The sequence below is a fragment of the Myotis nattereri genome, assembly GCF_964212035.1.
Source record: "Myotis nattereri genome assembly, chromosome: 1".
Taxonomy (NCBI): Eukaryota; Metazoa; Chordata; class Mammalia; order Chiroptera; family Vespertilionidae; genus Myotis; species Myotis nattereri.
In genome coordinates, this window is record NC_138075.1 from 63,717,489 (window position 1) to 63,781,905 (window position 64,417).

At 42.0% G+C, this 64,417-nt stretch overlaps 1 protein-coding gene across 1 annotated transcript; it reads right to left on the bottom strand.

Annotated features, from left to right (window-relative positions):
• Positions 1-25,737: 25,737 nt before the first annotated feature.
• SLC28A2 (solute carrier family 28 member 2) lies at positions 25,738-60,129 on the bottom strand (the record flags this gene model as incomplete). Its single annotated transcript, XM_081091141.1, has 18 exons — positions 25,738-27,842; positions 33,596-33,707; positions 33,917-34,015; positions 35,302-35,383; positions 36,208-36,405; positions 36,594-36,762; positions 37,417-37,547; positions 37,630-37,755; positions 39,395-39,475; positions 39,929-40,009; positions 41,069-41,146; positions 41,583-41,696; positions 42,590-42,731; positions 44,183-44,366; positions 45,639-45,733; positions 54,838-54,926; positions 55,066-55,154; positions 60,078-60,129. The coding sequence occupies 18 exons, from the start codon at positions 60,127-60,129 to the stop codon at positions 27,725-27,727; spliced, it is 2,040 nt and encodes a 679-aa protein (XP_080947267.1). The 3' UTR covers positions 25,738-27,724.
• Positions 60,130-64,417: the final 4,288 nt, after the last annotated feature.

A 64,417-nucleotide genomic window follows, 5' to 3' on the forward strand; every position in this document is an offset into this window, starting at 1 on the left:
CTTTGAATATTTCTTGCCACTCCCTTCTGGCCTGCAAAGTTTCTGTTGAGAAATCAGCTGACAGTCGTATGGGTATTCCCTTGTAGGTAACTGAGTTTCTTTCTCTTGCTGTTTTTAAGATTCTCTCTTTATCTTTTGCTCTTGGCATTTTAATTATGATGTGTCTTGGTGTGGTCCTCTTTGGATTCCTTTTGTTTGGGGTTCTCCGCGCTTCTTGGACCTGTAAGTCCATTTCTTTCACCAGGTGGGGGAAGTTTTCTGTCATTATTTCTTCAAATAGGTTTTCAATATCTTGCTCTCTCTCATCTTCTGGCACCCCTATAATTCTGATGTTGGTACGCCTGAAGCTGTCCCAGAGGCTCCTTACACTATCCTCGCATTTTTGGATTCTTTTTTCATTTTGCTTTTCCGGTTGGGTGTTTTTTGCTTCCTCGCATTTCAAATCATTGACTTGATTCTTGCGATCATCTAGTCTGCTGTTGGGAGTCTGTATAATATTCTTTATTTCAGTCAGTGTATGCTTAATTTCTAGTTGGTTCCCCAATATAACATCGAGGGTCTCATTAGTTTTCTTGTAGATCTCATTAAGTTTATCGGCGGCTTCTAAACAGTTCTTGAGAGACCTTAAAAGTGTGGTTCTGAACTCTAGATCTTCCATTGACAATTTTGTCCTGTTTCTTTGTCTCCGCATTTTGTTATGCTTCCTTGGTGCACCCCCTAGTGGTCTTTGTTTGTGGTTTTATAGTTAAATCTTGATTGTTGTAGCTAATTCCAGGGAGGGTTTGACCTCCAGGCCAAGTGGCTATGAGAATCAGCTGTGTCTGCAGTGAGAGAACTTCTGCCCTCTAGGGAGGTGCTAATCTAGCCTTTGCCTGAGGCTATCTGGCAAATGCCTCTGTGCAGGGCTTGGGCGGGGCGGGTCGCACAGGATCAGCAGGGTGGGCCTGAGAGAGCAGTGATGGCGGCTCTCAGTCCTGTCCCCAGGGGCTCTGCCTCTCTGAGTCCCAGCAATGGCTGCAAAGCTCGGAGAGAAAGCTGCACTCGCTCTGACCGAAGCCAGACAGACCCGCTTCTCCCGTTTGAGTCTGGGTCCCTAAAGACTCGCCCGGATCTGGAGCTCAGAGTCTGTGACTCCCTCCCAATTGAAAACGCCCACCTCGCCCTCCGCCGCCAGCCCGCTCCGCGCGCGCACTCCGCACCTCAGAATTTGACTTCAGCACTGCGCCTCCTCTGAGTGTCCGTATGCGTTTCTCTTTCCTCCTAGTTGTAGGACTTCCATTCAGCCAGCGTTCCAGTGGTTTTGGGTGATGTCCGTTCCGTCTTTTAGTTTCACTTTTGAAGTAGTTGTTCAAAGCAGCAAACTCCGCCGTTAACCTATGCCGCCATCTTGGTTCTCCTAGGTGAAGAATTTTTTTATGTATATGTAGAACTATCTATATAAATTGTCTAGCTGAGGCAGGGCCTTCAACTATCATTTGGTTAATAAATACATTTTAGTATTTGCATATCCTACTGACTGCACAGTTTCAGGTGCTTGTCTGTGTGAAAGTTCTGTAGATGTGTGCAAATTTACAAAATGAAATTGTATGTGTAAAAACATACGATTTTCACTTGTGAAACTGTAAATTATAAATAAAAAATATTTTTGCTACCAAAAAAAAAATAAATAAAATAATAAATTTGAGATTTGAAGGACCACAAGGTCAGCTAGGAGGCAGGTGTCCTTTGAAATTTGAAGGTCCTCCAGGACCAGTAGGGACACCTTTGCGGTTTGAAGGGCCAATTGGTCAAGCAGGCAGAGGTGGTTTTCGGTTTGAAGGTTCCCCTGGTCTGAGGTTTGAGGGATCTGCAGGGAGGTGTGGAAGAAAGGAATACATTTTATAAAATGTTACAATAAATCTCACAACTGACTTTTGACTAGTTGGTGTTTTAAGAATATTTTTTAAATTTTGTAATGTGCAGTTAAGGTCCATCTTGGAGGCTGGCTACCAGAGCTAAGTATTCCCTTATAACACACCCTTCCTTCCTCCATTCCTTCCTTCCTTCCTTCCTTTTCTCTCACTAATCAATTTCACATAATTACTATTTCAGTTGAACTAAAGATCAAATCAAGTTACAAAAAAAATCCAGCTATAGTTTCTGTTGAATTTTCATGGATTCTACAGATTAATGCAGGAGAAATGGACATATTTATAGCATGGAGTCTTCTGATCAAGCCTTTTTATATCCTGTTAAGTTTTCTATTTTTCTTCATCTAGGTCCAACATACTTTCTGTTGTGATTTGCTGTTATTGTTTTTCTTGCACTAATTTTACCTCTTATAATTTTGAACTGGTTTTAGCTGGAATATAACAATACTATTGATTTTTATATATTTATAAAAAATGTATATTTATACTTATATAAATGTATACATTTTATGCATTTATAAAAATTTAATGTCTGACTTATTAAATGCTCTTATTATTTCTAATAACTTGTAAATTGATTCCCTTAGGTTTTCCAGGTATATTATGTCATCTGCACATAATGACAATTTTGCTATCTCTCTTTCAATAGTAAAACTCTTATTTTGTTCTTGTGACTAATTATACTATCAGTTATTTTTATGAGAAAAACCTGGGACTAGAAAGTCTTCTGAATTGGGTGGAAATAATATATAGGAAAACTATTTTACATATTTTATTATTTAAATTGGGGTGTAGATGTGGAATAACGTTTCCAAACTACCCTTCCAAATGCTATGAATCAAAACTTGCCACATAAAAAGCTTCCCAGAATTTTAGTTTTTTAAAATATCCCATATCTACATTGCTTTGAAAGAACTTACCACAGAGTCTGGCTTCCAGACAGCAGCCCTTTTTCCTTACCACTTCAGGCAAAGGTTCAAAGGATACTTTTCATGGGGCTTTAAACAAATTATTTTCCCAAGGAGTTTATGGCATAATACACTTTGGATCATCAAAACAAGAATCACACATGTAAAGATAAATAAGGAAAGACTCCTCTGAAAATCCAGAATACAGACCACAGCACAAAAACAACATAACTAGAGGAGGAGAAGGAAAGACAAGGAGAGACTCAGCTTTCAGAGGAATGTTACATCCTCTGCCAGGCATTGGCTTCTGTCCTTTGACAACAGTTGTTAACAATCTCTTGAGCACTGGGAGTGTCAGATATTTTACGGAGAAAATGCTGATGGGTAGCAATCTGGGAAGGGGAAACTAGAGACTTGCCTTAACTTAGTACTGTTTCTGTGTGGTAAGCATAATGTTCTTACTTAGATTGCATGTTACACAACAATAAAAATAACATGTTTTCTAAAGATGCTTTTACTTATAATTTATAAACCTTTTTCTTCTTATATATCAATTATTGTTTGGAGAGATATAGCCTAAGCGACCATTGCAACCGAACGGTTGACGGGTCGCTATGATGCGCACTAACCACCAGGGGGCAGACGCTCAATGTAGGAACTACTCAAATCTCTAGGTTACAAAGGAAAACACTGAAAAATGTGGCCTGTTCTCTTTAACTCTCAAATGGCCATCATGGGAGAAAAAACAAACAAAAAACACTGCAAATTTAAGCGAATTTTGCTATGGCTCTGTAGGGGACTGAATTAACAGCAATTTTTAACTTAATGCCAAATGTGAGTCAGTTTAAACCAAGGATGTCAAACCAAGCCATTCTATTGTGCAGTAGCTTGGAACAAACCCCATCCTAGCCTGGATCAGCAATATTCACCAGAACTCAAACGAGTGGGGAGAAAAAGCAATTTAATTAATGTTCCTCACTGAACTCTTGATTGATTCCATCCACCATCCCCTCCTCCCAAACCTTTCTCTCCACACCTCCTCCACCTAAGAAAATGGCAACCCATTTGTATAATCTACAGATGATGTTATAAATATCCAAATGGTCCTTGGCAGAAAAAAGGTTCCCCACCCCTGCCTTAATCCAACTCATCTATATTGCTTACCTGACATCTGCAATAGCTTCCTAATTGGTCTGCTTACTTCCACCCTGACCTCTATCAAATTCCATATATATCTATATCTATAGATATATATTCAACTTGTATACTGCATATTTCTTCCCTCAAAATGTAAGCTTCGTGAAGACAAAGACCATGTCTGATTTTAACTGGGTGTTCCTGGTGCCTAGCACAGTACAATAAAAGTTATTGTGAGAATGAATGGTTTGTAGAATCTCTGCATGACAGAAGTCATGTCCACAGCAGACAATTACAGTTCAGAGTCCATTCTCTTAAAAGTCTCCCTTCGCCTGCCCAAGCTGATTGTATGGTGATCTGTTAGCAGAGCCTCTTAGGCAAAAAACCAGAGTGAGAGCTTTGATAAAGTGTGACTAGATGCAATGTATTCAAACTGAGCCTAACCCTTCCTAGGGCTCTGGAAAGAGATGAAGAAATTTTGTGGAAACACACACACACACACACACACACACACACACACACACACACACACAATCTTATAGAGCCTTTGATACATTACTGCCCTCTGGTGGCGATAATCTTTATCTGCTTGCAACCAAGAACTTCCTGTCTTCTATGTCTCAAATTTTCCTGAAATTTTATGATTTTAACCTTGATATGTCTCCGTTGATCCATTATGTCTTCCTTCTAGAAGTGCATGTCCTTCAGTTCTAGAAAACTTTCTTGAATTATTTCTTTGAAATTTTCTCTGTCCTTTTTGTAATTCCTAAAATTTGTATGTTAGAGCTCCTCAATTGATCTTTTAACTTTCCAATCCTTTTCCTCCCTCCCTGGTTTTATTTTGTACTACTTTTTGAGAGGGGATTCTTTTGGCTCCACCAAAATGTCACCAAAACGACCTGTTGATAAAGCAAAGCTGAGTTTATTCTCACTCAAGTGCGGAGGGCACTAACTGTGGGCAGAATCTCAGCTACCTCTTGAGAGGAGGAAAGGCAAAGGCGAGAGGCTTATGAGGTCCTGAAATCTGGTTTAAGGCTGGTCTTCCAATGCCGGTGCTTCATCAGAAATCGCCAAGGCCGGCCTTGGGTGCCGACGAAGGTTTCAGTACATGTCACTTTCACCTTTCGGGGTCTCCGTGTTCTTAGTTCACCTAAAAATGCGGGGTCTCACTACATTACCTTGAAAGCCCCATCCCTGCTTTTCCTGTCTGTAAGTCTGGGGCTCAGGGGCAGGCGGAGGTGGGATGGGAGGATGTACTGCTACAGAAAATGGCCCAACATGGGAGTCGGTGAGAGAAAATGCATCAGAAAGGGGGCGGTAAGTCAGTAGAATCGGCCTCCAGGGAGGGTGTGTCAGAGACCGTGTCGGAGGAGCCCGCGTCCAGGCGGAGGTGAGAACAGATGCTCCTTTCTCAAAACTGCAGGATGTGAGTGACCTGGCGGTAACTTAGAGGCTGGACCTGCTGACCAGGCTGCCTAGGTCCAGGCCTTTGAGAGGACAGTCCCACTCAGAGGGACCGAGGGAAACTCCCAATCCCAGCCTCGTCTTAAAGGGCCAGACGCCACGCAGGTTAATTTGCAGGCCGACTGAGGCCGCAGGGGGGCTCACGTGGTGACTCCCAATTTCCCAGGCGTTGCTTTACTGCCCCACTGGGATGAATTCTTAGGGCACCCCTTCCTCCCGTGGGTTATCCGACTCTTCAATGCCCCGCCGGCTCTCTCCTTTCCTCGTCCCCCAGGTGTCCTCACCTCGCGCTCCTCCCACGCCCCTTCCTCCCCCCATTCCTTCCCTCTTCACATTTCTCCAGACCCTCCTACGCGCGCGGCCTTTCTGCCTCATGGTTTCCTATTTCTCGGCTCTGATGGTGGTATCTCCCTCCTTTCCCGTTTCTACCCCTTTCCCTGGCCTTCTTCGTACGCCTTACCCTGCTCTACTGGACCGCGGTTCGCCGACGACCCGGCTGTACTCGAGCCTGGGGTCCTAGGGGCGCAGAGGCGCCACCCTCCTTAAGGATGCGCCGATTCTCCCGCCCGCTGAAGGCGGAGTGAGAAGGCTATTGGTCCCCCGGTGCGCCTCCCAGGATTGGCAGCTCTTTCTATCCAACCCAGGCGCGCAGCCGACTCCCGCCCCTCGCCCGGAAGGACCCCCCGCGAGTGGCTGGCTCATGCCTGACCTGGTCTGGTCCCGACTCCGTCCCCGCGCGCGGTGCCTCTCCCAGCTCTTCAGTCGGTTCTCCAAGCGGACCCCGCAGTCCTTGTGGGGAGAGCTGCGCCCAGATTTGCTTTACATAGGAGGCCGAGTCAGAATTAGAAAGCTGGCCCTTCCTCTCCAAATTTCCTGCTTGCTCACACGTGTTGGCCACACTTTTAAAGAACTCCAACAAACTGACCGTTACTAGTAGCCATGGACCGAGCTCCATGATGATAATAATAATAATAGTAAACACCACCATAGACGCTTTATAAGAATGAGCTCATTTCCCCGCAAGGTAGATGTATATGACCCCCATTTGGCAAGTGAGGAAACTAAGTGGCAAACAGGTTAAGAATCTTGCTAACGATCCGCTAATAAAACAGCTGTTAAGAGGCAGTTGGCGTTAGAACCCAGGCAGTGGGACTTCCCTGAGCCATTCCAAACCCGCGGTCGCCACCGCCTCCGGAGCGTGGGATGAATTCGCAATTCAAGAAGCAGATTCAAGCCTTCCACCGAGTCAGGGTTAGAAACACGGAGAAGGAAGGCGAGGATGGAGAAGGCCACGAGATCCTTCGCTTGGGCGCTGTGCCCTCTGAGCTTGGTGCGTTGAAGGATGAGGTGATTTCATTAAGGGTGTAGTACAGTATGTGGGTATCCTTTTGAAATCATGATTTAAAGCTAACTTTTTAAAATATTGAGGGAAAAGAACTATTAAATGATCCTTTATTAAAATGGGAAAACCATGGCTCTTTAATACTAAAGCATAGTAAATACCTTCAAGGAGCAGGCTATCCCTTAGGAGTGTGTAAGTAGAAAGTATTTTGATTCTGTATTAATATTTAAAGAGATGTGTAACAGCTATGCAAATGCAGGGTGGGGGCCCTGCCCCTTAAATTTATATGCACCTTTCAAATGATTGAGTAGTCACATAAATCTCAGCTCAAAATTCCCAGAAATAGAGCTGTTCTCCACAAGTACCTGTACTCACCATACCACATGTATACCACCTTACATCATATTTATAGAATGACTGCCAGGAACAAAAATGCTAAGAGTTTATTTGATATGGGAATATGTATTATTTCATATCCAAGTTCAGGTAAGTCCCAAGGGCAATTTCCAATATTGTTCAGTAAGTTTCCATTATTAGGATACAGTGAACTAGCCTAATCATTTCCTATTAAAGATTTTGGTGAGTTGATTGTAGAGCAGGAACTCAACTAGCTTTGCCGACAAAGACGTAGTCCGAATAAAGAATGGTAAAGAAAAAAGAAAAAAGAAAAAAAGAATGGTAAAGAAGGGAACCCAATCTTTCTTACACACAATGGTGTACTGAACTTTTCCACTGAGGCACTGGAAAATATGCTCTTTAGAGAAGCACTGAAATGAAAAAGCAGCTGAAGCTGGTTTGGCTCAGTGGATAGAGCATCGGCCTGCGCACTGAAAGGTCCCAGGTTCGATTCCAGTCAAGGGCATGTACCTTGGTTGCGGGCACATTCCCAGTGGGAGATGTGTAGGAGGCAGCAGATCGATGTTTCGCTCTCGTCAATGTTTCTAACTATCTCTCTCCCTTCCTCTCTGTAAAAAATCAATAAAATATATTTTAAAAAAAAGAAATGGAAAAGCAAAGGATGACATAGTGGTTCAGATTTAATATAGAGCAACAAAACTGTCAGTATGTTTTGCTAAGGAAGTGGAGGTGAAGCCTGCAGCAATGATGAAGTGAATTAAAAAAATGTATTTTCACTTTCATGCCTCAAATTATACCAGTAGGGAACTCTGTAAAATGTGTAAGAATTAGTTCCTTTCTTTCTTTTCCCATGCTTCATACTTAACTCTGCACCTGCTGGGAAACTCACTCCCCAGGCTTTGTTGTAATTTAGTTCATGCTTTGTAATTTCTATGGTGAGCCTTTGTCCTAAAAGTTAAGTTAGGTATCCTCGGGTCCCTTTACTTCTGAGCGAGAGAAGACCCAGGCTTAATGTCTGGTTGACTGGGTAAAAATAGTCATTCTTTCAGCTTCTGGATGCTAATGCCTTCTTTATGGAGCCTTAGGCAAACAGTTAATTCTGGTTCTGAAGGAAGTCGGTAGGAACCACTCGTGTTTTGTTCATTTGGGTATAGTATACATTGGTGATGTGACTACAACTCATTGTGAACAAAAAATTGGTTATTTTTATATTATTATTTTACTACCTTTGGCCCTACTGATGACACAGATCCACAACAAAAATAAAATGTGTTGTTGTTTTTTTGAAAGGCCAGGTCAAGATTATTCAGCTCAGAATGGGCCAAAAGGACTCATTTGGAGAACTGGATTGCCTTCCCTGGTATTAACCTGCAAACTCAACAGGACAGCATCCTATAACTTTCCCTGGGTAGAATTAGGATTGTAAACATAATACCTCTATTGTGACTGCCATTTATTTGCTGTTGACTTTCAACTCTAGATTTCCAGTTCTGACTTACTGTTCCAAATTCTAAATTCCAACCTTCTTTGTTCTGGCCTATGTTGCTCAGTGGGTTGGGGCATTATCCCATACTCCAAAAGGTGGAGGGTTTGATTCCTGGTCAGGGTACATACCCAGGTTTCGAGTTCAATCCCTGGTTGGGGTGTGTACAAGAGGCAACTGATGAATGCTTTTCTCTCGTATCCATGTTTCTCCCTTTCTCTCTTTTTCTCTCTCTCCCTCCCGCCCTCTTTCTAAAATAGTAATAAATAAATACAGCCCAACTGTCTTCTTCATCTCTACCTGAGTGTTCTGGGTGTCCCACAGCTATCTCCAACCCAGCATGTCCAAAATTGAATTAACTTATATCCTCCCTCATGCCCCGCCCCAGAACTACTCCATATTTCTCTGAATGAATAGTAAATATCCTTTTAGAATCAAGTCATAATTAGAGAACATTCCAGATCCCTTCCTCCCTTTACTCTCCCTTCTCACTCATCTAACTCGTGGTCAATTGTACTGATTCTACTTGGGTCAATGTATCAGGCATCTCCATACTCATAAAGTTACTACTGGTTGTCGGGTTGCCTAGAAGCAGAGTCTCAAGAGGATTTAGGTTGCATATGATCTATTGAGGGAGCGACTTTCAAGAGAAACACCTAAGGGAGGGAGAGAAACAGACTAAGGAAAGGAAAAGAGCCCACCTAATAAAGATGCAGTCTCGGGTAAAGTCTAGCCTGGTCTGGTCCACAGGTAAGGGATCTGAAGCAACCACACAGCAGAATGATACCCCTTGAGGCAAGGGGGCCAATCTCTTGTAAACACCCCCCATAGATATTGACTGCGGGCAGTGGTTGAAGAGGGTGTCATAACTTCCTGGGGAAGGCGGCCACAGTCAATGGTGGGTAATTCACTGGAGAAAGGGGCAGCTGTGAGCCATTCGCAGCATCCACAGTCACTGCTGGGGATGAAGGCTGGGTCCGTCCTGGTGAAAGATCTGGGCAGGGCACCACAGTGTCTACCATGCCAGCCCTCATCATCTCTCACTTGAACTATTGTAGCAGACTTCTTGTTGGAATCCCTACCTCTAGTCGCAACCACCTCTAATTCACCATCCACACTGCAACAACCAAGGTGATCTTTCCAAAAGGAAAATCTGATCATTCATCTCTCAAAATTATAGAGAAAAAAGCTAAACTCCTTAATTTCACAACAACCCTTCATGCTAAGACGTTATACTACCTTCCTAGCCTTATTTCCTATAACTCTCTTCACCCACTTACTCTTCATGACTGCCTCATACTCACACACATATAAGTACATGACTGCCCTGGCCAGTGTAGCGCAATTAATTGTAACATTGTCCTGTACACCAAAAAGACCTGGGTTTTATTTGGGTCAGAGCACATACACAGATTGTGGGTTCAACCCCCAAATGGGGCATGTGTGGGAGGCAACTGATCAATGTTTAACTCTTACATCAATGTCTCTCTCTCTCTCTTTTCCTCTCTCTCTAAAATCAGTAAAAGCATGTCTTCAGGTGCAGATTAACAATAATAATGATAATACGTGCATTACTTACACACATGCACACACTCACCTTTGCTCTAGTAATATCAAACTCACACTTCATACTCTCTCATGTTCCATGCTTTTACACTGCTGCTCAATCTGCCCAGGATATCTTTCTCACTCCCTGCTCCCACTTATCTGAGAAATTCCTGTTCCTTCTTCAATAGAAAGTGCATCATCATCACCTATAAAGAGCTTTCCCTGGCTTCTTTAGCTGGATTCAGCACGTGTCACCTTGTATTGTAATTGTACAATTAAACAGTAAGCTAGCTCCTCATTTTATCTCCTGAGACTGGCTTGGCGTCAACGCCCAATAAAAGTCGGTTGGTGACCTTCCAGCTTTATCACCCCTTGAACACCAAGTTCCATTAGTTTACCAGTCAGTTTCATGTGATCTTCCCTTACGTGTCTCAAAACTCTCTTCTTGAAGCTCCATGGCATATCCCCTTCTTTTAATATTGTAGAAGTTGGTAAACAGTCTATGTTCACTCAGGATTTTAGTGATGTTAACATTATTCCTCCTGAGTCTTCTGCAGTTCTAATATAATAATTTATACTTGAGCCAAGTAAGCTTTAAAAGCTGAGTAAGATTTCTACAGTGAGAAATGAGCCAAATGGTTAGGGCTAAAAAAAATTTTTTTTTAAAGACTCGGGAGTTGCAGTAGACTAAGGCTTGGTTATTGCCCAAGCAGATTAACTTCCCAGAAGTTTCCCATGTGGGCTGAGAAATAGGAAAGAAGTTTGCCTTCCAAGGTGGGAACTGGTTTGGGGGAGACAACCCAGGCGTTCAGACTCCCTACTTGGTGCAGAGTTGCTTGCCCCAGAGTCGAGAGCATGTGCAGGTAGTAGAGAAGCAGCAGCAGCTGCAAGAGCATTCACAGCCAGGGTGAGACCAACACATTTGGTCTCAGTGGGTGGGAGGACTGGAGCAGAGAAGTCTCCAGGCAACTTCAGGGCTCAATGCCCCCCCCCCAACCCCGCCCCAAGAATTAAGGAGCCGCTGTTGCAACCCATCAACACCTGAGAAACTGGAGGCTCCTCAAAACCAGGCTGTGGAGGCAAAACACTTAAGTTCAATCTTTGTGTTTCCAAGTAGAGACTTCAGCTTGAAAGAGGTTCCCTCCCTCACCCCTCCTTGGGTACTATTTGGGATGTGCCGAGAGAAGACTCATGTGAGTGGTGAGTTTGGGAGAAGGGACAGAGCTTATAAGGCCCAGTCTCTAACTTCCTCCTCTTTGGAACTAGGCCTGATCTCAGGATGCAAATCTTTTAGTGTGTATAGCAAAGAGACTGTTCCTATAGGGCAGCGGTTCTCAACCTGTGGGTCGCGACCCCTTTGGGGGTCGAACGACCCTTTCACAGGAGTCACCTAAGACCATCGGAAAACACATGTATAATTACATATTGTTTTTGTGATTAATCACTATGCTTTAATTATGTTCAATTTGAACAATGAAAATACATCCTGCATATCAGATATTTACATTACGATTCATAACAGTAGCAAAATTACAGTTATGAAGTAGCAACGAAAATAATTTTATGGTTGGGGGTCACCACAACATGAACTGTATTAAAGGGTCGCGTCATCAGGAAGGTTGAGAACCACTGCTATAGGGCGAAACCTGAGGTTGTCCTCGGCTACTGTCCTGAGTGGGAAAGTGCTGCACATTCTTCAACTTAAGCTTTTATCATTTAAAAAAGAAAAAAACACTGATCTTCTCTTTTTTCCCCCCTCAAATATACTTTTATTGATTTCGGAGAGGAAGGGAGAGGGAGAGATAGAAACATCAATGATGAAAGAGAATCATTGATCGGCTGCCTCCTGCACATCCCCTACTGGGGATTGAGCCTGCAACCCAGGCATGTGCCCTTGACCAGAATTGAACCCAGAACCCTTCAGCCCGCAGGCTGACGCTCTATCCACTGAGCCAAACCAGCTAGGGCTGATCTTCTAATTAATTTTTAAAATAAATTTCTTTTGAAATTGATAAATTAATAACTTTACTTTATTTAATTAAAAATAAATTTAAATTTATTTTCAAACTTTCAGAATAATTTGTACACTTAAAAATGTTTATGTCTAAAGAGGCAGGACTATGGGCTGATTTTTATTTTTGTTAAGCCTCACCCAAGGATATTTTTTTCCATTGATTTTTAGAGAAAGTAGAAGGGAGGGGGGGAGACAGAGAGAAACATCGATGTGAGAGAGACACATTGATTGGTTACCTCCCATGTGGAGTTAAGTGCTCTAGGCCCGTGGTCGGCAAACTGCGGCTCACGAGCCACATGCGGCTCTTTGGCCCCTTGAGTGTGGGTCTTCCTAAGCCTTAGGAGTACCCTAATTAAGTTAATAACAATGTACCTACCTATATAGTTTTAGTTTAAAAAATTCGGCTCTCAAAAGAAATCTCAATCATTGTACTGTTGATATTTGGCTCTGTTGACTAATGAGTTTGCCGACCACTGCCCTAGACCACATCGAACCAAAGACCCTTCAGTCCACGGGCCAACACTCTAACCCAGTGGTTCTCAACCTTGGCTGCACATTAGAATCACCTGGGAATCTTTTTAAAATCCTGATTTCTGGGCCTCATCCTCCAGAAATTCTGTTTGTTTGTTATGGGGTGGGGCCACAACATTAGTAACAAAGAAACAATTTCCGGAGGATGAGGCCCAGAAATCAGGATTTTAAAAAGATTCCCAGGTGATTCTAATGTGCAGCCAAGGTTGAGAACCACTGCTCTAACCACTGAGAAAAACAGGCTAGGGCTGGGCTGATTTTTAAATTCCCACCTCCTTTATACTTTCTTCGGGAGGAAGTTCACCAAACTCATTGACACAATCTGAGTTCAAACAAAAATCCCTTAGAGGAATGTAATACCACACCAAAGTACTTCCAACAATTTGTTTACTTAGAGATATTTCCCTGAGGCCCATCCCAGGTCATCAGGACATAATTTGGCTAGTAATTTGATGAGGATAGATAGTGCCTTTTCAGGTGAGGTAGTGAACAACAGCGAGCAGCAGAATGAAGAATTTTAGACTGTTTGCATTTCAATTTATGAAAATGCAACAGGTCTTTCTGAAGAATAGCCAAATATGAAATAAAAAATCTTAGCTTCCAGGAAATTAAGTTCCATGTGGAAGTTTTGCAAGCAGTGGAGGGAGAGTGTCGATAAGAAGCACCCTTCTTCCCTGCCCAAGTTGAGGATCAACTGAAAGACAAAGAGCTTGGTTAGATATTTGTTAAATGTGATAAAATCGTAATTAGGAATCTGGGAGAGCGGAGTACAGATGTTCTCTGTACTGTAACTGGTACCCTGTAATTTTATTTGCTCAATCTGGCAACGCAGGACCAGATTGTGGAAGACTTTATTCCGTACTAAGGAATTTACATTTTATTCCATAGCTAATGAGAACCCATTGGCACAAAGGAATGCCATTGATAGAAGTGGTGTTTGGGACTAGCCAGAAGGCAATGACAATTGTCCAGGTATGAAATTCTGAAATATAAGCCTAGGATGGTGGAAGATGGAAAGGAAGGGGGGCAGGAGCCAGGAATTTGCTAACTATGGGCAGATGAAGAATTACAAGAAATCTAATATGTTAAGTTTGCAGCCTGAATGGCTGAAAGAATGGCAGAACTACTAATAGAACTAAACATATCTGGAGGAGGAATTGCTTTGGAAGGAAAGAAAAACTGACTTTGAGATGATGCGTGTATGTCTAAGTGAATTCCACAACAGGAAAAGTAACTGTTACCCTTTCTTCAGCACCTTCTCCCAGGTACTGCAGAAATGGGATGTTAATCCTCACCCTCACAGCTGCCCTGCCAGATAGGTATTATTACTACAATTTTCTAATGGACAAAATCGATGCCACCAGTAGGTGGCAGAGTCAGAATTTAAAGTCCCAGGCCACTTGACTTGAGTCGGAGCTTATTTCCACTATTTCACAGTCTTTGATTAGAGAACTAGAAACAGAACTCCAGAGAAGTCGTGGCTTGAGCTGTGGCTGCTGAGAATTGAGAAGAGGGAGCTGAAATGGAGGAAAAATCTGCTAAAAGAACATGGAGGAGGAGGATCAGAGAGAGCTTCGGAATACCTCTGGTGGGGAAAACAGCACGGGAAAGGAAGTTTGAGTGAGCCTAGTGTTTTGAAAACAACGGCATAATGTGATGTTCCTGGAAAATGGGATGGTGAAAGGAAATACTAGAAAGATATAGAGACACCATGTCATGAAGCCTTGTGTGCCATGTCCAGATCAGAATGATCTTATAGGCAGGAGAGACAGTGAGTTTTAAGCAAAGAATCAACATAACCAGATTTGTGTTTTAGAAAGGGCATGCTGGTGGCAGTGGTGTGAAAGGACTGAAGGCCAATTAGGACGCAGCAGTGCTGATCCAGGAGCCAAAGGGTGAGAAGAGGAAACAGATGTTTGAGAGAATCAACAGGTTATAAACAGAAAAGAGATGTTGGGCAACAAAGAGGACTCTTTCAGGGAGACTGGGAATGGGGATAATATTTACAAAGCAGGGAATGCAGGGGGAGGAGCATATATTTGGGAAGGAAGTGTGAAATTGTTCATCTTGTATGTTTACCTACAACATAACTTAGAGCTGACAGAGTAGAGAAGTACTAAATGCGTGCTGATTTGAGTTTTATTTTGGACATATTTAGTTTGAAATATCACTAGAACATGCAGGTGGAAATATTTAGTAAACTTAGAAATACAGGCCTACTAGCTTAGAAGAACAATGTAAGCCTGTGAATTAGCTTTGATAATTAAGACATAAGTAGGAGAGTGAGAAAAGACCATGGAGAAAATCCTTGAAAATACTCAGCTTATAAGAGCAAGAGGAAAAGGAAAAGCTACTGAAGCAAGCAGAGAACAGGCAGCCAGAGAGGTAAGCGACAAGAAACTTTGGTATAATGCCGTGGTCCGCAAACTGTGGCTCTTTGGCTCCTTGAGCGTGGCTCTTCCTAAGCCTTAGGAGTACCCTAATTAAGTTAATAACAGTGTACCTACCTATATAGTTTAAGTTTAAAAAATTTGGCTCTCAAAAGAAATTTCAATCGTTGTACTGTTGATATTTGGCTCTGTTGACTAATGAGTTTGCTGACCGCTGGATGGAAACAAAGATAAGAATTTCAAGAAGGAAGGGGTTTGCACACCCATGTTCATTACAGCCTTATTCACAATGGCCAGGTAAAAGCAACCTATATTTTCATAGATGGATGAATGAATTAAGAAAATGTGGTAAATACAAACCCGGCTGGTGTGGCTAAGTGGCTGAGTGTCGACTCATGAACCAGGAGGTCACAGTTTGATTCCCAGTTTGGGCACATGTCTGCGTGTGGGCCCCATGCCTAGTAGGGGCCCATCGATGATTCTCTCTCATCACTTATGTTTCTATTTCTCTCTCCCTCTCTCTGAAATCAATAAAAACATTTTTTAAAAAGTGGTAAATACTTACAATGGAATATTATTTTAATAGCCTTAAAAAAAAGAAGGAAATCTGTTTTATGTACATCATGGATGAACTTTGAAGACATTATGCTAAGTGAAATAAGCCAGTCACAGAAGGGCAAATACTGTATGAGTCTACTTACATGAGGTATTTAAAATAGTCAAACTGAGAGAAACAGAAAGTAGAATGGTGATTGCCAGGGATTGGGGGGAGGAGGGAAGAAGAGTTGTTATTCAATGGGTATAATTTTAGTTTTGCAAGATGAAAATGTTCTAGAGAATTTTTTTATTAATCTTTATTGTTGAGATTATTACAGATGTCCCTCTTTTTTCCTCCCATAGCTTTCTTCCACCCGGTTCCCACCCCACCCCAAGCCCTCGTACCCTATTGTCTGTGTCCATAGGTAATGCATATAAGATCGTTGTCTAATCTCTTCCCGCACCCCGCCACACCCCCTTCCCTCTGAGAATCGTCAGTCTGTTCCATTTCCATGCCCCTGATTCTATTCCATTCACCAGTTTATTCTGTTCATCAGATTTTTTATTCATTTGATTTTTAGATTCAATTATTGATAGATATGTATTTGTTGTCACTTTGGTGTTCATATTTTTTATCTTTACCTTTTTTTTCTTCTTCCTCTTCTTAAAGAATACCCTTCAACATTTTATATACTACTGGTTTTGGTGGTGATGAACTCCTGTAGCTTTTTCTTGTCTGTGAAGCTCTTTATCTGACCTTCAATTCTAAATGATAGCTTTGCTGGGTAGAGTAATCTTGGTTGTAGGTTATTGCTATTCATCACTTTGAATATTTCTTGCCACTCTCTTCTGGCCTGCATCATTTCTGTTGAGAAATCAGCTAACAGTCACATGGGCACTCCCTTGTAGGTAACTAACTGTTTTTCTTTTTTGCTGCTTTTAAGATTCTCCCTTTGTCTTTTGCCCTTGGCATTTTAATTATGATGTGTCTTGGTATGGTCCTCTTTGGTTTTCTCTTGTTTGGGGTTCTCTGTGCTTCCTGGACTTGTAAGTCTATTTCTTTCACCAGGTAGGGGAAGTTTTTTGTCATTATTTCTTCATATAGGTTTTCAATAACTTGCTCTCTCTCTTCTTCTGGCATCCCCATTATTCGGATGTTGGTTCGCTTGAAGTTGTCCCAGAGGCTCCTTACGCTATCTTCATATTTTTGGATTCTTTTTGCTCTTCTGGTTAGGTGTTTTTTTGCTTCCTCGTATTTCAAATCATTGATTTAATTCTCGGGATCCTCTAGTCCAGGGGTGGGCAAACTTTTTGACTCGAGGGCCACAATGGGTTCTTAAACTGGACCGGAGGGCCGGAACAAAAGCATGGATGGAGTGTTTGTGTGAACTAATATAAATTCAAAGTAAACATCATTACATAAAAGGGTCCGGTCTTTTTTTTCAATAGTTTTATTCATTTCAAACGGGCCGGATCCGGCCCGCGGGCCATAGTTTGCCCACTGCTGCTCTAGTCTAATGTTGAACCCCTGTATATTATTCTTTATTTCAGTCAGCGTATGCTTAATTTCTCACTGGTCCTTTTCCATTGTTTTGGCATTCACACTAAGATCCTTGAAAGTCACATTAAGTTCCTCAGAGGTTTCTAGAATATTCTTGAGTAACCTTATAACTGTGGTTTTGAACTCTATATCCAATAGTTTGCTTTCTTTCATTTCTTTCATTTGTGACATGTTTCTTTGTCTCTGCATTTTGGTTTCTTTCCTGTGTTTGTTTCTTTGTATTGGGTAGGAAATAAATGGTCTGTTCCCCAGCTCTATGGCTATATTTTTTCCCTTGAGTTTTGGAATATAGTCCCAGTTTCAAAGGTTTTTGTAAATATAGAGATTTTTCTCTTTCTAAAACTAAACCTTCTTTCCAAGTAGCTCAAAATGGGACCGCTGAATCTAGCTGATGGATAAGTCCCATTCTATGTCTCCTTTCTTTCTTACTCCTCACCACTGGCACACCTGCTCCAAACTCCTACCAAAACAATAAGAGTCCATATGAATTTTAATTCATTAATCAAAACAATAATAGTCCTCATGCATATCAACTCATGCATGGGGCCTACCAAAGTGGTCCGGTTCCCACTGGTTCTTTAAACTGCCCATTTCTGCATACATTTGGAGGTCAGTTAAGACACCCTTCTATGGAATTATTGAATTAAGAAAAAATTACAGGTTTAAACAGTTTAGTTGGGAGATTCACTCCTGGATTATTTTCCTACAATTATCCAAGAGAATGTAACATCAGAGATTATTTTTTATCCTGCCTGGAACCAGTCTCTACAAATTTGACTTTCTCTGCTTGACTTTTGTCAAGTTCCTTCGTATAGTATTCTGGTCCCCACATATTCTCAGGTCTTACAGTTCTCTTGTAGGTGAATTCTGTTTGGAGCAGGACCTACACTTCCCTGCTCAGGCTGTGTAGAGCTCTGTCACTGGCTATCAGCCTGTAGGCAAAAAAGGGTGATGGAGGCATGCCATGAGGAAAACAGGAGTTATCTTGCAATGAATCTATTTCAGGGGAGTTCATATAGGGTCTCCAGGCAAGGAAAGGCTGTTTTCTTCTGTCAAGAGGAAATGGACAGCTTCTTTTGGTCAAGAAGATTTAGGGACAATTATGAGCTCAAAGTTCTTAGGCTCATGCACCCAAATATTTCTTGCCCAGGCCTAAGGTGTCACATTTTTCCTATCTGGAAAAGGCATGGGCATGGAAGACCTGTTGAAGCTCTGCATTCAGTCTCTTGCAGCTCTGCCACTCTGGACCCTGAGCCTACTTTTCAACAGCGTCTGATTTACTGCTACAAGAGATGGGAGTCTCCTTTATGGCTGCCTATGGCTTTCATAGTATTTGTAAACTGGCAGTTGGCTGCTACTGTTTCCCTTTTGCAAGGCTTACAATGCTGTCAAAAGCACGTAGTCTATTATCCAATTCTTGTTATTATCATTTTCCCATACCAATCAAATACAGCATCCAGTCAGTATCCCAATGCCTTATCTCCCACCTGCACCTCATGCCAGTTAACTGTCGATGAAAGCTTTAGGAACTGTGATGCGACTGCAGAGCAGGGATTACATGTTATCTACTTACCATGAGGAAAACCATGCTCTGCCTTCAGGTAGGTGGGCTATTCAATTCCACAATCCTATTTTGAGGGTCTACTCTTAAAGACCACTCCTGGGACCATCATTTTAACTGAGGACCCAAGAAAACAAAGCTGGAAGCATAAGATTATGTACTAATGCTTTAATGATGGGTGAAATTCCAGGGAAGAGAGTGTGAAAGAAAAAGGAAGTGAGGCAGGAAAAAAGTGAAAACAGACATGAGAGATGTGTTACCCTGACGGCCATAGCGTCACTGCAAACAAAGGCGGTCGCTTGAACTTCCAGGACATCTCCAGGAAGAACTTACAGAGCTACTGCCTCTCAGAACCTCTGTCACACAGGAGGAGTGAGCAATGTTGGCTTCCTTCTGTCTCTCATTGGTTAAGGTTTCTCCCACCCCAGATATTAATTCACCACATTTATATATTATATGACCTAGTCCCTCCAGGTAGCTTCTTGGAAAGCTAGAGCCTCTGTATTCCATTCTAGCCAATTTTCAAGTGCTTCTTCAGTCCTTCCGCCTAGTCAGTACTACACGTGGGGGCCCCTCAGTTTGTGGGGCCAGATTGCAACAGAGGCTGTGGCTTTATGACTAAAGGATACTTCATGGAGTTTTTGTGAGGACTCAGTCAAGTAGTACCCTGGCATTTAGTAAGTACTTAGCAAGTGTGAGCTATTATTAGCAATAGTAATTAAGTGAAATTTGTGTGTGTGATTATGTGACATGGCTGTCAGGAGCATTTTCTCCATCCCCTCTGAGCCTTTGTTAAACACCACTAGATTCAGTCAGCACTCTGACACACAGCCAGACACATCTCAGTGGTTCAACAATGCCATGGGCTGTGGTCCATCCACAGCAGCGGGAGCAGGAGCGGGGATCCGGCAGTCAAATGGTTTTGCAACAAATTCGCAATGGGTTGTGGCCACCTGCCAAGCAGCGCACAGCTATGCAATGAGGCTGAGTAGTTTGCCTTTATAAAAATATGACTAGTGATAATGCCTTCCATTGTATAGCCACCTTAAAATACTCTTTTAAACATTTACCTTGTCTCTGAAGTCCACTAAGAAAATGAATTGACATTGTTTTCTGTTCTATAAATTATAGCTATGCAGTGGATGGATCATTTTCCTATTCACAGAGTCGTAGATTTGCTTCTGAAACCATGAATACAGGAACCCTCAAATGTCAAATACCTGAAGGCTAATATTTTCCTTGGGAAATGTGCTACATTATCCTCTGAGCTAGGTTAATCATAAATAAATACCCTTCATTTGATGAATAATTCAAACCTTAGTCTTGTCACCATGGAAAAGAGGGCTCCCTTCTCCATTTTTCTCTGTGAGGCACTCAGTGCTACAGACATAATGTTTACTTCCCTCGAGGGTACAACCGCTCTTGACAAGTGGAAATATGATTTCAGCCAAGAAATTGCTGTTCTGTGTGATAAAAAACAGCTTCAATGTTCTGTTTTGATTCCTGCTTGAAATATAGAGAGAGGATTTTTACAGTCAGGGTAAATCTATGTAGTGATAAATGTAATAGACATGAGCCTTGAGATGGAAAAAAAGTGAATTTGGGGCTTTGAAAAATATGCCTTTTGCTTTTCTGGAAGCAAGAGTTAAGGTTTTTAAAAATAAAACCAGTAGAAGTTATTCAGTCTAATGAAAAATGTAAGCTGTAACATGGGTGGTTTCTAATACATTTACTAAATCATGCTTTTCTTGTGAAGACAAATGTTTATCATAAGTCTCATCTTTGCATTTAAACCATTTGATGACCTAATTGCCCCTCTTCCCAAATCTACATCACCCCCATTACCTGAATACCGATTTGGCTCTATCAGTTCTGATCTTTGGACTTGTACCTTAAACATGGCATGGGCACCTGTCTAAATACCTCAGGCCACCCCCAACAACTACCAGCCAGACCTAATCCAGCCCGTAGCCCCACCCTTCTGAGACTAACTGTGGGTCCAGGAGACGAGTGGGACATGCTCAGCAAAATGGAGCCAGGTTTCATCGAAGTTGCAAAAAATATATAAGAAATATGTGGTAGAGTTATGTAGGGATAATTTGGGATATATGCAAAAGCAAGCAAGCTGGGGAACCAGGAGAGAAGAGAACATCCCTTAAGCATCTCTATGTTCCAAGTGCTTTAACATTAAGACATTTAATCTCCACTACCCTTCAATGAAGCCATTATCATCTTAATTTCTGTAACTGTGAGAATAGAGGCTCCAAGAGGTTAGGCACCTTTTTCAAAGTCACTTAGGTTTCAGTTTCTTAGGGAAAGTCAGTAGTTCTGTGTGGTAATTACATACATGGATGGGTGGCATGAGACAGTGGTAAGAAAGAGATTGGAAAACTAGATTTCACCCAGAGAATAGAAAGCCTTATTAAGCCCTGTCCTTTTCACATAGCCTGGCTTATGTCCTTGTTATCTCTGTAACCAAAGGCAAGTATACCTCTCTCCACCTAAATTTCCTTGTCATTAAAATGGAGGGTGGGGGAGGGTGTGTGTGTGTGTGTGTGTGTGATTTCATACCTACCACAAAAAGTTCTGTTAAAACGAAAGGAGACAAACTCTCCTGGATGTGGTATGGGACAGTCAGAATAGTCCGGAGCTTGTAGCCAAAGGAAAGAGGCAGGTGTGAGGAGTCAGAAGAAAGAGGTGGCTAGAAAGAGGTCCAGACAGTGGCCACAGGTGGGCCTCATTTTAGTATCCTGGGCCTCATCCTCTGTGGCAGGGTTTCCTATGAGCCGCGCTCAGCATGGCCAGGGGTGAACCTGAGAAGGGGCAGTGAAGGATTAAAAGAAACAGACAAGAGAATAAAGTTGGGGCTAGATGGGACACTGTTCTCAGATGGAGAGAGAGTGCCACAGCCTGCAAGCCAAGTCTTTATTTTATACCCAGATTCCACGAGGCAAAGTAAGGGTGTGGTCAAGATGTTTACAATGTTCTCTTGGGTTTCGAATCTACTTAGTTACATGCACCTGAACTCAATCAAGCTTTGTTTTGGCAGCACTTGCTGCACCTCCTGCAGCCTATATCACTTAGCCACCTGGGACCACAGGTTCGGACCATAAGGTCAAGCTTACAACCATAGCCTTTGGCTATAATTGTGCTGGGAGGGCTTTGCCCTCCAAACTGGGATTTGCATGTGGCTTTGCCACAAGAGGACTGTGCCCTCTCATTAGTCCGAGGCTTGAACCTGCCCAAATGGGCTATAGCCGCTCTCCACATTCCTATAAAGGGCCAGACAGTAAATGATTGCAGCTTTGCTTAGTCTCTATCACAGCAACTTCACTGTGCCCCAAGCAGCCACAGACAGTAAGTAAAGGAGTGGGCATGGTGGGGTGCCAATAAAACTATTTATGGACATTGGGGCGGGGAGAGACAAAAAAAATACTAAAAAAAATTGTTAGTTCAAATGAATTAATATAAAGAGGACATTCATACATAGAAAAATGCCATGCAACTTCAACTCATTTTTCATTGTTTCTAGTTGCAAAAATGTGCAATCCAGCTGGGAGGCCATATCATAAACACAACCCATTTAGAATAACCACAGAAGTGTAATTCAAGGTTTAGCTGTCTCGATGTCCCAAAGTCCTTCAGCCTACTGGAGAATCCCTTATCCTTTAAGATTTAATGGGTATGGTCTTGAACCCCCAACCTATATCAAATGAGAAAAAACAACAACACAGTGTTGTCCCCAATATTTCTGAGGTTTCTTGGACACCTTACCTCTTGCCTTATAATCTATGACTCTACAGTGGGGCCTTGACTTACAAGTGTCCCAACTAACGAGTTTTTTGAGATAAGAGCTGTCTTTCGGCCGATTTTTTGCTTTGAGTTGCGAGCTAAAATTCAGGTTACGAGCCAGCTTCAGATACCCCACCGCTAGTTGGTGCAGGGAACGTCACAGTGAATGCCACAACATCAGCCCAGCATCATGTGTCTCACTCGTTCACTTTAAGATTTGACATACGAGTAATTAGAGTTACCAGCTCCAACACGGAACGAATTAAACTCGTAAGTCAAGGCCCCACTGTATTTTTACTCCTGTTGACTGCTTTGTCTCTGCTGACTGATCCATTTACAACACGCCATCTACATTGGACACCACTTAGTTTCTTGAATTCTTCAAAATACTACTACTGGCACTAGCTCATCTGTAGAACAGGCTTTTACTGAAGATTTGAGGGCAAAACTAGGGTAAATATTAGGTATCCCTGTTCTTAAATGCCCTTTGCCCATTTCTGCCTTTGAGAAGTCCTCACTGGCCATCTCTTCACAAGCAGCCATAGCTCAGCATCATTTTGCTCCATTTTTTTCTTTCTTTTGCCTTCCTATTTTCTACCTGCTACTTATAAGCCCCACCCCATCCCTATTACACTTATGTAGCAATAATAACTAACACTGACTAAATGCTTACTTTATATCAGGCATTAAAAGTGCTTTATGTATGTGCTTTCATTTGGCAGACGTTTTCTCTGCGTTCGTTTTGCCCCAGGTGTAGGATCAAACCTTGTAGCTTCATCTTTTTTCAGTCCTCAACCAATATTAAACACTTCATTTATTATTTACTATTTGTTTATTTAGGCGAGGCAGTGCTAGCTCCTGGGCTTCGGCAGCAAACAGACTTGGTCTCTTTCCTCCTGGAGCTCCACATTCAGGGCTGATAAAGGTAACTTGTTAAATAAAGACATTTCAGTCTTTGAGGGAATTTCCAGATTTTATAACAATTATTTTTATACTTGCTTCAATAAAAGACAACAATAAGACAAACAGCAAAATAAAACAAAAATACAAGATGCCACACAGCAGGACATGACTGGCACACAGATACTTCAGAAAGTGTAAATGTTAGAAGCTGGTGAGACCACTTGGATTAAACCAGTGGGCCTTGAGGCACTGGATTAGAGCAAGCAGATGTAGGCAGGGAAGCCCGAGGTCTTATAAGCAAGGCCTTTGGAGTTAGACAGATCCTGGGCTCAAATCCCAGCTCTGTCACTTACTATGTGACTCTAGGGAGCAATTTACAATCTCTCTAAGCCTATATTTCCTCTCCTGGAAAACTTGAATAGTAATAGTACTTTCCTCAAAGGGTTGTTGTGTGGATTAAATGGGGGAAGCAAGCAAACATGTACATCTCAATAAGTAAGCAATGCCAGAAGTGTGATAAGTACCAGGCAAAAGTTCATGTATGAAGGAGCAGACTCTCTGAGGTCCTTGCACTTTACCTACTTGTGAAAAGACTATCCTTGGAGACCTTACCATTCCCACAATGTGGTTTTTCATGTACATTCAAATTTTCTAGCAACATGTAAGGTAGATACAACTATCATCACCTTCATTATTCAGAAGTGGATACTGAGCTTCAAAGAGATTAAGAATTTTCACGTGGCTTCAAAGGAACTCAGGCCAAGACTTTGAATCCAGATCTTCTGGCTCCTAATCTTTTTATTTCTGGCTTAAAAGTCAATTATTCTCACAGAGGTGAGAACCCGGCTTGACAACCAATAGCTTAGGCAAGAACTTCCACCAAGAGTAGATCGGGCATCTAAAGCTAAGTCAGAAGTGGGAGTCAAACACAAAATTTGTGTGCCTCGGGCTTCCAGAAATAATTGGCCAAATATAAATCGATAGAAATGCCCATTAATAGAGAAAGGATAACGTAGGTACCTCCTTACATGGGGTACTGTGTAGCCAACAGAATGAATGGGGTACGTCTATATGTACTGGCCTAGAAAGACATCCACACACCTTAAACAAAAGGGCAGGCTGTGGAACAATATGCACAAGAGGGACGTTATGGGTAGTGTTTCAGAGAACAGACTTGACCCACTAAGTGACTCAGTTGGCCACTGTCCTTTCCTCATCACATGGTCCCCTTTCCACACTATTGCTCCCACAGCCTCCTTTCACAACTCCCGTTTCTCTCGGTCCTCCTTATCTTTTCTTTTCCCCTCTCTCTTCCCCAGTTTCCTCTCTTCTCTCTGCTTGCCGCTCCTCCCTCAGGGACCCCAGGAGCACTGGTTTGTGGAAGCCAAGCGCAAGAGCTTCCTAAACCGGGGAGTGGGCATGTTTGCCCCGCCCCCAGGATGAGTCCGAGAGTCATTGATCCCGCGCCTGCACCCAACCCCGGCTGCCCAGCCCATTTCCGCCCAAGTCACCTTAGTGCTCAACTGGGGAAGTTGTCGTTGAGTTTGCAGAGATCACATTCGGTGCCGGGTTTTCCTGTTCGCTTCTCTGGCTGGTGAGACTCTTCTGCAGGTGGTGGTGGTAATGATTGTCCTGCTTCCTGCTGTTACAGCTCCGCCCTCAAGTTCGGGAGTTTAAACCAGATTTGCTTTAACTAGGAAACTGAGAATAAGAAAGCCCGCCCTTCCCCCTGAAAGGAAATAATGAGTTCCCTCCTCTCCATGCTACAAGCTTCCTTGTGTGAACTAAATTGCATACAAAACTCAAATTGATAGTCGTGAACTAAGCTCCTTAAATAGTAATGATTAGTAGCAGGTAACCCTTACATTGAGCCTACAGTGGCAGTCAACCTCACAACCTTTGCCTATAGGTAGGTCCATTTACCCCCATTTTATTGATGAGGAGCCATGACACAGAGAAGTTAAGGAATTTGCCCGAGTTCACCCAACGTACATTCATTTAGTACATTTAGTGGCAGAGCCTGAATTAGAACCCAAGTAACCTGGCCAAGTGTCCAGTACCAGCAAGCACTGCATTCTGCTGCCTCGCAGAAAGAAACCAGGCTAGGGTGAACATCAGGTCAGGAAGCAGTTTATTGAGGCTTCCCTTTCTTTTATGTCAACTTTGGGAAATAGGAGAGAGGAGATTGGAATGGAGACTGGAAAGAAGACCAAGAAGCTCTGAGCTCAGAAGACTGTGAGGTGGAAGAAGGTAGATTAGTTACAGGAACATACAAGCATCTACATCCATTTTAGACATATAAATATAATTTATTGAGGTGAAATTCACATAACATAAAACTAACCTTTTTAAAATGAACAAGTCAATGACGTGTAGTACATTCATACTGTGCAACCACCACCTCTACTGGTTCCATCACATTTCCATTACCTGAAGTAAAACCACATGCTCGTGATGTGGTTACTCCCAATTCCCCACGCCCCCCAGCCCCTGGCACCACCAATCTACATTGACTCTATGGACTCATCTGTTCTGAACTTTCACATAAATGGAATCATACAAAATAGAATCATACAATAACAAGCCTTTGTGTCTGGCTTCTTTGACTTAGCATAACATTTCCAGCTTCCTCTTTGTCAGTAGCATATATTGGTACTTCATGCTTTTTATGGCTGAATATAATTCCATCAAATGTACATAACACAGTTTGTTTAACCTTTCAGCCATTGATGGACATTTGGACTGTTTCCATCTTTTGACTATCCTATATAATAAAGAGGTAATATGCAAATTAACATTCACACCCTCACAAGATGCCTGCCTACGACCAGTCTGGCAGGGGGGTTAGTGAGGGACGACCAAACGACTGAATAAGCAGGCTGGGTGGGCCAACTAGGCTGGCAGGGGTGACAGTTGGGGGTGACCAGGCCATCGGGGGGGGGAAGTTAGGGGTGACCAGGCCAGCAGAGGGGGGCAGTTGAGGGCAACCAGGCCAGCAAGAGGGGCAGTTGGGGGTGACCTGGCTGGCAGCGGGGGGCAGTTAGGGGCAATCAGGCCAGCCCACAGAGGCAGTGAGGGGCGATCAGGTTGGGGGGAGGGGGCAGTTAGAGGTGACCAGGCAGGCAGGCAGGTGAGCAATTAGGAGCCAGTAGTTCAGGATTGTGAGAGGGATGTCTGACTGCCGGCAGTCAGACATCCCCCAAGGGGTCCCAGATTGAAGAGGGTGCAGGCTGGGCTGAGGGGAACCCCTCCCCCCGTGCACAAATTTCATGCACCGGGCCTCTAGTTATGAATAATGCTACTGTAAACATGTACATATATACTTGTATGAATACCTATTTTCAGTTCTTTTGCATCTATGCCTAGGAGTGGTATTGTAGGGACATGAGGTAATTCCATGTTTAACTTTTGAGGTACTCTATATCCTTTTGAAACTCTTAATAGTATTTTAATACTATAAATAATATTAGCTATAAGGAATATATTAGACATTTTATATCAGAGTGTTGAAATTTGGGACCAGAGAAACCTGTGCATTATAGGATGCTTAGTAGCAATCCTGGCCTCTACCTACTAGATGTCAGCAGCATCCTTCCCCTCTTCCCCCATTTGTGACAAGTAATAATGTCTCCAGACATTGCCAGATGTCCCCTGGGAGGCAAAATTGACATCCTGTTTTAAAGGATTCCCTGTAAACTTGAAACAAATAGGGCACTAAAGCACAATACTAAAACAAAGTAAGGATCTTTAAGAAATGGACATTCCTTTCAAGTTTGTAGATAGGAAATACTTTTTGTTTACTATGTTATGTTAAGGAGGTTGTATGAGTGACAACCAGAAAAAAATTTTATCATTATATATTCATGTAACTTTCATATGTATCTTTAGAACCATAAATCTGTCTCATCCACAGAACTCCAAGAAATACAGCTTTTCACCACAGTGTGCATTACATACGAAGTCACATTTATAGCAGACTGTATCACAGAATTTTTAAGGTGGCAACTAGAAGGAAGGTTTGCCAGATATTTTTGATATGGTAATATTTATTATTTCACATGTAAACTCAGACAGAGCCCATAAAGAATTTCCTATTTGGTTCAGCCAAATAATGGAAAGACAAATGCTGATTTTCATTACTGGCATACAGTGAACCAAATTATTTTTTTACATGTACTGTTAAAGATCATGGTGAGTTAGTTGTAGAGTGGGAACTCTTGACTACATAAATACCTTTACCATCAAAAGTCTGTCAAGATTGAGACTGTTATGAAAATGGACCAGCCTTAGGCACACACAGCATTGGTGTAGAATTCACAGCAGTTAGCAAGGGCTATGGCACTGAACTCTTTATTTTCCCATGGACCGGAAAAAGAAGGACCGTTGGTACCATTCAGAGAAGTACTGAAATGAAAAGCCAGAGAGATACATAGTGGGTCAGATTTTTAAGAAAATTCAACAAGACATATCAATAAGTTCTACCAAGCAACTGGAAGAAAAAAAAAAGACCTATAAATGGATCCAATTGCAATGACCTATTAAATAGGACAGAATTAGGTATATTTATTTTCTCACTCATGCCCAAGATAAGACCTGTATATAAGCATCTATTTTCATCACCCCCTATATACACCGTCCGCTCCACCCAGTCCCAGGCAACTGCCAACTCTACTCTGTTTCTATGAGTTTGACTTAAAAAAATGTTTTTATTCTACATATAAGTGATACCATGCAGTATTTGTCTTTGTCAATCTTATTTCAGTTTGCTTAATGTTGTTACAAATACCAGGATTTCCTTCTTTTGTAAGGATACATTTTCTGTATCCTTTCATCTGTCAGTGGACACAGAGGTTGTTTTCATACCATGGCTACTGTGAATATGCTGCAATGAACATGGGAATACAGATAGTGATTTTATTTTCTTTGGATATATACCGAGAAGTGAGATTGCTGGATCATGTGGTACTTGTATTTTTAATTTATTTGGGAACCTTCATACAAGTAGGGGATTTTAATATTCCCATTTAGTAATGGATAGATCATACTGACAGATAATCAACAATAAAACATTGGACTTAAATTATATGATATACCAGATAGACTACCATACACTTACAGAACAATCCATCCAATACAAAAATATACCAGTACATTCTTTTCAAGTACACATGAAAATTATCTGATAGGTCAGATGCAAGGCAACAAAACAAGTCTTAATAAATTTAGGAAGATTGTATGTTTCTTGTAAGGCTGGTCTAGTGGTAATGAACTCCATCAGCTTTTGCTTGTCTGGAAAACACTATTTCTCCACTTCTCAAAGACAACTCTGCCTGATAAAATATTCTTGGTTGGCAGTTGTTTTGTTTGTTTGTTTTTTAATATATTATTGCACTCCCTTCTGAACTACAAGGTTGCTGTTGAAAAATATGCAAATATTCTTATGAGTATACCCTTGCACATAATAAGTTACTTTTCTTTCGCTGATTTTAAATTCTCTCTTTGTTTTTAACTTTTAACAATTTAATTATGTGTCTCTGTAGGTCTCGTTAGTGTCCCAAAGGGGTGGTTTGCAGTCAGCGCCTGAATGCAGGCTAATTAGAAGCTGGATCCTTAGATACCAGCTGGGAAAGTATGCGGTCAGATTCTTTTCAGGGAGAAACTGGGAGGTGGGCATTTGTGCCTGCTCCCTCTGTGCTGAACCTGGGTGTATAGCTATTGGGGGTTGCTTCTGTGCTCATTTAAAAACTTCATCTTTGTTGGCTAGATTTCCCACTGGAAATTGATTTCCAATGCAAGCCCAGTTTACTACCAGAGCCAGGTGATTTGGGGGCCTGTGGCAGCCATAAAAATTGGGGCATTAGATGTGTATACATGCTCCTTCCAGGGAGATACTGGAAAATTGGTTTTATTGTTGGAGGGAGAAAGTGGGCTCCAAGGAGGATCACCGTCATCCCATAGATGCATGCTAATTAGAAGCTAGACACAGGGGACTCATGAATGCAAGCCACATTGGTTATCAGAGCCAGATGACCTGGGGGCTTGTCCCTTGGGCAACACCACGAGAACTGTGGCACTATAGGTAACACTCTTCCTGGAGAAATGCTGCTGACCTGGTTTCATCATTGAAGCGAGCCTGAGGGAAAAGGTCGGGGAAGTGCCCATAGGCTTGTTTGGGATCCAGGGAGGATTGCAGTGAGCATGCTCATTAGAAGCGACAGTCTAGGCCAGCCGTGGGTAAACTACGGCCCACAGGCCGGATCCGGCCCTTTTGAAATGAATAAAACTATTGAAAAAAAAGACCGTACCCTTTTATGTAATGATGTTTACTTTGAATTTATATTAGTTCACACAAACACTCCATCCATGCTTTTGTTCTGGCCCTCCGGTCCAGTTTAAGAACCCATTGTGGCCCTCGAGTCAAAAAGTTTGCCCACCCCTGGTCTAGGCAGCAATTTGGAAAGTGTACTGTCAAGCCCTTTCCTGGGAAAGACTGGGAGATGAGCAAGTTTGCCTGTTCCCTCTGCACTGAGCCTTGGGGGATAGCTGCCATGAGTGCTCACCCCCTGTTAAGAACTGTTCTTGGTTTGCTATAGTTCTGGGAGACTCAGAAACCCAAGCCCCATATTATTTCAGAGCTATGTGTTTGGGACACCTGCCCCTCAGGTGGGAACCTTAGAAGTTGGTGCCCTAGATTTGCAGTCCAAACCCTTCCCTCCTCTGGGAGAAGTTGAGTTAGGAATTCCCTCAATTGTATGGTCCTGTGCCAGGGGTGGGGTTTATGGTGAGCTGTGTCTTAGCCTTTCCTACCCAATTCAGTATTTTCTCAGTTTCCCAATGTGTAGGAGTCACTCAGCTAGTTTCTGGTTCTCTTGGAGGGAATTACAATATAGCTGTACATTCAGTGTAGCTTGGAGGAGGGAAATTCAGGAGCCTCCTCATCCCCATCTTGGTCTGGAGTGACTCAAACTTATTTAGTATAAACAAAAACATAATCTCTTTTAGAATCTAGATGCTAATGACACTAAGTAAATGACTATAGACAAGAAGTCCATTACAGCTTCAGAGGCAGAAATGAGCAAGAAAGAGTATTCTGTTAATTTTTCAGTGAAGTTCAGTGATGGAAAGACAACTCCTTGTTAAACAAAAATTAGCAGTTTTCACTTTATTCATTTACTTTAGATTGTGCTTACAATGAACTCCACTGGACTGCCACAAGAACATAGGAATCAAACTATGTCACTATCCTGTTTATAATTCATCTTTAATAGTACAATAAAGGGATTATTTTTCAAAGATTGTTGGTTGCCTACTCTGATGATAACCTCTAAACACAAGAGGGTAACATCTGTTAATTTGGCACAGTAACTTAAAGCAGCCAGCACCCAAACATCTGCCTATATAGTGAACAGATCACCTATTTAATGATAACTTCCAAATATATCTCCCACTCTGATTTCTCTCCTGAACCCCAGACCCCGATTGGCTTGCGAGTAGCGTCACATGGTGGTCCCACAGGTACCTCCAAGTCAACATATCCAACTGAATTAAGCTAAACCCTCATCTTTCCCCTTTATCCCCATTCCTGGAACTAGACCTCCTCTCTGAGCTAGTGTCATCCCTTTTAGACCCACTTTTGCAAGCTACAAAGAAGACAATCACTTGAGGCTCCTTTCCCTTCCCTACCCCATCCTTCCCTCCTATCCAGCAATGACCAACCCCATTAATTCTCCTCAGTCTAGTGCATCTTCATCCCATAACCACTTAGTATCAGCTGTCACCATTTAGTCACTTAGACTATTATAGCAATGTGTTTATTGGTCTCCCAGACATCTAAATGGCTATAAGAATTATCTTTAAAAAAATCTTATCATGCCAATGTTCAGAATTCTGTAAGTCAAGATCTAAATTCCTTAGCATTTCATACAAGGCCTTTTAAAGTATTTTAGCCTCACCTCCCAGAACTCTCTTCATTGTCTTCAGAACTCTCTTCACTCACTCATATGTCACTACTGTACACATCTTTTATTTTGGCAGAACTAAACATTCTAGTTCCTCAAATCTTTCTTTCTGTGTATCCTATAACTAGTTCTTTTAGCTTACATATGCTCTCTTTTCCCCCCTCCTGGCTTCTTTTAGTATGTTTCTTTATCTTCCATCTTCTGTAGTTTGAAAATATGCCTAGGTGGAGTTTTTTGGCATTTATCCTGCTTTGTGTTCTCGGAGGTTCTTGGATCTTTGGCTTGGTGTCTGACATTAATTTGGGAAAATTCTCAGTCATTATTATTTCAAATATTTTTTCTATTCCTTTCTTCTCAGTTGGTTGGAGCATCATCCCATACACTGAAAGGTGGCGGGTTCAATTCCAGGTCATGGCTTATACCCAGATTGTGGGTTTAATCACTGGTCAGAGCACATATGGGAGGCAACCAATCGATGCTTCTCCCACATGGATGTTTCTCTCTTTCTCTCTGCCTTCCTCTCTCTAAAATCAATTTTAAAAAATATATCCTTGGTGAGGATTAAATAAAAAAATCCAACAGGCTGGCCAGTGTGGCTCAGTTGGTTGAGCATCGTCCCATGCACCAGGAGGTTGCTGGTTCGATTCCCTGTCAGGGCGCATGCCCAGGTTTCAGGCTTGATCCCCAGTAGGGGGCGTGCAGGAGGCAGCTGATCAATGATTCTCTTATCATTGATGTTTCTATCTCTCTCTCCCTTTACCTTCCTCTCTCTGAAATCAATTTTAAAAAAGCAGACATAGATACAGAGAGCATTTTGACAAATGGGACAGGGGTTGGGAGAATGGGTGAAAAAGGTAAAGGGATTAAGAAGTAAAAAATGGTAATTATAGAATAGTCACAGGAGTGTGAAGAACAGCATAAGGCATATAGACAATAATATAATAGCTATATATGGTGTCAGATGGGTATGAGATTTATCAAGATGATCACTTAGTAAGTTATATAATGTCTAATCAGTGGGTTGTACAACTGAAAGTAATACAAATTTGCATGTCAACTGTAATTGAAAAATAAAAAATTGTTTAAAGAAAATAACTCACAGAAAACTAAGACTCAAATGAAGCACCTGATAAAGTGATTGTATTTGACCATACAGTTCTACAGACCAACTTCTCAATAGCATATTTTTCATCATACATGTATCTACTCTAGGACCCAGCAATTCTACTCCTGGTAGTCACCCAAAATAAATAAAAACATGTGTCAACAACCACAACAAAAACAGAGTCTCTGGTATGTTTTTAAATGGTTCCCTTTCCCCCTCACCCAGGGAACCATTTTGAAGTACACCAGAACTTCAACTCTGTTTCTTTTCTATTTACTGTGAGAACCTGGTTTATCTCCTGGAGGTAAAACCCACAAAAGTGTGGGGATGCTCCCTATAACTGTCACCCCCACCCCCGCCCAAGTTTTTAATGTTCAGACTTGTCCTCACTATGCCTCCAGCAATTACACTCTCAGGTTTTCCTACCCCTGCATAGGTTTCTGCAGCGGTTTCCACTCCTGAGTCTCTGCTCCAATAGTCTCTGTGACTATCTCTATTCACCTGTCTCTCCAATCTTGAGGGCAGTGGTTTTCTGTGTGTTCTCACCTCTCTTAGGAATCTAAGGAGAATAACTGATTTTTCAAATTGTTCAGTTTTTTTACTTGTTTACCAGCTCGTTACATGAGAAAAGAGAAAACCATTATAATAGCCCAGAAATTGGTAAACAAATTCATTTTTCTGAATGCATCATGACCAATTCAACTTGATCCTCTTTCAGTCATCATTTCTGTCTAAAGAAGCCCATAATTTTTTAGCCACTTGGGACCATTGCCACGCCTTCACCTACAGCATTCTGGTTACAAGAGGGGAACCACACTTCCTTTCTTCTTCCCCTGCCCTTCCACTTCTAAGTATCCCAGCAACATCAGTAAGATCTGCCACTTGTCCACACTAGAGATAATGCACACTAATAAGAGAAATAAGGAATAAGAGAAAAGAGCATAGATCTAGACCACCACAAATACCCATCTTCCTTCTTAAACACTCTATTCAGGATCCACATGATTACTCTCAATACCCTATTTCTCCCAGAAGATGCCTGAGTTGAGAATAGCATGTACGAGGAGGAAGCTGGGATCCTGATGCTCACTCACCTCTGGAAGAGCTCTCTGCAGCACACATAGGCCTCATAGGTTCTATTGGTGAAACTTGTGTTTAGGAAGGAGACACAGTCAGCTTCCGCTCCCCTGGGAACATAGAGGATTCCTGGATAAAGGAGACAGAGATAGTAAGGGGAAAATTGTACACATGTTCCTGATAGCTCTCAATAATTTGGGTGTGAATTGGAGAAGGTTGTAGATTAGGTGCCTTTTCTACGCATCTGTGAGATGGATGGTTAAATCGGTATTCTGAGAGAGATCTTACCAGTACCTAGGCATGTGAGTTCTACCAAGAGACTAAGGTGAGGTACATACCTGCCACACAGGCACTGATAAGGGATACACAGGCCCCTGTGAAGAGGGCTCTGACTACAATCTTGGACAAGTCACTCTTCCGGTGGGGTACCATTGATGCTGCAGACAAAACAAAATAATTTGATCTCTTCCTCACCAGCCAATCTGGTATTTCCCATGAGCCCCAATTAAAGAATGCAGAAGAACAAAACAGCAGATGAATAGCTTTTTTTTTTTTTTTTACTACTAACCACCAGAGGCTGGCCAGCAGTGCCCTAAGAGGTGTGTATATACATTAGTCCTGAGGGTTCACTAACTCCTCATACATTTCCCAGGTCAAGGAATGTGTGTCTGACCCTAACCTCAAATGTTCCATGAACATTCCCAAGATGCATCTAGATCAAGGAAAGCTCCAGTTTGGTCCTGACAGAACAGATGCCTGGTGTTCACTAGTTGGACCGGAATCTGATGAACTGTTTTGAGCCAGAGGGATAAGGACGGCCACATTTGCCTAAACCTCAGTCACATGTTGCACATCCCACTGCTGGATGGCAATCTGACAATCAGACAGTAATCGGGCATCAGAATTAGAACAGCACAGACAAGTATTTAACAAAGGGGGGAAATAAACCAAAAGGACATTGTTTTCACCTTTAAATTGTTCAACCAGCAGCCAAATAAATCAATTTAATGATTCTTAATGATTCTAAATGGACACACTTAGCTGTATTTCTTCTTACACTTTATTTCTAACCTGGATCTTCCAAACTCTTGGAATTTGCTATCCCTGCCCTCAAGGACAACCCCACTTTCCTCATACTTTTTCATCCAACCATCACCCACAATCTAAATGCATCTGTGTCTGCTTCAAATACTTACTCCTCCCCCACCTAGTGATTTATAGCTTTTAATCCCACACTTGATACCAGTGGTTCTTACTGTCTATCTGCCTTATGTGTCTGATGATTTTATTTGTCTTTTGATTCCTATGCAACTCCTACTTCTGTGAAGACAACCAGTGAGCAGCCTAATCTCAGAAAGTACCTTTGGTACTGAATAATAAACCAAGTATCTCTACTTATATATGCATAATACCCATTTAATGGCAAAATAAAAGTGATATCATGATAATCTTCCTCAAAGGGAAAATAAAAGTAAAATAAGTCTTTTGAGCCTCCAATTGAACGGGAAAAGAGTAACAGAAATTGAGATGTAAATCCAGCGTGGGCCCCATGCATAGTCAGGCAGCATGGTTGCCTTAACTCCAAATTATCTGTGCCAATCAGGGCCCATTTCACACCAGCTTCTCTATCTGGCCTCAACTTGTACTGAAGCACCAGACTGCTTACTACAGAAACTGGAGTCAGTCTGGCTTATTGGGTAGCTGGGAAAATGAAATAACTCACCCAGGCCTCCCAGTGTGATTCCTATGGAACTAAAATTGGCAAATCCACAGAGTGAAAATGTTGTAATGATTTCAGCTCTCACCTAGGAAAAACACATGTAAATAAGTAAATAAATTCAGTCCCATATGTGTAGTCATATAATCATAATAGAAGTTCCAAAGATCATAGAACCCCCACTCTTTTCCACATTACCCTAAAGACTATGGGAAGATGCTCAGAAAACAATCACTTCCTGAGTTATTACAGGAATAATATTATGGCAACCACAATGGGCCTCTTTGCCCAGCACTCTTCTTGTTCAAGTCCATGAGTACGGAGAAGGTCTAAGAATGAGGATGATTGAGATAGAGGGAGAGAGAAAAGGAGATCAATTTATAGCATTTAAACTTATACATGAAGCCCTGACCAGTTTGGCTCAGTGGATAGAGCGTCAGCCTGCAGACTGAAGGGTCCCAGGTTCGATTCTGGTCAAGGGCATGTACCTTGGTTGCGGGCACATCCCCAGTAGGGAAGGTGCAGGAAGCAGCTGATTGATGTTTCTCTCTCATCGATGTTTCTAACTCTCTATCCCTCTCCCTTCCTCTCTGTAAAAAATCAATAAAATATATTTTTAAAAAATAAAAAAACCCAAAAACTTATACATGAAGAAGGGGACCTTAGATCATCAAAAATAGTGTCCACCCTGAACTGCCCCAACTGTAAATTACATTATAGAGAGAAGGTGGGTCAGAGTGCAGGGGAGGAATAGCACACAGACCTCCGGGGACTGGAGCTAAGTATACTGTTATGTTTGCTTTGTGGGTTAGGCCTGGGACCCTGGAAAGGGATCCATGGGTGTGAAACAAACTTGTGTGACACTTTCTGTCTGCCCACAAATGATTTATGCTCTTCTGAACTGTCACTTACAGAAATCCACTGTTTCTCGCCCCCGACCCACTCTTCCACTCCAGAGAGACGTTTGCTCTTGTACTGGGACAGCTGCTGGTAGGCCACAAACTCATTTGTGAAGAACTTGATCCCCACCATCTCGGCCACCATTGGGCAATCTGCCCAATCTACGCCCATCATGAAAACCATAGGCCTTAGGACATAGGAGCAAATCACCTAGGTGAAAAGAAAGAACAAGTAACACAGGTCAGGACCCAAGGACTTTCTCTGGAGCCTTAACTTAGTCTCCTCCACCCCTCTCTCCATGCTCACTTTTACCTCACTGTGGGTCAGGGGCGCACGCACAGTTCAAGGACCACTTAAATACAACCTACAGGGGCAGCCCAACAAATGTAACTCTTTACCTGGAAAGTGAGCCCCTGTATGTCTACCAACTCCCCTAGCCAGGAAAGGGCAGCATTGACGAAGGCCAACACGGCCAAAAAGGCAATCAGGTTGGCTGCTACATTAGTAGCAAGGCCTATGGCATCTGTGGCTCCATTGCTGGCAGCTTCCAGGATATTCGACTCCTTCCTGTGGTCATTGGGCATAGAAGAATATGGTGTGTGGATTAGTCTCAGCCTCTCACGGAAGAGAAATCCCACTTTTCCTGTGGTTCAGGAGTGCAGGAGGAAGGTGCAAGACCAGCTTAAGAGGTGATGGGGTTCCTTAGTGACCCTTGTGGTGGAAATTATACTGAAGCAGTATCAGATTTAATTGTCATGAAATTGCACTAACACCTAGGACAGAGGATACTGGTCTGCAGAAGACAGAGGCAGGTGGAGGGTTAAACAAATAAAACCTACATGATCAGCTAGAGCAGCGGTTCTCAACCTTTGGGTCGCGATCTCTTTGGGGGTCGAACGACCCTTTCACAGGGGTTGCCTAAGACCATCGGAAAACACATATATAATTACATATTGTTTTTGTGATTAATCACTATGCTTTAATTATGTTCAATTTGTGACAATGAAATTGAGGGTCACCACAACATGAGGAACTGTATTAAAGGGTCACGGCATTAGGAAGGTTGAGAACCCTTGAGCTAGAGGCAGAGGTGGACAAGAGGGAATATGGAATCATACTATTCCTTCTCCAGGAGACCTGAAGCCTCTGCCGCCACAGCACTACTCTTGACTCTGCACCTGACCTCAGCCTCTCCCAAATTATATGCCTCATTGTACTCACCCACGGGGCAATTTTACTCCCTCCTTATTCTTGAACTTGGATTCCTCCACTTCTGGATATACCAACTTTGACAAGGCAAGAGCAGATGGGGCAGCCATCACAGATGCAGAAATCAAAGATGACGCTTCAATCTGTAAGGCCAGACATAGGAATCAGAGTCTGCAGAACCCAGACTTGGGTTTACCCAGGAGTGATCAAACAGATTGTGCCTACCCCAAAGGATATGAAGGCTCCCAACACAGTGCCTGAAATGGTGGCAAACCCTCCGGTCATCACTGCATGGATTTCAGAGAGTGTCATGTCTGCAAGGTATGGACGGATGAGAAGAGGTGCCTCTGTCTGTGAACAGGAGAAGCGAGTCAGATTCAAGAGGATGTGACTCCCCACCCCACAGTGCCCACTTGGCCCCAGGGACACATCCCTCTAGTGTGAGTGCCCTTCCAGGACAGAGCTCTGTTTGTAGGTCCTCCCAGCATCTGCCTCACTCTCTCTGGCACCTAATCATGTCCTGGCTGGTATTGCTATCATCGATTTTCATACATGTTTGTCTTATTTATTTAAATTCTAAAATGCTATGGAAGGGGGAATGGTATATTTTTTTTTCTCTATGTCTAAAATCAACTACAGAACATCCTCACTTAATGTTGATAAGTTCTGTGACTGTATAATGAAACCAGTTTTACCATAGACTAATTGATATAAACAAGAGTTAAGTTCCTATGGCATCTCATCAACTTTATAATGAAATACAATTGAATGAAATATTTTTTGTCCATACATTATTTGAGGACCTTATGTACTTAATGAGTGACCTTATGAAATACAGTGTATTTCCTGAGTACATATTAGTAGCTTTAAAAGTACTTGTTAAGCCCTAATCGCTTTGGCTCAGTGGATAGAGCATTGGCCTGTGGACTGAAGGGTCCCAGGTTCGATTCGGTCAAGGGCATGTACTTTGGTTGCAGGCACATCCCCAGTAGGGAGTGTGCAGGAGGCAGCTGAATTGATGTTTCTCTCATCAATGTTTCTAACTCTCTATCCCTCTCCCTTCCTCTCTGTAAAAAATCAATAAAATATATATTTTTAAAAAGTACTTGTTAAATTAATTGCAAATATATTATTAAAGCCCACTGTTGATGAAATAAAAAATATATGTTTGTGAAAATGTTATGAAATTATGAAGACCCAATTCTAAACTATATTTAGCATCAACCTAAGATAATGTTATTTATAATTTAATGAGTGACAATTACGTGTCTAGTGCTATACTAGATGCCAGGGATATTAATATAAATAAGTAAAAGTTTCTACTGATAGGAGCTTATAGTCTAGAACAGAAAACTAAGCCAATTATGGACAATTTCAGTAAAATGTGCAGTGCTAAGGTGGAAGCATGCAGAAGTTCTCTGAAAACATTTCAGAAACAGTTAATCAGCCAAGGGCCTTGAGAGAGGAAGACCTCAGTACTAGCTCCTTGTCAATTTGACAAGCCATTGTCATTGTCCCTAACATTGAGTTAATCAGTCAATAGCATATATTGAGCACCTATTCCATATAAATGTATCAAACAATGTGTTATGGGGAAGAGCCTTGGTGTTAGCTCTGAGCAAGGCAAATTAGTGCCTCCTCAGAGACCCTGGAAAACATGGATCACAGGGAGAAACTAGAACCATAGAGCACACTGAAGGCGGTGAGATTTGGACCTGGATGTTTCCCTATATTCCTGTGTAAGAAGTTGGATCAGTGGTTAAGGATGTCCAAACTAAGTATACCCAGGTAGGTAGTTGTATTACACATGAAGGGTAAAAGCAGTAGCCGAGTTTCCTTTGAACTTCTGAGTTTTCTTTCATCAGTGATTGACTGCCCATACATCTCATTTATTTGACTTTTCAGAAGGAACACATACTTTTCTCAACCTGTTTTCTGCCACATCATGTATTCCCAGGAAAAAATGATCAGAAGGCCTCAGAGTACTTACCATACCCACAAAGATGTTTCCTGCCACAGCTAGGGTCTCTGTGGCGGTGGTGCCCATGGTAATTTGTAAAAACCAGGCAACCTAAAGGGATACAAAAACCTAAACCGTTAACATTAGTGGAAGCCTTGGAGAGTATCTAACAGGACTCCTCCCAAACCACACCCCCATTCCCTTCTCCATTTACCGGTAAGGAAACTAAAGCCTAGAGAAGTGGAGTGACAAGCCCAAGGCCACAAAGCAAATTACAGAGCCTGGACCAGGACTCAGGACTCTTGGCTTCCAGAACTAGTAGATGAAAACTCAGTATGAAATAGCAGTCCAGCCCATTTTCTCTTCCTGCTCTGCTCCTCAGCCTACCTAGAGCCTGGGCCTGACCATCTGACATCAGGCATGCTTGAGTTTGTCTTTTCACACTGGTTCTGACATCTAGATCCTACATGTGAGCATTTTTCCAAAGTAAGTGTCATGTTCATGCTTCCTGACAGATCACAAGATGAAAGCCCCCCTCCTGAGTGGTGTAGGAGAATGACTCACCTTCTGAACTATCCACTGCACAAGGCCCAGATAGTAGAGAATGGACATCACACATCCAAAGTAAATGATGATCGGTAAGGACTGTAATGAGAATGTCGGGCAACTAATGAGATACTACAATAGACCCCCCTTATCCATGGTTTCACCTTCTGTGGTTACCCACCATCAACCATGGTCAGAAAATATGTTATGGAAAATTTAAGAAGTGAACAATTCATAGTTTTTAAATTGTGCGCCATTATGAGTATCATGATAGAATCTCGTACTGTCCTGATCTGTCCGGACTGGGACATGAATCACCCCTTTATCTAGTGTATACATTGTTTACACTAGCCGCCAGCCCATTCATCACTTAGTAGCTGTCTAGGTTATCAGATCCACTATCACAGTATCTCAGTGCTTGTGTTCAAGTAACCCTTATTTTATTTAATGGCCCCAAAGCACAAGAGTAGTGATGCTGGTAATTCACAAAGTGCTTCCTTTAAGAGAAAAAGCAAAAGTTCTCAATAAGAAAAGAAAAAAAAATCATATGGTGAGGTTGCTAAGATCTATGGTAAGAATGAATCTTCTATCTGTGAAATTGCCTAATTTATAAATTAAACTTTATCAAAGGTATGTCTGTATAAGGGGGAAAACAATATTTATAGGGTTTGGTAATATCTGATTTCAGGCATCCAGTGGGTGGGTGGGGGGGGGGGGAGAGTCTTGGAATGTATCCCTCACAGGTAAGAGGGACTACTGTACAAATGTGCTCATGTATGCCATAGATGGACTGTGTTTTAGTCCTCTAAATTAACTCTCAGCCTTCCAAGAGTAGCTGACACAGAATAGATACTCAGCAGATATTTTTTAACACAAGCTAGTTTAGGAATAAATTTTAAATGTATTATATCTATTATCCCATTAGTACCAAGCCACAAGGAGCCTTCCTCCCCCACTCCTATTTTATTCCAGTTTCAGTATGGTAACGATCAAGGGGCGGGAGACTGATGCTGTTCCTCCTGCTGATGAGGTCTGATCCTCTTCTTAGGGTCAAATTGCTATGTAGACTGGCTGATCTCTTGGGCACACATTTTTATCCTCTGCTTTACACCTCTCCCCACACAGACCCTCATCCCTGCCTACAAAACAGATAATGACCTGAAAAGCAAAGACATCCTTGACCAGCGTATCCCCAAAGACAAAACTGGAGCCAGCCACTGTGTAGTTCAGGAAAATCTGAAAGAAAAGAGAAAGAGAGAGAGTGAACAAAAGTGGAGCCAGGTAGGACACAGAGGAACATTTGACCAGACTCAGGCATGATTAGGTCCTACTTCTGTTACTGAATGTATCTCTCACAGGTAAGGGGGACTACCGTACGAATGTGCTCATGTAGGCCATACATGGACTGTTACCGAAGTTAGTCTCCCTTTGACAACATGGGGATAGGCCATATCTCCATGGGCTACTCACTGATGACATAGAACTCTGCAATTCAGTTCTCTTTATTCATATGATTAGTTGTACTCTAGTATACTCTTTCCTTTCCCACCAGATCTCCCACCACCCTCATTAACAAGACACAGGCCAATCTCTGCCTGCCCCGTCCCCTCCCCCAGATCTCCCTTCTCTCGGGTTCTGAAAGAGCAGAGCCCTCACATTCCATTTCTCATACCTGAATCTGGTCTCCCAGCCACTGGAAGGCATTAAATCCAGGATCAGTTCTGATGACCAAGATCCCAAACACAAATTGAAGACCCAGGCCCCAAAGCACCGTCCTCCAGGACACCTGGGACCAATAAGAACTCATGTGATTCCAATGTGAGTTCTAAACCCTACTTGTCCATTACCTGGTTGGAATTTTAAACATGGATTCATGGTACTCTGGATATAACCAACCAAGGATGTTAACAGGAAATCTGGGGTAAGATCGAGTAGGGAGCAAAGGGAAACAGAGTGGGGTAATATTTAAAGAGCCACATATGTTTGTATGGTTTTTAAAACTGTGTCTACATGTTAGATGACACACATGCATACAGACATATCCTATATAATAAAAGGCTAATATGCAAATAGACTGAACGGCAGAACGACTGGTCGCTATGATGGACACTGACCACCAGGGGGCAGATGCTCAACTCAGGAGCTGCCCTCAAGTGGCCAGTGTGCTCCTACAGGGGGAATGCCGCTCAGCCACAAGCCGGGCTCAAGGCTGGCGAGCGCAGCAGCACTAAAGATGTTCGACTGAGGGTGCAGGCCAGGCTGAGGGACCTCCCTGAATGCATGAATTTTGTGCACCAGGCCTCTAGTATACAAATAAAAGCATCATAACCAATACTTTAATATTCCTATGTGCAATGCAAGCCGATTCTTTATTGTATTCTATTTTCTTCCTTTTCTTTCTTTTCTTTTTTCCTTTTTTTTTTTTTGTACTTTCTTTAACACTGGCCTAGATCCACTAATTTGATATCAAGGCTCATCAATGGATTATAATCTGCCATTTGAAAATAAGTGGTCTACAGCCTCTGAGAACTTGAAAACTTAGGAGCAAAGTCATCAAAAAAGCAAATTCCAGAGATTCTAAAGAGCTTAGTTCTATGCCTTTGTAATCAATACTTGACACATGCACTTTGTAATCAGTAACACACAGTCCTTGGCCCACCCTGCATACCCCAAACTCACTGCACTGTGGTGTTTGGAGCAGGCAAAGAGGATGAGGATGAACATGCAGATTCCTGCAAAGGACATCAGCTGCTCTGGCCTTTGGGCTGTGTCTAGAGCTAGCCACAGGATGAGGCCAACCAAGGCGACTCCAGCGAACACCCTGAAGAGGGAATGCCAATACCATGTCATCAACTCAGTGAATGAATAACAAATAATTAACCTTACCTCTAAAAAACAGAAGTTCACCCCAAGGTGAATGAAATAACAATAGATTAGACACAGAGACATCTCTTGAGAATCATTCATCCAGCAGTTTCCTAGCTAGCAGCTCCCTCTCCATTCCTTGTACTCCCAGAATGAAGCTGAAAGAGTCCAACCTGAGGATGCAATTCACATGAGTTCCTTTCCTCAAGCTTCCATATCAGTAAGATGTAAGATGAAGACTCGTTCTTTACGCTTGTACTAATGAAAAACCACAGTATTTTTAATAGAAAGAAAAGTATGCATGGTCCTCCCCATGAATCTTCAGGCAATTTCCAACCACTCCGAGGGCCAGAGTAAAGGCTAAGCCACCAACCAATCCCTATGGTCTTATGGCCCCTTGATGTACCAAACATGCTGGATCAATCAATGCACAGACTGGTTTCCTCACGTCTGAGTGTTGGAATCATTTCATCTCAAGGGAAACGAATTAGAAGGGGGTGGGGGGCACATATGAAAAGAAAGCAAAACAAAAAGAGTACTTTGGCCATTGAGATGCCTCAGGAACAACAACAAGGATAACAACATGCATTACAAGGCAGGGTTGAATTGTGGAGCTGTTCTTACTGTGAACTCTTCTCACTTTAAGTGAATAAAATCTGGGTTCTAGAATCTATCCTGCTAATGAATAGTGTCATTTTAGCTTTGTCTCCTCAGTGTCAAATAAATCAATGATCCAAAATTTAGGTTTCTCCAAATAATTGCTGTTGCAAACATTCTTAACACCTATTCTCTGTGCGTCCATTGGAGAATAGGCAGAAAACAGGAACTCTATAGAGAGTCTAAAAGTTATTTTGTCACCCCAGGTCTGTGTTCAAAGAGCATGCACAAGCTATATAGTCAGTTAGATGAGCTGTGGCTGCTATAAAATCCAGTTCAGTATTTACTGAATGGTAAGTTTGCCGGTTAAGCTCTAAGGAACTGTAAAAGACACCGGTGGGGTGCCAGAAATCTAGGGGACTAGAAGAAAAAAGTATCAGGGAATTAAGGGAGACACATACCAGTATGACCATCAAATCAATTTGATAGCTTAATGCAGCTGTCAGCCTCTTGTTTTGATTACTACGTTGCAGAAAAGTATGGGTTTCCTTATTTCTGTCATAAACCCTGACAATAAACAGATGGAAACGCTTCTCTGAAACTTAACCCTTCATGCCCCCCTAGAAATGTTGATACACGAGGCTACAAGAAACTGGACGGAAGTCCAGTGCTCAGAGGCCTGTTGTTATTTGCTCTCTGAGCATTGATTTTGAAAAGTATAGGTGAGGGTCTGAGAGACAGCTCAGGAAATGTCCAAGAAGAAAGGGGGACAAGTTTGAGCAACCAGGAATATTGAGATTCTTAACTCACCGTTTCATCCAAAGCTTCAGGCAGGAGTTTTCAAAGGGCTTCAGACAGCTTGTTAATGTTTTACCAAACACGCTTTTCAGAGCGCGGTGAACCAGGACCAAGAGCACCAAGCACGTGAGGACGAACAAGGCCAGTGCCCTCTGGAAATCCAAGATGCAGGCTGCCAGGAAGTAGGCAGCATAAGCTAGAAGGAGAAGGGGCAGAGTAAGGATCAACAAGTCAGAGCTCCCCAGGGGCAAAGGAAGCTCTAGTCACGAATGTCTGGGACTTAAAGCAAGAAAAACCCTCCAGCGATGTTGCCCCCCAAGCTCAGACCGAGCTGCAGTTCTCAAGGCCAGGATGGATGGCTGGTTTCTTCTTGCGGATACCCAGGGAGAGTCCAGCTGAGTTTGAATAGTGCATGTTTTCACTTATCTTTAAGTAACTCTCTTGAATTTACTGTGATATCCTTTTTCAGAGTAAATTTGGAGTGCATTTGATCAGTATCCACCATTAAAGCACTCCAAAAGTCATCTTTTCTAAAGGTTTTAACCTTTCCTCTTGAGCAAAATCATATAAACACTAGGAAGAATATCAGGTCCTTGAAATATGTCTTTTATTATAACATTGATAAGATGCCATAGGAACTTAATTCTTGTTTATATCAATTAGCCTCTAGTAAAATTGGTTCATTATACATCACTCCACTTCAAGTGACAGAACCCATTGACAATGTTAAGTGAGGACTTACTATACAGTCCTCATCCCATAGCTCCTTGACTGACCCCCAAATATAATTTTTGTTCTCATCATCCCAGCTGCCTCTAATATTGACATCAAAATCCCATACATCACTGACAATATATATCAAATAGAGGTTTGCTGTTTTAAAAAGTGTTTTAGCCCTAACTGGCTTGGCTCAGTGGATAGAGAGTTGGCCTGCGAACTGAAGGGTCCCAGGTTTGATTCCAGTCAAGGGCATGTACCTTGATTGCGGGCACATCCCCAGTTGGGGTTATGTAGGAGGCAGCTGATTGATGTTTCTCTCTCATCAATGTTTCTAACTCTCTATCCTTCTCCCTTCCACTCTGTAAAAAAATCAATAAAATATATTAAAAAATATTTTATATCATTGATCTTACTAGCAAATAAGTAATGTATACTACAGGTTTCTCTTGTAAAGACTATAAAGACCATGTCCTACATTGAATCAAGACACAAGCCCAGATTCTCTGAAATATTTAAGTCTATCAAATAATTTTGAAAAATAGTTTATGCTCAGATTTTACTTATTCCTAGAAGTGCAACTCAATAAATATAGTTCAGATTATTTACTTATAAATAATTCAGATCTATATATCAAATAAAAAAAGATCAATTTGTGAATAAAGTTGTATCTCATTTAGAATCATCTTGACACAAGGTCACATTTCTAAAATGATGTGTCTCTCGCTTACAGGAATTCTCAACACCTCACCCGAACAGAACAGGCCCAGCAGGATCTTCTTGAACAGGCTGGCATGTCTTTTGCAGAAACTTCTTGCCCTGGTGAAAGGTTGTAGTAGTCTCCCCCTGGTGAGAACCCAAAAATTAAGATACAAAAGTTACTCCATCCCATTTGTGTCAATTCCAGACCTTAGATGACCTGGCCCGAGGAATAATTTTCTCTTCTCCATGAGGAAATTATTCAGCCAGGGGGACATTAGGTAGAGTCCCGGCAATGCCCCAAAGGCCACATCGCAATGGGCAGTAGGTCAGAATAACCCTACCCAATCCAGACTGGCAATATCTCAGTAATCTCCTACCACAGAGGTAGAAACTCACATCAGGGAGAGACTCTTGGGACCTATTCCTTTCCTGTTCCCTGGGGACCAAGCATTGCTGTTTCCAGATTCAGAAAAGGGCCTTTTCATCTGAATGGCAGCTTTGACCATTCCTTTCTAAAAACCACACAAACCCATAACTCTGAACAGCCAATCAGATGTGTATTGACAGACTGGCAGGAAAACACCAATAACCCCTGGGTGGGCAGGGCCTGAGAGAAGATGCCCAACAGGGAGGACTATCCAAATTTGATTTAACATTTACATAGACCTTTCTATGTGCTGGGCTCTTCCTAAGTGTTAGGTTTCCAGCAATTGAGTTAACTCTGCTACCTTTCCAGGCTTAATAAAGAATGTAGTGAGTAAAAAGTATTGCTTAGAAAGGTGTCAGATACCCAAAGCACATCATTATCTTTGGGATGTCATTCACAAAACACATCAAGGAAAGAATTTATTTTTAACACTAGTCTTCCCCTATGTGCCAGGAATATTTGATGTGCTCCTCTAGATCCACTCTCCACCTTGCTTTGTGCCCAGGGAGTCTTACCCTGTGGACTACACCTATAGGCTCCCATGCCCTCTGGCTTATCTAGTTGGGTTCTACCAGGGGAACCCAGAAGGGGATCAGAGTGTAAGAAAAGACTGAGGTCAGCATACTGAGATCTTCTTTATCTGACTCTTTTGGGTCCTCTTACATCTTGTCCCTTCGGGCCTAGAATAGTAACGGTTTACTGTTGCTGGCCTCAGGTTCTTGCACTGTCCTTCCTGGGGGTTCCACTACATCTTACACACATCTTTGTAATGGTCTCTTTGTACAGAAACCCTTTTCTAATTATCCTAACTTAAGTATTCCATTTGTTTCCTGTTGGTACTCAAACTGATACACTAGGTAAAGCTGATATAAAATTATACCCAGTCAAATGCCAGATCAGCAAGGTCACTGCAAAATAAGAGTGGGCATCCACTAGTCCAGTGGTTCTCAACCTTCTGGCCCTTTTAAATACAGTTCCTCATGTTGTGACCCAACCATAAAATTATTTTCATTGCTACTTCATAACTGTAATGTTGCTACTGTTATGAATCGTAATGTAAATATCTGATATGCAGGATGGTCTCAGGCGACCCCTGTGAAAGGGTCGTTCGACTGCCAGAGGGGTCGCGACCCACAGGTTGAGAACCTCTGCACTAGTCCAAGCGTGAATATAAGTCACATGCCTGGAAAAGGTTTTTGCCATCACCTTGTAATCAGACTTGACCATTTCCTAGGAACTAAAGTTCAATGGGTACTACCAGAAATCAATTAAAGAACACTCATTTCGCTCTAACTGGTTTGGCCCAGTGGATAGAGTGTCAGCCTGCGGACTGAAAGGTCCCAGGTTCGATTCCGGTCAAGGGCATGTACCTTGGTTGCGGGCACATCCCCAGTAGGGGGTGTGCAGGAGGCAGCTGATCGATGTTTCTAACTATCTATCTCTCTCCCTTCCTCTCTGTAAAAAATCAATAAAATATATTTAAAAAAAAAAAAAGAACACTCATTTCTGCAAAACCCATTAACAACCTGATTCTAGAATAATAAGTTGGAACTGGATCTCTGGTTTAAAAAATTAAAACAAAAAATAGAAAGGAAAGCCATGAGGGGCATCCAACTGAAAAGAGGAACCAATTGAGAAGCAGTGCACAGAAGCATGTGAGCAGGTGTTCATGATCCTGGCGTCCTGCTTGGCCCAGGATCTTGCTAATACTACCAAGCTCTTTACATAATGGTAGAGTTTGAGGGTTAGTGTTATGTTATATCAGGAAGCTCATTTTAGAAGTAATCTACCTGATAGATGCTGAAATTCCACACCTTGCCCATAACTTGTTTGAAGCATGTGCCCACTGTTAAGTTCTCCCGGTATGTACATGGGAGGCTTTCCAGATATGGACTAACAACAACCCTCTCACTTATATGCTTACTGCCTGCAAGCTCAAGTGACAGAGCAAGAAAGAGTAGGGTAAGGATGATAGGCCATGCTAGCTGGACATAACATTAGAGGACACTACAGGTCAGGGCTAGCAGTAAGAGTGTGCATGCATTTTCTCAGAGATCCTATCCACAACATGAGGAAACTCTCCTAATTAAGGGAAACAGAATTATGGAAACTCCTCGGGTCTGGGTACTATTATTTCTCAATTAGAGGAGAAAGCTTAGGGCAGCTTTCTGAAAATCCATCTCCAGTGACTACTGACATTGTGGTCCTGGGTGAATCTGCTGCTCTAGCTTGAAGAACTAAAAAGAAAGGAAATGAGCCAACCCAGAACCAAATGATGGTCTGAGTAAAGAGTGAGGGCCTTCAGGCAGAAGTGATCAGAATCTTTTCAAAGGCTTAAGGGATTTATTTAATGATGATATGAAAAGAATTAGTCAGTGGGTACTGTACTTGTACCGCTTTGCCAGATTCAAAATTATGTACACAACTAGTTTCAAACTGGATGGGCAAGGAGAGCTGGGTGGTGGTTGGTGTACAGGGTTTGAGAAGTTATCAAAGTGTCCAAGGGTGACTGAGTCTGAGAACCAAAAAGCTTATCAATAAGCCAAAGTGGAAATCCAAATACTAGTAGGAGTTGGAAAACCCAGGAGAGCAAGAGAAAGGTCTGTCAGAGTGAAGCCAGAAAACTTACATTGGAAGCAGACTCTGTGCACCTGGGGATTACCAGTTCTGAGACCCATCCGCCCAGGTAGAGTGAGAAGGGAACCTAAACCAGAACGCAGCCAGGTGCTTAGTTGCTGAGCTGTGATGGATGTATTGTCTTGGAGAGAACTCTTCCTCCCCCTGTATCCAAATCTCTGCTTGCTGTGGCCATTTCAGATAACAGAAAACATCAGATCTTCACACTAAGACAGGAAGGACCTATGTGATGGGATTTCTAACTAGCCCTTCAACCCATCCTCTCCTTCCTTCCAGAACTCTGTTCTCTCCAAGTTAGAGGTAGCAGTGGTTCTGACAGACAGGGAAATCTTCCCAGGTAAAGTGTCCCCTCTCATTAGGGAGTCATGACTACCTTCAATGGCCTTTTGAGCCAGGCCCTTTAGTTCTGTTGTTAGCAGAAGTTTCTCCTGGTTTCTAATATATGGTTAATGCCCATCATGGACTTCCTGTGCTAATACAGTTTGCCCTTATTTACACCTTTTAAAAAGATTTCAATAGGAATTTAAAGCAAAGGAGCTCTGGCTCATTCAGCTATTGATATCAGGTTCAGGCCCTAATGAGGAGAGGAGAAGCTCCCAGCAAGGAAGGGCTGCCTAAAATTCTTCACTTGGGAATTGCACTGGCATGTAACATAGGCTGCAGGCACCCTTCCCAAACTCCCTCCTGGTAACTTGTACAGCTCACACCCACCTACCTATCTTGCCATCCCCACCCATCCCTACCAGGCTTACCACCATCCTCCCAGGAAGTCAGAACAGTTGCTCTGATAGGGCAGCCAGAAGACACAGCAGACATAGTAGGAGCAGTTTGAGAGCTAAGAGAAAAAGTGAAAAAGAGAAATGATCTTTAGGCAGGAGGAGAGGTCAATGATATTCAATGATGATAAAATCAAGCAGCATAGCAAATGAGAAGAAGATGCTAGATTCGGCAGTGAAGAGGAGACTGGTTCTGTGGGAGAGAGCTGTTTACAGGAGAGTGACTGGGTGAAAGCGGAATTGCAGGGGATTGAGTGAGTGTGAGCATATATGAACTACTTTTGTTATTATTATTTTAGGTTTGCCTGTGAAGAAAAGAAAAACCAGATACTGTTTATTAAGCACCTTTTACCAGACCTCACCAATCATCCTCCCCCAACCACAAGGTTAGTTAGGTATATGAGCAAGGGAACTGAGCCTGCCAGTAGGTGGCAGAGTTGGGATTTAAAATCCAGATCTTTCTATTACTCCATGTGGCTTCCACTTAGAGATGTAAGACTAGAATTTCAGAGGGATCATCCCAGAATTCAAAATGTATGATTGCTAAAAGAGCAGAAGAGAAGAAGCAGGTAACCATGCCTGTGATTGCTGAAGAAGCTTTCACAAAGGAGGGGAGATGTGAACTGATAGGAAAGGAAGGGGAAGAAGTCTGCTCAGTGGGTATGTTGCAGGCAGTTAGAAGAGAAGGTTGGGGAGTCTCCAGAAGAGGAAAAGCATACTTGAGTGAGCCTAGCATTTTGAAAGAATAGTATGATTTTCAGTTGCTGGGAAGCAGGGAGGATGTAGATGGATGGTGAGAAGAATGCTGGTAAAAGGACAGAAGCCAGGTCATGAAGATTACTGGTATATGCCATGGTTAAGAATTCAGATATTATCTTGTAGAAAATGGAAAGCCATTGTAGGATGTACGCAAGGTAATAATGTGAGCAGATGTGTGTTTTAGAAAGAACACTCTGCTGGCAGTGGGGCGAGAGATAGACAGGGGCCACAAAGGAAGTAACTGAGGGTGCAGGGGGAGATTGATATGAGGGGTGAATGGCACCGATGTTTAGGAGAGAGGATTAATATCAAGTGGAGGAAAACTGGGATGATAATGAGGTTCCTGCCATGCATGCCTTAGTCATTCACCAAAATAGAGAATATAGGAGGAGGAACAGACCTAAGGAGAACCAGACATGAGGAGGAAATGTGAGTGTATTCATCTTTGTGTGCCTAGAGCCCAATCTGGGACCTGAAGTAGTATGGAAGCCTCAAACCTATGCTGATAGGAGTTGGGTTGCAATGTTTGATTTGAAGTATATAAGTGACATCTAAGTGTTTCGATGTTTGGCAAGTGGTCAGATATATAGGGGTGAAGCTGAGAACAAAGGTACAGACTTCAGATGTGGTTTTATGAATCGAGACATTACATATAGGAGTGAGAAGAGAAGACAAGTGACAGGCCCTGGGAAACTAAAATAAAGAATGTCCAGAGAGGTAGGAGAATGAGGAGGGCGCAGTGTCACTGAAATGAAAACATCAGTTCCAGGAAGGAAAGGGTCAGAAAGGCCATGCTGCAGGGATTTCCAGTGAAAGTGTGTATACATTGAACCTGATAAGCAGGCTTGTATTGCTCACCTGAGTAAGAGAACGTCAGCTGACCAGTGGGAGTGAGAACTACGTTCCATGGGACTGAGAAGTGAATGGGCAGGTGATAAAATGATGTTGCAAATAAATCCCACTTTCCCAAGAAACGTGGCCGTGAAGGAAAAAGATATAAGGTTGAGGTAAGATTGAGTTGTTTGTTTGCTTATTATAAGAAGAAAGAACCTTGAGTACACTTACAGATTAAGGGAGGGTCTAACAGAGAAGGAATAACTGAAGATGTAGGGGAAAGAGGGCTCTGTAGAAGGGGATAGAGAAGGATGATAATGAAGTTGGCTTCAGACTTAGGGAGAGTAGGCTTTCTGATAAAGGAGGGAAAAAGATAAGGATTCATGCAGGTGGAGGTACATTTAAGTTGGAGCATATAGGAAGATAATTTAGTATTTAAACAAAAATAGTAGTATGGAGTTTATAACATGTAGAAGTAAGATGTGTAAACAAACAATAGTAGTATAAAAACTGGAAGGAGAGATACAGAAGTATACTATTATATGGTTCTTATACTTTACATGAAAGGATATAATATCACTTGAAGGTATACTTGTAAGTTGAAGGTATATTATAAACACTAAAGCAAGCACTAATATAACAAAAAAAGAGTTGTAGCTAATAAACCAATAAAGGAGATAAAATGGAATAATTTAAAATATTAAATCAACCTAAAGAAAGACATAAAAAGAATAAAGGGCATAACAAGAGGAAAGGAATTCAAATAAAATAGAAAGACATCTCATGTTTATGAGTCAGAAGAATTAATATTGTTAAAATGTGCATACTACCCAAAGCCCATCTATGGATTGAACACAATCCCCATCAAAATACCAATGGCATTGTTCACAGAAATAGAAAAAACCATCCTAATATTTGTATGACACCACAAAAGACCCCAAATAGCCAAAGCAGTCATGAAGAAACAAAACAAAGCCGAAGATATACTTTTTTATTTCAAACTATAATACAAAGCTATAATAATAAAAACAGTATGAACTATATATATAAAAGCCTGAGCGACGATTACAACTGGATGACTGGCCAGTAGCTATAACGCCCACTGACCACCAGGGGGCAGGCATTCAATGCAGGAGCTGCCCCCTGGTGGTCAGTGCACTCCCACAGTCAACCTTCCATGGCTGGCCAACCTCCCGGGGTCCCTCCCCACTCCACCCCTGGCTGGCCCTGATCACTGGCTAGGCTGAGGGACCCCACCCATGCACAAATTTGTGCACTGGGCCTCTAGTATGTCAAGACACATAGACCAATAGAACAGAATAGAGTGCTCAGAATTAAATTACCACATATACAGTCAACTAATATTCAACAAGGGAGCCAAGAACACCCAATGAGGAAAAATAGTCTCTTCAACAAATAATGTTGGGAAAACTAGATAAACACATGCACAATAATGAAATTGACCTCCTATCTTACACTACTCACAAAAATTAAGTCTAAATGGATCAAAGATTTAAACATAAGACCTGATTCCATAAAACTCTTAGAAGAAAATGTAGGTGAAGAAGCTCCTTAACATTAATCTTGGTGATAATTTTCTGGATATGACACCAAAAGCACAAAAAAACGAAAGCAAAAAATAAACAAGTGGAACTACATAAAACTTAAAAGCTTCTGCATAGCAAAAGAAGCAGAATGAAAAAAAGCAGCCTACAGAATGAGAGAACATTCTGCAAATCATATATTGCATGAGAGATTAATATCCCAAATATATGAAGAACTCATACAACTCAATAACAAAAAAACAAACAATCCAATTTAAAAATGGAGAGAGGAACTGAATAGACATTTTTCCAAAGAAGATATCCAATTGGTAAACAATGAAAAGAAGCTCAACATCAGTAATCATCAGAGAAATGCAAATAAAAACCACAATGAGCTATATAACCTCACACCTGTTAGAATGGCTGTCGTCAAAAAGACAAGATATATAACTAGTGTTGGCAAGGATGTGGAGAAAAGGAAACCCTTGTACACTGTTGGTGAGAACGTAAATTGGTTCAATCACGATAGAAAATAATATGGAGGTTCTTTAAAATATTGAAAATAGACCTACCATATTATTCAGTAATTTCACTTCTGAGTATATAGCCATAGGACCCACAGGAAATGAAAACAAAATATTAGAGAGATGTATGTGCTCCCATGTTTATTTCAGCCCATCAATGGGTGAATGGATAATGATGTGATATGAATATATAGGGTATCTCTAAAAAATGTATATACCCTTTAACAGCTAATAGCTCAATTTTGAAAGTAAAATGTATTTTAATAAATGCTGCCTTTATAATTATTCAAAATGTGTGTATACATTTTTTGGAACACCCTGTATACGCATATATAGCTAAACTCAGAAAGAGTAATGGAAAGAAAGAGAAGCTAAAATCAGTTTACATTGCAAGATCAGATTAAGGATTTCCTGAGGAACCAAGAACAGAAGTAAGAGAGGATAAAGATGGGTCTGAGTGTGTGTCCTGAAAATGGTTGACCTTTAATCACTAAAACTTGTCAATTCTATTCTAAAAGTATATCTGGGATTTATCTTTCCTAATCTATTCCCACATATTCGTGTTTTTTAAATTGAGTTTGAGAGAGAGAGGAAGGGAAGGGGAGAGAGAGAGAGAGAGAACATTGCTATGACAGTGAAACATGTGGCATGCCCCCTACCAGGAAACTAGCCCGAAACCAGGGCATGCGCCCTGACAGGAATGGAACTGGCAACCTTTCGGTGCATGGGATGACACCCAACCTAGCCACACTGGGCAGGACAAAATCTGTAACTGGCTGTGATCAATTAATTGTAGGTACCATTGCACTTGGACCAGCCATGTCCATGTTGATATATATCAATTTGTATAGAAAAGTGACTTTCTGAAGAAAATAGAATTTAAAACTTTAAGCTTGTTTTCTCTGTGAAGTGACTAAGTTAATTCTTAAAAATAAAGAAAACAAACAAAAATAACTCTGTATTTGGGATTATTACCTTTAGAAACTATTCAACAGCCTCTTCTAAGCTTCTCAACGTCTGACTTCTGCACTTTTTTATAAATATCCAGATCCTTTTCCACACCATGCAACATGGCTTCCATCTGACCCACTTTATCCAAACAACTTTCTTACACATTACTTCTGGGACCAAATCCATGAGCAAATTCAAAGATTTTTCTCACTCCTACTTCCCTGACCCGTGTCTGTTCAGACAAAATTGTGAACTGTGCCTTCATTCTTGATACTTCCTTCCCTTTTGACTTTCAAGGCTCTACATTTTTACTTTCACTGTTGTCCCTCGTGGTCGTCCTTCTCTGCCTTTTTTTTCTTTCTGATTTTTCTTTCTCCCTATCCCCAAATTTGAGTATTCCAGAAGAGGTTTTGTTTGTTTGTTTGTTTTTTCTTTCAATGAAATGGGTAAGTTAATTTCTAAGCCTCAATTTTCTAATTGATAAAAAAAGGGAATTAAAATTAGTATCCACCTGTTGTTGTAAAAATTAAATTAATTACATAAAGCATTCTGCACAATACTGAGTACTCAAAAAATGTTAGCTGTTACTATTCTCATTGTTATTTTTGTTGTCAGTCCAACCAACTCCAATTATATATCACACAGGTTTAGATACAAATAGTTGTGCATATGTAACATCAGGTGGCTGTGAGTCTTATCGCTACAATATGACCATGAGCTTCCTGAGTCCAGTGGCCACAATGAACCCACCCTAGCTCCTTAGGCCTTAACTAAACCAATTCCAGAACACACATACCTGTGGTGAGTGGAAGGCCCCAGCCCATCCGGGAGGCTTTGTCCTTGCTCTTCAGTCCTCCTGGGTCCCTCAGGATTTAATCCTTCTTCCTGTAAGCACAGGTACTGCTGGGTCAGTCATAGGGCCCTGCCAGGGGTGATGGGGATTGTGAGCAGCCAAAGACCCAACAGGAGGCTACACAGCAGACCTGAAAGCTCTGCATGAACTACTAGTAAATTGGTGGGTTACCGTGAGCTCCAGCCCTGGGTTCTCTATGCCAGTCTTCATTGTGGGCAAAGCAACGGCTTCTCTTCCACTTGTTTTCTCCACCTCCTGTTCTCCTCAACTGCAAAACAAATTCAGGGCCAAGGCTGAAAGATTGGCCAGTCTGTAATGTGGGACTAGGGAGAATTTTTAGGGCCAGTTACCCACAAAAAAACCAAAACTAAAAATCTTTAGAGGTTTAGCTGATTTCTTTAAGAACTGAAAATTGGGAAGATTTGAAACATAATTTTAATATAATAAACAATGAAATACAGACTTCTGTTTCCTATTGTGAATAGGCAAGGAAGAAGATAGGAGAAGAGAAATAAAGGCCAGGCGGAATTGAAATGAATCAGTGGTTCACCCAGGTCCCAATTAGGTCCCATAAGGAGTCAGAGGGCAACTGCTCCTGTTAACCTGGGAGAGGCCCCACTGACCTGTGCCGGGTAAGAAGAAAACAGAAAGGGAGGCAGAGGGCTGGGAAGGCTCCACATCCCAGCATATTGCTGAGAAAACAAAGATTAACAGGCTTTGAAGTTCCTGACTATATTGTAACACAAACATTGTTTTTGTCCTGGTCGGCGTGGCTCAGTGGTTGAGCATCAACTTATAAACCAGGAGGTTGCCGAAACCGGTTTGGCTCAGTGGATAGAGCGTCGGCCTGTGGACTGAAAGGTCCCAGGTTCGATTCCGGTCAAGGGCATGTACCTGGGTTGCGGGCATATCCCCACTAGGAGATGTGTGGGAGGCAGCTAATCGATGTTTCTCTCTCATCGATGTTTCTAACTATCTCTCTCCCTTCCTCTCTGTAAAAAATCAATAAAATATATTTTAAAAAAAACAAACAAACAGGAGGTTATGGTTCGATTCTGGTCAGGGCATATGCCTGGGTTGTAGGCTCAATCCCCAGTGAGGGGCGTGCAGGAGGCAGCTGATCAATGATTCTCTCTCATCATTGATGCTTCTATCTCTCTCTCCCTCTCCCTTCCTCTCTGAAATCAATAAAAATATATTTTGGAAAAAAAATTATTTTTGGACCATCTAAGACAGCTCCTCATTAGTTAAATAAAAGAAATCTACACTTAGAATAGTCAGCATGAATGTTAATTATCCCAAATAAAGAAAGTTTTAAAACAAAATGAATCAAGAAACTAAAGCAACATTTGAGCCTCACTGTACTAGTAAGCAATCCTAATAGACATTCAAATTTATAAACTTATTCTGAGATGTTTCTTTACTTTGCAGAAAGTTAACTTGAAATGTTTTTTTAATGTGATCTCTTCAAGCATTAAAATATAATATCATTAAACACACATAACAGATTTTTGCTGTGTAAATTAGGACCTCCCCGTATCGGCAGAGAACAACCTGAATTTGGTCTAAATAGGATCAACTAAGGAATTTAGCAAATCAGGTTCCTACCCTCCCCAAACCCCCTTTCTTACACCAGCTTCTGAGATTCCTTCTGTCTCCTCACGGAAGGACGGAAAGAAACACTCAGCTCCCAGAGATCCTGACTCTGAAGGGAGTCCTCCCCTGTCGAGGAGGAGGGCAACTCAAGTTAAACATTTACATTTTAAAGACTGTGTTGTGGGGTCAGGTCTAAGAGTTCTGCAGGAACTCCCAACTGGCATATCAGCAGAAGCTCTGTCCAGCACTGAACTAAGAGAAAGGGCTCTGCGCTGGGGAAATGTACCGTGTTGTATGGGAAAGACAATTACTAGAAAGAAGGAAAAACAGAAAGCAGGACTATGCAGGATTCAATGCCAAATGATCGCTAGGAAGCACTAGGAAGTCTTTCATTAATCCATTCAACAAATATTTATGGAGTACTCACTGTTCTGGGTGCTGAAGATAGAAAGATGAATGAAACATGGTCTCTGCCGTGAAGGAACTTACAAATCATTAAGGGAAGACATGTGTCAGAGAGGTCACGGAGTTGATAACATTTGCCCTGAGTCTGGAAAGTCTTGAAAGGTAAGTAGGGGGTGAACGATGGAGAAGGGGAAAGATGTACCAGCAGAGAGAGAAACTTGAACAAAGGCACAGAGGTGTGGCCTTCTCTGACATGCTAAGGAGGCTGCAAAAATTAGCTAAAGAATGGAGCGACTTTTTAGAGGAATTAAGAAAGGACAAAATAATGCCGAAACCGGTTTGGCTCAGTGGATAGAGCGTCGGCCTGCGGACTGAAGGGTCCCGGGTTCGATTCCGGTCAGGGGCATGTGCCTGGGTTGCGGACATATCCCCAGTGGGAGATGTGCAGGAGGCATCTGATCGATGTTTCTCACTCATCGATGTTTCTGGCTCTCTATCACTCTCCCTTCCTCTCTGTAAAAAAATCAATAAAATATATTAAAAAAAAAAAAAAGAAAGGACAAAATAAATAAATTAGTTAAGAAATGAAGGGGGCAAGGGGGGGTTGCTGCCCAGTGTTGCTCAATGGTTGAACATTGACCCATGAACCAGAAGGTCATGGTTTGATTCCCAGTCAGGGCACATGCCTGGGTTTTGGGCTCAATTCCCAGTAGGGGGCATGCAGGAGGCAGCCGATCAATAATTTTCTCTCATCATTGATGTTTCTCTCTCCCTCCCTCCTCCTTTCTCTGAAATCAATCTATAATAATAAAAGCCGTAACATGCTAATTAGACCAGATGTCCTTCTGGACAACCTTCTAGATGAAGCCGGGGCTGCAGCCACAGGATCCAAGGCAGTCGCTGCAGCTGCAAAGGCCTACTCTTGCACAAATTTCGTGCATCGGGCCTCTAGTAAAAACATGTTTATTGGAGAAACTACTGGAAAAGCGTTTAAAATGAAGCTAAGCATGTGTTGAAGCTAGGTATAGAGTTTATATTAGAGTTAAGATCTCTGTTCCCTCTGACCAGAGGAAAGTCCCTTGAGGAAACTGTAGTAAGTGTAAAGGCAGAGAAACAACAGACTGAAAATTCCAATTTCCTCATCATTGACTGAACTAACGTTGAATGGACATGTCACATTATATTGTTATCTGCTAAACGAGAGCACCGATTTGGAAATTATCCTTCTTCCATGAAGACAACTGAAGAAATCAAAGCACCAAGGAGGAGTATTTGGAGGCCCTGCTTTTCCTCCCTTGCTCAATTTCATCTCGCCTTGGCACCAGCCATGGTCATAAAATAGCTTTATCTAGGGGTGTGGAATAGGCTATCTTGTAGAGTGATATAGATGTTCAGAGCAAAATGGACCTTTAACATCTTCTGGTTAGCCACAACTGCTCTGACTATAGGTATCGTAAGTCATCAAGCGGCAGGCAGTTGCCTGGTGGGCATGGCAGAAGGACTCTGTGCTCTGCTGGTCATGCACTCAGGCCCAGTAAACCCAACAGCCTATTACACACCTCCCACTTTATGGAGATGATATCCAGTCCCTCCCTCTAACCCTGACCTTGAGAAGTCTCCTCCCACACTTCGGTCGTCCCAGAAACCTGATGTTCATTTCCACTTAGATGACTCACTGATGTCTCAGCACCAATAAGTTCTAAACAAGAACTTTCTGTTATCTTCTCAGGTGCCACCTTCTACCCTAGGTAAAGCATTCCTTATGCTTACTTCCCTCCTTCTTTCACTGCCCCCTCCCATTGGCCCTTGCCCTCACTTGGCTTTGTGTTGGAGGTAAGTATGTGTTAGAGCTGGATATAGAGTTTGCCTGTGAGCTAAAGCCTTTGTTCCTGCTCACCAGAGGGGAAGTTCCTCCAAGGAAGAGCTTGTGAAGGAGGAAAAAAAAGACAAAAAAAAAAAGACATGATGGGGCAGAATGCAAAGGGAAGCATTTAAAGATACATTTCTTCAAATGTCACAATTTTGAGTAGGGTTGACCCTGAATATCAAGCCATTTGAACTACTGGGGGTATTTAAAATGGTTTAAAGAGGTGGTGATAACAAGGGTTTTCTTAGAACCCCAATATTTTTATAATGCCTAGGTTTACAATTATAGTTGATTTTTTTAAATGTTTGCCATTTCTCATAGAATCCTGAAGTTTTTTAAACTTTGCCTTTAAGAAGCTTAAGGTCTTTTTCCCTCTAGCTTTGTCCCTCATACCGGTTCCTTTCAGAGTAGTGAACGTGTGAAGGGTGTGGAACTAGAGAAGGGGAATGATAAATCCCTTCCATACTGCAGCGCTGGGCTTGGCCAATTCACTGAGCATGTACTAGACAACCTGCTTCTTCAGCAGTTTTTAACAATCCCAGTTGAAAGATCAACCAAATGTTATCTGACCATAGAAAGCAGAATGAGAATATGGCAAGTCCTAAGAAGTTATAGCCTTTCTGCTCTGCCATTAGGGGTTTCTATCTTCTTTCGTGCCTTCTGCTTTTATATCCTACTTTTAACCTCTCTATCTCTTTGACTCCACCTCCCTCCCTCCCTCTCTTTTCTCTGTCTCTTCCGCAAACCCCTTCCTCTCTATGTCCCATCTCTCCTCCTATTTAACTTTGCAGTGCTCTGCCTGAGAAGGTTGTGATAGAGAGAGCTCTGGAAAAACAGGCTGCAGAACGCCTGTGGGCGCTGCGTCAGTCCTTGCAGAGCAGAGCTGGTGATGGGGGCTGACAGGGCTAAAGGCCTGTGTGTCAGGGAGCAGATGGGTGAGCAGTCCTGGCTTTGTGATGGGATGGATGAGGCTTATGTTCTAGAGACTTAGCATCAAGAACCACCTCCCACACTCAGTCATAGCGTGGATTAGAATCTTTATTCTCTATTTGCTGAACTTCCTGGAAGATTTTGATTTGGGTTCTAATTTTAAAAGCCTTACCTCTAGTAATTCTTATGGATTAACAGATGGCTAATTAGTTTCCATGGCTAAATGGGTAGGTGGACAAAGTCTAGTAAGTTGGTGGTTGTGTGCCAGTCCTGCCCCTCCCCGCAGATGCTCTAACTATATCTCATTGGTAAAAGTCTACCATTGATTGGGAAAACAACTGATAAGGAAGTAATACTATTTATTATTAAGCATTTCAGGGCTTACCTCTTCTGTTGCCTTCAAGGCAGGATCGGAAAGATTTGGAGTCAGACTCCATGGGCACAGTGACCTCACTCCCAAATGATTAAATTAGAACAAAAGTGCAAGGAAAAAGAAATTGTATAAATGGTAAGTGCTTCAAAAAATTGAATAGCTAAAGTGTTAAGTTCCTGATGTAGATCTTTGCTTTTTTAAAGCGATATTGTTCACTTATATTTCAGCCACTGAAATGCATTTCACACATTTTCTGATTTACTCCTGACCGTGCACCTCTGAGGAAGGTACTACTGCCATCCCAATTTTCCAGACCAGGACACTCGGGCTTAGAGACATGAAGCAATTCACCAAAGTGAGCAAATGACAGAACTAAGGCTGAGCCCAGAGTCCTTGGCCTTAATCACAACTATCTGCTGTTCATCCTGGCCCCAGCCGTACGCCTCTCCCCCCTCTTCCTGTTCTCATTATACCATCCGTTAATGTCCAACTCAGCTGACTTCTTTTTCTGAATGCCCTGGCCTCCACTTCAGCCTCCAGTGAACTCACTGTCTTCCTTTATTGCCTGAGCTATTCATGTGGCATCTTTTATATTTTTCTCTAATGCTGTTTGTCATATTGTATTCTGGAGGGGGGAAAAGTTTGTATAAAAGTAGCAGTACAATGCCTCATTGAGAATTGTGGGTTTTGTTTTGCTTTGTCTTAGTTTTAGCAAATTTCTTGATTGACTTTTTGGGTATGAAGCTCCATTAGAGCAGAGACCCAAGCCCCTAGCACACAGAAATGGTGTAAAAATTATTTGTTGAAAAAATAGAAACACCTAGGTATGTGCCCAGCTATCTGGAGCAAAGGAAAGTGAGGACATCTGTTACTTGAGAAGTGTACAGCGCTTAGCATCGTGCCTGGTACAAAGTAAGCATGCAATAGGTGGCGGCCATCTTGTTTTACATAAGTAATAGAGCAGGAATTATTGGAGCATCTTAGGAGGAGCAAGTAGAAAAGGGCAGGAGAAGAGAGAGGGGAAGAAATGGAGTAATATGTTGGTCACAGGGGCTCCATGTAAACTGCAGGTGAGTGAGGTCTTTTCAGAGGTGGCAATGGCCAAGGGACAATTAAGGAAAGGCTAGTTAACATTTTCTGTGCTGAGTTACAACTTCACCCTCCTTCCCTCAAGTCTTTAGTAAAATCTGTTACACATACGACTTGATGTCAGTAATTCTTGGAGAATTCAGGAAGCCAGGTTGTGTGCGGAGGCTGCCAGGGAGCAGGGGCAGCGAGGTGACATATCTATATGAACAGCCCATTCAGCAAAGTTAGAGAATTTAGCCAAAGTATGCAAACAAACCAGAGACAACAAGGAGAGAGGCCCCAATCATTTTCAGAAATATTGGGAGTGATGGTGATTAATCTCATTCTACAGAAGATGGGGGGGGGGGGCGTTCGAGATAATTTTATTTAAATATTAAAGGACGGGGGATGGAGGCAGGTCCCAGCAGTCCCGAGGACTTTGGGAACACCCAAGTGATTAACACTTTAGTCACTATACACTGTTATCATGCGGTTTATGTTATGTTCCCTTGGCTATATTTTAAACTCCTTGGAGTAGCAACTATGACAAGGTGCTGAATTGAAACTGTATGGCTTTTCCTCATTCCTATGTATTGACACACATTGGATCCTGGCAATAACCCTCTGAAACAGTGTGGCAAGTATTAGTGTATTTCCCCTATTTTCAATATAAGAAAGTGCAGCCTCAGAGTGGTGACATCCTGTTCCCTGGGTTACAGAATCAACAATGAGTCAGGCCAAGCTGGGGCAGGAGGGAGAGCCTAGATCAGCGGTGGGCAAACTACGGCCCGTTTGAAATGAATAAAACTAAAAAAAAAAAAAAGACCGTACCCTTTTATGTAATGATGTTTACTTTGAATTTATATTAGTTCACACAAACACTCCATCCATGCTTTTGTTCCGGCCCTCCGGTCCAGTTTAAGAACCCATTGTGGCCCTCGAGTCAAAAAGTTTGCCCACCCCTGGCCTAGATATATGAGAGTGCACCTGGATGTCTGCGTGAAATCTACCTTTCCAGCCCTACTCACGCTCTGCCCATCCAAGAGCCACTCACACAGCAATCTTTGTCCTCTCTAGCCCCACAGAAATATTTGTCTATCAGCCCACAATCACATTTACCACCTAAGGCAAAACCTTTAGACAAGTTATTTCATATTTAAAAGGATGATAACAGAGGAATCTTCACAGAGCTGTGGAATTAAATGAAACAAATAATTCATTTAATTAAATGAAAATCTTTGACACAGTGCCTGGCACATAGAAATGTTCAATAAATGGTCTCTCGTTTCTCTCCTCCCTTCTACAGCTCACTCTTCTTTCTCTATCTCAAAATTTAGGTTCAATGTTTGTTCTATCCTGCCATGTTCCTTATGTTTTATTGTACCTTTGATGGTTCCTGACACATAACTGATATCTGACCCTTCACCTGGGGTAACCCTGAAGAGTGGGAGCAGGGGCTGGGCTGGGCTTAGGCTTGGGATGAGAGAGCCAGATAGCAAACCCCCGGCCATGTTTAAGGTACAAGGCCTGGGATCCAAAGTGGTGGAGCTAAATCTGTTCTCATGTCCAAGAGGTGACTTCAGAGCCAAGAACCAGGGGCAGCCAGGTCACTGGATGGTTTCAACACAAATACTAGTCCATGCGAAAACATCTGTCAATGAGAGAGAAACGCGATCTGGAAAGTTTGTTGGTGTGTTAGTTGGCTTGGCTGCCATAACAAAATGCAATAGAGTCAGTGGCTTAAACAACAGAAATTTAAATTGATTGCTCACCGTTCTGTAGGCTAGAAGTTCAACATCAGCGGACAGCATGGCTGGGTTCTGGAGAGAGCTCTCTTCCTGGCTTGCAGATGGCCTCCTTCTTGCTGTGTCCACACGAGAACAAGCGAGCTCTCTGGTTTTTCTTCTTATAAGGGGATTCATCCCACCAGGAGGGCCCCACTCTCATGAACTCACCTAACCTGATTACCTCCCAGAGGTCTCATCCCTAATTATCATCACAGTGAGGATTAAGGCTTCAACATTTGGGAGGGAGGGAGGAACAAACATGTAGCCCATAACAATAGGCAACTACTACAGTACAGTTTTCATTTCACTTTAGTCTGTACAATTTTGACCATTAAAGAGAAGCCCTTCAAAAACGTGACTTTCTTTCTAACCAAGTGAAATGTATACTTTTGAAAGCACAAAGTTCATTTTGTTTACTGACACAAGATGCCGGCAACCAATACCAGCATGTCATAATGTCAAGAGTTTCATCAAAAGGTTGATGAGACTTGGGGACTCAACAGCGTTGAGTCACACATGAAGTCACCTGTTGGGAATGGCTAAAGGCATTTCCCCAAACCTGAAAAGGGATTATTGATTGTGGCTGCCAGACAGTTAAAGGGCATCTTAATCTACATCAGTGATGGCAAACTCAGAGGTGACACGCGAACTCATTTTTCTGGTTGATTTTTCTTTGTTAAATGGCATTTAAATATATAAAATAAATATCAAAAATATAAACCTTTGTTTTACTATGGTTGCAAATATCATAAAATTTCTATATGTGACATGGCACCAGAGTTAAGTTAGGGTTTTTCAAAATGCTGACACGCCGAGCTCAAAAGGTTCACCATCACTGATCTACATGTTATTGCCTCCTACTGGCCAAACACCTGAACAGCCGTAGGCTAATTCCCCCATTCTGACAATGGACTCTGTACCAAACCCTGACCCTTTGAAGTGTTTATCTCTGCCTCGCCTCAGGACAAGTTGTGTTAATAAAAACCATGGGATCCTGGGGATGAGAAGAACCTAAGACGTTAGACTTAAGATCTTGGATCTTAAGCTCCTTTAGCTAAGCTCCTCTGACCCCCAAATGCCTTTCAAAATTATATCTCGTTTCTGAACTCTTTATTAGTCTCTGGATTCCTATGTCATCTACACATTCCTTCTCCAGATTCCCGAACCTTTCTTGATGCTGGGACAAGAACCCCGGCAACAAGACTCAAAGCTACTTCACTCATCAGTTTACAGATTTCCTTATAAATATCTCCCCATAAATTTGATGTAGGAATTGAAACAGAATGTTAAGTCTGTTTTTTAACAAGTTTGGAGCAGCAAGTTCTTTGCCAAAACCACATTTCTTCCTGTCAAGAGCCATTGTTCCCTTAAGGGAAGTGAATATTATGTCTGCAACACTGACTTTCTTGTAAAGAGAAATTAGAGGATACTCCTTTTCTCCTATGCACTAGGTTTAAATTCTTTGTCAAAAGAATACCTCTTTGTGGTTAACACAAT